The 68,755-nt window shown below is 32.3% G+C and overlaps 8 protein-coding genes, 1 long non-coding RNA gene and 1 other non-coding gene across 14 annotated transcripts; 8 read left to right on the forward strand and 2 right to left on the reverse strand.

Annotated features, from left to right (window-relative positions):
• The first annotated feature begins 320 nt into the window (after nucleotides 1-320).
• Nucleotides 321-3,953, forward strand: LOC107932089 (palmitoyl-acyl carrier protein thioesterase, chloroplastic-like). The gene is made up of 7 exons (XM_016864037.2): nucleotides 321-504; nucleotides 1,285-1,868; nucleotides 1,996-2,129; nucleotides 2,363-2,476; nucleotides 2,804-2,975; nucleotides 3,070-3,138; nucleotides 3,503-3,953. The coding sequence occupies exons 2-7, from the start codon at nucleotides 1,371-1,373 to the stop codon at nucleotides 3,752-3,754; spliced, it is 1,239 nt and encodes a 412-aa protein (XP_016719526.1). The 5' UTR covers nucleotides 321-504; nucleotides 1,285-1,370; the 3' UTR covers nucleotides 3,755-3,953.
• A 5,323-nt stretch (nucleotides 3,954-9,276) lies between these two features.
• On the forward strand, nucleotides 9,277-12,938 carry LOC107932057 (serine/threonine protein phosphatase 2A 57 kDa regulatory subunit B' kappa isoform). 4 transcript variants are annotated; one of them, XM_016863994.2, is made up of 3 exons: nucleotides 9,277-9,528; nucleotides 10,295-11,536; nucleotides 12,202-12,938. In XM_016863994.2, the coding sequence occupies exons 2-3, from the start codon at nucleotides 10,373-10,375 to the stop codon at nucleotides 12,556-12,558; spliced, it is 1,521 nt and encodes a 506-aa protein (XP_016719483.2). In that variant the 5' UTR covers nucleotides 9,277-9,528; nucleotides 10,295-10,372; the 3' UTR covers nucleotides 12,559-12,938. The 4 variants fall into 4 exon arrangements, with proteins under 4 accessions (XP_016719483.2, XP_016719484.2, XP_016719482.2 ...); XM_016863995.2 differs by having other exon boundaries at nucleotides 9,285-9,528; nucleotides 10,276-11,536; XM_016863996.2 differs by lacking the exon at nucleotides 9,277-9,528 and adding an exon at nucleotides 9,551-9,926.
• Nucleotides 12,939-13,048: 110 nt separating this feature from the next.
• LOC107932058 (sodium/pyruvate cotransporter BASS2, chloroplastic) lies at nucleotides 13,049-18,210 on the reverse strand. Its single transcript, XM_016863997.2, has 13 exons — nucleotides 17,858-18,210; nucleotides 17,645-17,753; nucleotides 16,957-17,074; nucleotides 16,830-16,871; nucleotides 16,631-16,744; nucleotides 16,462-16,524; nucleotides 15,768-15,895; nucleotides 14,991-15,072; nucleotides 14,414-14,465; nucleotides 14,221-14,318; nucleotides 13,975-14,133; nucleotides 13,462-13,551; nucleotides 13,049-13,369 (listed from the first exon to the last, which is right to left on the reverse strand). The coding sequence occupies exons 1-13, from the start codon at nucleotides 17,973-17,975 to the stop codon at nucleotides 13,292-13,294; spliced, it is 1,251 nt and encodes a 416-aa protein (XP_016719486.2). The 5' UTR covers nucleotides 17,976-18,210; the 3' UTR covers nucleotides 13,049-13,291.
• A 9,294-nt stretch (nucleotides 18,211-27,504) lies between these two features.
• LOC107932022 (putative disease resistance protein RGA3) lies at nucleotides 27,505-29,946 on the forward strand. The gene has a single exon (XM_016863966.2). It carries the CDS (start codon nucleotides 27,565-27,567, stop codon nucleotides 29,944-29,946), a length of 2,382 nt encoding a protein of 793 aa, XP_016719455.1. The 5' UTR covers nucleotides 27,505-27,564.
• An 877-nt stretch (nucleotides 29,947-30,823) lies between these two features.
• Nucleotides 30,824-32,302, reverse strand: LOC107931999 (uncharacterized). Of its 2 annotated transcripts, XR_001693322.2 has the most exons (4): nucleotides 31,962-32,302; nucleotides 31,750-31,864; nucleotides 31,096-31,213; nucleotides 30,824-31,009 (listed from the first exon to the last, which is right to left on the reverse strand). It is a non-coding gene; the product is annotated as an uncharacterized lncRNA (long non-coding RNA). The 2 variants fall into 2 exon arrangements; XR_001693321.2 differs by having other exon boundaries at nucleotides 30,824-31,213.
• A 3,291-nt stretch (nucleotides 32,303-35,593) lies between these two features.
• Nucleotides 35,594-38,084, forward strand: LOC107932024 (probable inactive receptor kinase At2g26730). The gene is made up of 2 exons (XM_016863967.2): nucleotides 35,594-37,078; nucleotides 37,326-38,084. Exons 1-2 carry the CDS (start codon nucleotides 35,785-35,787, stop codon nucleotides 37,916-37,918), a joined length of 1,887 nt encoding a protein of 628 aa, XP_016719456.2. The 5' UTR covers nucleotides 35,594-35,784; the 3' UTR covers nucleotides 37,919-38,084.
• A 3,727-nt stretch (nucleotides 38,085-41,811) lies between these two features.
• Nucleotides 41,812-41,883, forward strand: TRNAG-UCC (transfer RNA glycine (anticodon UCC)). Its single transcript has one exon. It is a non-coding gene; the product is annotated as a tRNA-Gly (tRNA).
• Nucleotides 41,884-44,313: 2,430 nt separating this feature from the next.
• Nucleotides 44,314-47,400, forward strand: LOC107932002 (putative disease resistance protein RGA3). Its single transcript, XM_016863945.2, has 2 exons — nucleotides 44,314-47,114; nucleotides 47,237-47,400. The coding sequence occupies exon 1, from the start codon at nucleotides 44,522-44,524 to the stop codon at nucleotides 45,944-45,946; it is 1,425 nt and encodes a 474-aa protein (XP_016719434.2). The 5' UTR covers nucleotides 44,314-44,521; the 3' UTR covers nucleotides 45,947-47,114; nucleotides 47,237-47,400.
• On the forward strand, nucleotides 45,976-47,106 carry LOC107932025 (disease resistance protein RGA2). Its single transcript, XM_016863968.2, has one exon. The coding sequence runs from the start codon at nucleotides 45,976-45,978 to the stop codon at nucleotides 47,104-47,106; it is 1,131 nt and encodes a 376-aa protein (XP_016719457.2).
• Nucleotides 47,401-51,761: 4,361 nt separating the features above from the next.
• On the forward strand, nucleotides 51,762-53,787 carry LOC107932026 (putative disease resistance protein RGA1). Its single transcript, XM_016863969.2, has 3 exons — nucleotides 51,762-52,514; nucleotides 52,701-53,042; nucleotides 53,119-53,787. Exons 1-3 carry the CDS (start codon nucleotides 51,762-51,764, stop codon nucleotides 53,785-53,787), a joined length of 1,764 nt encoding a protein of 587 aa, XP_016719458.2.
• Nucleotides 53,788-68,755: the final 14,968 nt, after the last annotated feature.

The raw sequence follows: 68,755 nt of genomic DNA on the forward strand, positions 1-68,755 counted from the left end.
ATATGATAAAAACGTTTTTATCACATGTATAAAAATCGATTTATTTACTTAAATTTCAAATCAAACGAATTATTCCCATAATTATTAATTAAAAGTGGCATATATGGCTAAACCTCTTAACTAGATCGAGGACAAAAATGTTTAATAGGAATTTAAAATTTAAAAATGTTAACCAACATGAATTAAGGGGTAAGGGCAACATGGTAAATAAGCGAAAGTGGTGTTACAAATTTGGAAAATTGAAAACAAAAAACGAAACCGATAGGCGGGAGGGACAGGGTGTACGCTATAAATAGAGGCGTTGGAGGCCGTTTCCCTACCACGTACTAGACAGCTGGCCTTGAATCTTCTCTCTTTATAAATTAAAAAGAAATTTAGACGAAATATAAAAAACAACACGAAAACCAGAAGAAAATAAGGATTTGAGGATTCTAAGTGAACTTTCTCGTCTTTGCAATTTTCTCGAGAAAATTGCCCCTCGATTGATTCTGTTTTTTGTTTGAGGTATGGACGCAAATGCTTTAGTTATATTTTAATTATCATCTTGTTTTTTTTTCCCGTTTTTTTTTGGTTTGATTCGCGTTTTGCTAGTTGAAGTGTTGTTGCTCTGTCTGGTTGGCGAGAAACGGAAGGAAAATTCTAGATGTGCTTTTGAAAAAAAAAGGTTCTGAGTGATGGTTAGGTGTCATAGGAGAGTTGTTTTTCTTTTCATGGCAACCAAATACAGCTCAAAATGGTTAAGTTTTTCCTTCTTTCTTTAGAATGTCTGTTTCTCCGTCGTCTTTTCTTGTGATTTAGTGAAACAGGGAAACGTAAAAGATTTTTGAAAGAATGCTATGTTCTGTATTATAACGGATAAGGAAGCTGATATGCGTTCATGAATTGTTTGCTTTTTTTTTTTATCTCTATTCTTTTATTTTTAAACTTTTTTTGGCTTTTTGTTATTTAAAATATTTTTACAGCTTAGATCTGTTTCTTTTTTCTTTTTTTTTTTGGCTGTTCTGCTTCGTTTGTGGCATATTTACTGTGGTGCTCTGTTAAATTACTTTGTTTTTTAAGAAGATTTAAAACGATGGTTTCTTTGTAGAAATGGATAACTTGATTTTTCAAATATATGTTCTTTGGTTAGACTATAGAGAAAACTAAATTGGTAATTTGTGATGTTGCATTGAATTGTTGAATATGTGAACATTAGAGTCATAATTTGAGGATTTTGTCATTATCTGCATTTGTTAACGCGACTTTTAGAAATATTCTGATTCTCTATTATAATATGTTATACAGTGCAGATGCAGCAGATGCTTTTCTAAAAAGCTTGCACGTCGTAAAAGAGGGAATTTGATAATAGTTAGTTTTAATTTATAAAAAACATGGTTGCTACTGCTGCTACATCCTCATTCTTTCCGGTCACTCCATCTCCTGACTCCTCTGACTCGAAAAAGAAAAGGCTTGGAAATGGATCAATTAACCTCGGAGGTATCAAGTCGAAAACTTCTTCTGGAAACTTGCAAGTCAAGGCAAATGCTCAAGCCCCTCCAAAAATAAACGGAACCAAAGTCGTTACACCTCTGGCGGAAGTTTTCAAGAACGAAGATGGTGTCAGTTTCCATCCTCCGAGGACGTTTATCAATCAATTGCCTGATTGGAGCATGCTTCTTGCTGCTATCACAACCGTTTTCTTGGCTGCTGAGAAGCAGTGGATGATGCTTGATTGGAAGCCGAAGCGACCTGACATGCTTATTGATCCATTTGGTATAGGAAAGATTGTTCAGGATGGTCTTGTTTTCCGTCAGAACTTCTCGATTAGGTCTTATGAGATAGGTGCTGATCAGACAGCTTCCATAGAGACAGTAATGAATCATTTACAGGTTCGGTTTTTGTTACTTGGCTAGGATGTTTGAACAGTTTAAGGAATTATAATTTATATTTATTGATTCTTCGTGTGGAGGTTTGGCTAAGAATGAATTCTAATTAATATATCTTTCCTTTTGGCAGGAAACAGCACTTAATCATGTTGGAAGTGCTGGACTGCTTGTAGATGGTTTTGGTTCAACCCCAGAGATGTGCAAGAAGAATCTAATATGGGTAGTCACTCGGATGCAAGTCGTGGTTGATCGCTATCCTACTTGGTAAGATGTACTTTCTTGCTCATAGGTTTCTCTTATAGCAACAATTCATGATAAACCACTTCTTGCTTACCATGTGGTTGAATGTGATGTTACTAAAACTTGTGTTTTGCTGCTAGTTGGTGTAGCTCTTGAAAATTGAATTTCACCAATAGTAGTTTTCTTGCTTGGATGATACATAAACTGCTATGGCAAGCTTAACTCTTACATTGGACTTATTTGTGTCTTTCTTGCAGGGGTAATGTTGTTCAAGTAGATACTTGGGTCAGTGCATCCGGAAAGAATTGCATGCGAAGGGATTGGCTTGTAAGAGATAGTAAAACTGGTGAAGTTCTAACAAGAGCTTCAAGGTAAGCCATTGTATGGCTGGTTTTTGTTCTTACCTTTAAACAAACGATGCATTGATCTTCTGACTCTGGCATGAAAAGATCTCGCATTCATTGTATATTATCATGATATATAGTCTGATGCTCGTTTTCTTCTCAAAAGATGGAAACGGGAGTAGCCTAAATCAAATATCTTTGCTAAATCTTTGCATATTCGTTTTGCAATCATTTGCAAAACCATTGCTCGATACGCGGTTGAGATTTTGGTTTCCCAGGCAACATAGAGTGATTGTTCTTTTTATCTATGTTTATCGATTCCTCTGTTTTGATTTTGGTTTTGGTGATCTGCAGTATCTGGGTGATGATGAATAAAGTGACTAGAAGGTTATCTAAAATGCCAGAAGAGGTCCGAGGGGAAATAGAACCTTATTTCATGAATTCCGAACCTGTTGTTGCCGAGGATGGCCGTAAATTAGTGAAACTCGATGACAGCAGTGCAGAATTTGTACAAAAAGGTTTAACTGTAAGTCCAGCTGCTCTTATCACTCTTCTTCAGCTTGGTTTCGGTTGTCACCACTTATAAGCATTCTTATTGAAAGTTTATGTCTAATTTGCAGCCTAGATGGAGTGATTTGGATGTCAACCAGCATGTCAATAATGTGAAGTACATCGGCTGGATCCTCGAGGTACATAACAATTTAACCGTCTTAAATTTTTAATGTTTGTTTCATATACCTGTGATTCCAAGGAAGAACTTGCTTTGGCTCTAGAAAAATTCGAACTGATAAACCGCATTTATGTTCCAACCTAAAAGCAAAAGTTATTTTCTGTACATTCCTTTAAAGTGTTTAAGTTGCATTCATTGATGAACACAAATCATTTGCCGATTTCTTTGCATTCCCTTAGATGTTTCCTTGGAACCAGTAGCTTCCCACTAAGAAACCGCGGTTTAGGAACTCGATGCTCGGAATCTGATTTATGCAGTATTATTTCTCCTGATTTTCACCAATTTGACATGCATTTTAATCGGAAAACTAATACTGGTTGCAGAGTGCTCCATTGCCAATCTTGGAGACTCATGAACTATCCTCTATGACACTGGAGTATAGGAAGGAGTGTGGTAGGGACAGCGTGCTGCAGTCACTAACTGCTGTCTCCGACAATGGTACCGATGAGATCGAGTGCCAGCACTTGCTTCGTCTCGAAGGCGGGTCCGAGGTCATGAGAGGGAGGACCCAATGGAGGCCTAAGAATGCCAAAATTTCTGGGAATGTGGGTCAGATTCCAGCTGATACTGCCTAGAAATCCAAGTGTTCTTCCGAGTTATATATGTTTCTATATTTTTTCATGTATGTATTTATCAATGTAGTATATGTATGTAGCTTCACTGTATATCTCTTATTTATTCTTTCTTTCTCTCTCTCAACCTTTTATTCATTGAATCAAGAAAACTGTCCAAGGAAATTAGGAGCAGACCATGCCAGAGAAGCATATTTAGTTATTCTTTATTGTTTTATTATATAGTTATCATGTGATGTGTATTTTAATTTCTTTTATTAGATTGCGATTTTTTTTAAGTTAATAACAGAAGTAAAATCCTAAATAAGTATTTCTTATAAATATCATATGGTATAATGTCATTCTACAAACCTAGAGTGTAATGATTTCCTTACTATTTATAATCAAGTGTTACGGTTCAACATTTGATGACTTTGATAATTTTGTGTTATGATTAAAACACGAATCTATACAAATTTATTAATGATAAATATATGATATAAAATATATCACATAAATACGTAAATTTATGGATGTATGTATGTAATAATTTTACATAACTCATAGATCTTTTTGTCTTATAACAATCAATTTAACATACTACAATTTGTTTATGGATTATCATTAAATAAAACTAATATTGAAATTAAAGAAGTCTACAATTAGGTCGATTGAGTCTTAATTTGATTAATATCGACATTGTTGCCGATGCAAGAAGACGTGGGTTTGAGTGCATTGAAGCGCATTATTCTGTTATTTAAGGGTTAGAGAGGGGTTATGAGTAGTTCTAAACATTGTATCAAAAAGAGTAGATATGATAAGAATCTATAAACTATAATTGAGTATTATTTATTTATTAATTTTTGTTTTATGATGTTATTTAAAGAAACTTAATAGTATTTTTTAAATCATTGGTAGAATTTTTTAGCTTCACTCACAATATAAATTTTATATTTGACATTTTTTTGTAACACCTCTTACCCGAGACCGTTGCCAGAATCGAGCACGAAGCGTTACGTAACTTAACTTACTAATTCGGAGCATAAAAATTTACTTTTAAAATTAATTCGCTCACGTCCAATCAATATGTCCCTAAAAAGGATCCTCGAGACCCTAAAACAAGTAATGAAAACGGTTCGGGTCCAAACCGGGAACATTAAAAATTTTCCAAATACTTAAACAAATTAAAATAATTTATTTCACTGTTCACAATAAAACTGTCTAACTGCACAGCAGTCGCTAAATTAATTATAACTCGAGTTAAGAAACTCAAAATTTAAATCCGTAAATTTTTCCTAAAACTAGACTCATATATCTTATTATCATAAAATTTTCAGAATTTTTAAATTGGCCAATTAGTACAGTTTATTAGTTAAATTTTCTCTATTTCACTGTTTGACAGTTTTGACCTCTAGTCACTAAAAATTAATTTTCTCTTTGTACAGATTTCATATGGTGCTTCCGCTAGTTTCTACTGAAAATAGACTCACCAAGGAATTAAGAAATTTAAATTATAATTCATAATTCTTTCTGTACAATTTTTAATGATTTTCTAAATTCAAAACAGGGGACTTCATAAACCATTCTGGCCCTATCACACTAAAATTCAGATATCTCATAATATAAAAGTTCTTTGCCTGCACTGTTTCTTTCATATGAATTAGACTCAATAAGCTTTAATTCTATATCTGATTCACTCTCTAATTCTATTTATACTAATTTTGGTGATTTTTCAAAATCATGTCATTGCTGCTGTCCAAAAACTTTACCATTGCAAATTTTTACTCTTTTATTATTTCTTTTAACTATCACTTAGGCATACATAACATCAAACATAATCCTAATTAGCCATTTCAATAGCTAATTGTTATCGAATATTTTCGTGTCATCCTTTAGCCATAACATAAAGACATACACACAAAATGACTAAGTCCCTATACATGCCATAACTTAAAACATTTGTCAATGAAAATACTCAATTGGTAACTTACTAGTTGATAGTGTGAAGTGATCTTCCACGACCTCCAACCCGAGCTTGTTTGATAAGACTCTGGAACAAAGGAAAGGAAAGAGGTAAGCTTATAAAGCTTAGTAAGTTCACATGTAAAATAACAATCATTAGTAATGAATTTAGCTTATTACTAAGCTTTCATAATTTGCATAAATAATGCTAAGTTCATACTTTCTGTCTTACTCATCGGTAACCTTACCAAAAGCTCAGAAAAAAAAAATAAAGCACCTTACTTAATAGCTTGCTTACGTACCTGCAACATCTCATTTAACACATTAATACTCTTTCATAATATAGGCATATTGCCAATCATGTCACAATGCGTCATAAGTATAACTGAAAACTTATCACTTACTTAATACTTGAATATACTCATTAAAATACTTTTAATATCATCAACTTATAACCTCAATATTATTAAGCCTTATGTACATACCTGTACTCTTTCCTCATGATCTTACCTTGTCATCTCTCTGAATTATTCTTTGGATTACTCAAATTCCTTTCCTTTTGAAACTTACCATTGCAATGTCTTGACATGGTCTTACGTGGTATCATTGCCTTATAAACTCACCAATGCCATGCCTTGAAATGGTCTTATATGGGATGTTTTCTGTACTGCCAATGCCATATCCCAGATATGGTCTTAGATGGGATGTTTCCTTGCTACATTCGGCCATGGAGAAAAGAAATGAAGAAGACGATAGCTTATTTCATGTTATTTTGTCTTTATTCATTAATTAAGACATTTTACCAAAATGCCCTTAAATACCTTACTTACTAACCATGTCTATTTTTGTCCATCAAACTTTAATGATCTAATTACTATTTACGGACCTCTACTTTAAACCCCCATTTCAATTAAATACTTTATGAATTAGAACACATATTTTGCAACTTTTGCAAATAAGCCCTAATAGACAAATTAAACATGCAATCTATAAAATTTCTTATCGGTAGTCTAACACATGCATCTAATCAATCGGTAAATCATGATAATTCATCGTAATAAACTTTTCTATTTTAGATTTGTGGTTTCGCAACCACTGTTTCGTTTAGGCCTATTTCGAGATGTTACATTTTTATAGTTGATTTTTTTACAAACCAAAACAATGGATAATTTACAACCAACTATAAAAACCAGTCTAAAAATTGAAGTATAATTAAGGATCAATTTATTAATATTAAAAAAAAGACCCAACTTTCGTGAAGATCTTGGCGTTTATTTACTACCACTTTATTTATTTTTGACTAAAACTGTCGCTATGCGAGATTAATTATTAATTTAGCTGAGACTATTTTTATTATAAAATTTAAAGATCACGTTGATTTAAACGTATTTAAGTATATATTAAATTAAGATTATGAGTTGATTATTTAGGAATTGTAGGAAAATGTGTGTATATATATATTTAGAAAGAGTTCGCGTTGGGCCTCGGCCCAAAACCTTACATGGTGAAGCCACCGCCAGAAACCGGGCTTGTTATTTGATTTGCGAGGTTAAAATGAAGGAAAAAAAAGATTCTCATACGACGAATACGAAAGCGACACGTCCCCGACATTCCAGCATTTGGCACCTGCGTGTCGGAGATTCATTTCTTGCGTTGACTTTAAAAGTTTGGACACCTTGCTCCTACTTTATCTTTCATTTGACCTTCTTACCCCTTTTTTTTGACTTTCTTACCTATATGGACTAAAGTAAATTTGTGTATCTAATTATCTTTTAACCTAATATTATAAAAATAATTTTATTTCTAAGAAATATTGAGAGCAGTTTACCATATTTTATTTTATCAATAAATGAATGCATTTTTTTAGTTTTTCAAATAAATCATTTCTTATCGAACACATACTAAATAAATTATTAATAGTACATAATGAGACACTCACAATGATGCGAGTGAAAAATAAATTTTACGTAAAAAATTTTAAAAAATAATAATAAGACTTTGATTAAAATAATAAAATTAAATTTTAGAAAATTCGAATGTGTCTTAACTTCAAATATTGAATACACATTTATTTTGAATTTAAATTTGTATTTATATATAAAAATATAAATGATAAAAAATCATAATAATATTTATTGATTATTTTAAAATTTAAAATTTAAAATTTTAATTCTTTAGTCAAATTAATATCGACTTGACTAATAATATTAACTCAATAAAATTAATAAATAATAGTATAAAAATGTAAAGTTTTCATAATTAGTTACAAATAAGAAATAAAAGTTTGATATTATAAAAAAAATTAAATACTAATTTAAATACAAAATTTCATAGATTTTTTAATATTTTGAAAACATTAAAACCCTAAAAATAATATTCCGTGTGTAAAAAGATCATTAGTGCTAAAAATTGATTTTTTTTATATTCTATTGTTCTTTTGGATGAACTCATATAATTTATTATTAAATTATGCTATATTCATTAAAAATTATATAATAAATATATTTATTAAAAACTATAAATATATTTGAATTAAAATACTAAGATTAAAGGTTTAAAACTTATGGTAACTTTAATTCAAATATTATTATGTGCAATTTTATTATAAGTTTTATTGATTTATAAAAATATAAAAATAAATAATATTTTGAAGTTTAAAAGATTAGATTTGGGGTAAATTGAATTTCTGAACTGAGTTAAATTAAACCCTAAACCCACAATTTTAGTAAAATGACAGTCGACATTAAATTCAGAAATTAAATTTAGATAATTTAATCTTTTTCATTATAAAAAATATAATATAACATGAAATTAAATATTTTTCACATTTATTTCTGCTTGTTTTGACTTACAAAGACAAGTCGTTCAAAGAGAATTGACTAATTAATGTATAATATAACAAAGCCAAAATTCATTTATAAGAAAAAAGTTTCTTAGTATAACCTAAAGATTCTCTTTAATTAACCACGATTTCATTCACAAATACTCAAAGAGATGAACTATAATTGTGCTAAGACAACATGTCCCGAACTTAATCATTAGTTACTAATTATTATTATCACCATTATTATATTTATAATTATTAAACCCCCAAAAATAATGTATAATGACTTTTTTAGTCCTTTAACTTTACAAAAAAGTCATTTTAGTCCACAATTTAGTTTTTCGTCTCTTTTAATCATCGAACTTGTGTTTTTTGTCAAATCACCCAAAATAATGGAACATTTAACGTTTGTTAACTATGCTGATGTGCCATACACGTGGATAACATGTTAGCATTTAATTTATTTTTAAAAATTATAAAAATTATTTTTAAAAATTTAAAAAGTGTAAAAAAATATAAAAATAAATATTTAAAAAAATAATTAAATGTTGATGTGTTATCCACGTATATGCCACATCAACAAAGTTAAAAAAATGTTAACTTTTCCATCCATTTTGGGTGATTTGACAAAAAAACATAAGCTTAAGGGCTAAAAAAGATACAAAATTAAATGGAGAGCTAAAATGACTTTTTTGTAAAGTTGGAGAGTCAAATAAGTTATTATACCAAAAAATAAAAACACATATTGTCCTTCTGGGAAAATGCCATATTCATCATTCAAAGAACCTAAACGACTGATCTTACATGGAGAGATCCAATACCTGCAAACTAATCTCTTTTTCATCACTTTCAAACTCAGAACACTAATCCCATTTCTTCCCTAACCTTAAAACTACTGAAAAAAGAATCAAAATGCTGTTCTTTGTCTAAAGTTTAAACCTTTTTTTTTTTTCATTTCTTTTTCACTTCCTTCTTTGTTTTAAAAACCCTTTTGACAGCTCAATAAATACAGGTATATTTATTCTTGGCTTAGCTGCATGATTGGTTTATTTGTTGGTCCTTTTGGGTCCAAATGTTTACCTAAATTTAGAAGCTTGATGATGACATTTTGTGTTGTTAGTTAAAAGTTGCAATTTTTTTTTTATAAATGAGATCTGGGTTTTTCCCCCCTTTTGGAGTAAAGCTTGTGGTTTGGTGTTAGATCTTTGGTGATTTTACTCTTTTGTTTTCACTTCATGTTTACCAGATCTGAAATTTATATGAAAATTTCCTATCATGAAACAAGATTCTATCTTTTTTTTTTCTTTTATAGTTTTATCACAATAATGCTGCTATTAGGTCCTTGTTTGTTTCTGAAGTTTATGACTTTTGTTTATGGAGAACTTAGTTTTCAAGTGATATAGTAGCAAAGTGAGTGCTTTTGCTTGATTTCTGCCAATTTTGAAGACTAGCTGGTTTTGGATAATTTCTACTGAATTTTCTTTATGTTTTTCATTTTTTTTAATCAGCTTTATATGGCTAGAAGCTTATTTTTCTAGCATCTGATAGTTGGGATTTCCCCAATTTTTTAGTTGCTGCATTGAGTATTATGCTTGTTGTTTAAAGCCTGTTATTAATCTTAGCATGGTTTCTCATACCGGATATCGAAACGATATGATTGAAAATATCGGAAGTGAATCCATTTCTTGCTAGATTATCATTACTGTATGAAATCTTCATGTTTTTTAATCCATTTTTGAATCCTTTTTTTCACTTACAGTTTAGAATTTCATTAACAGATCGAGTCACTGTAAGTCTGAAACTGTTGTAATCTGATTCGGGACGTTTGTGTTGCTGGAAGTTGATATATTGTCATCATGATCAAACAAATTCTAAGAAAACTCCCACGCAAGTCGCAAAAATCTGACTCGTTAGATTCAGCTGGAAATGATTCAGACAACCATGCTTCTAACTCGGATGATGGAGTTCAATGTACAAATTTTGGGAATAAAATATCAAGTCGATTACGTGTGGTTAAACGGGTGTCCTCAGCTGTTTTTCCTGCTAGCATTATGGCTGGAGTGGAGGCGGTTGAGCCAAATCTGTCTTTCAATAATGTTTCAAATCCACAGAAACCGAACCTGTTTATCAGTAAATTGAACCTCTGCTGCGAGGCTTGTAATTCTAGTGATCCTGATAAAGGTACTGCCGAGCAAGATCTTAAACGGCGAACATTGATAGAGCTTGTTGATTTTGTTTCTTCGGGGTCTGCAAAGTTCAATGAAGCAGCAATTGCTGCAATGTGTAAAATGTGTGCTATTAACCTGTTCCGAGTTTTTCCACCTAAATATCGGTCCAATACCGCTAGTGGTGAAGCTGACGATGAAGAACCAATGTTTGATCCCGCCTGGTCCAGTTTACAACTCGTATATGATCTATTTCTTCAGTTTATCAGTTACAGTTCTCTTGATGCAAAGGTCGCAAAAAAGTACATAGATCAGCCTTTTATTTTGAGATTACTTGACCTATTTGAGTCCGAGGATCCCCGGGAAAGAGTCTGTTTGAAAACAATCCTGCATAGGATTTATGGGAAATTCACGGTGCACAGGCCCTTTGTACGAAAAGCTGTTAGCAATATCATCTATACTTTCGTTTTTGAAACCGAAAGGCATAACGGTATTGCTGAGCTCTTGGAGATTTTCGGAAGTATTATTAGCGGATTTGCTGTACCATTGAAGGAGGAGCACAAGATGTTTCTATGTCGAGTCCTTATTCCTCTACACAAACCGAAATCAGTAGGTGTTTATCATCAACAACTTACATACTGTGTTGTGCAGTTTATCGATAAGGACCCGAAGTTAGCTAATAGTGTGATTACGGGACTGTTAAAGTACTGGCCGGTTACGAATAGCCAAAAGGAGTTGATGTTTATAAGCGAGTCAGAAGAGATTTTGGAGATGATTAGCATGACTGAGTTCCAAAAGATCATGGTTCCACTGTTCCGGCGTATTGCATGCTGCTTAAACAGCTTCCATTACCAGGTAATTTTCCTTCAAACCACTACAATAAATGTCAAAGAGTATTTTTGCTGGTTTTGCTTTTGGTTGATTGAGAATCTATTTTTAAAAGCCAGTATAGCATTCAATCTATTTTTCATGGTGATCTATGTCTCTTTTATCAGCTGCATGCTATTGGGAAGAGTGGTTTTACATTCTTATAGAATCATTGTAGTACATGGCTCGATTCTTTTAGCCTTTTTCTTATGCAAACTGCGATGGTACCCCAATTCCCTTCGGGATCTGCTCTTTTAGGAGAAAGAGGCAAATTAGTTTTGGGACAAAATTTCCATGCAGTGAACTGTATGTTAGTACAATTTTAATCACAGAAATCGGATTCATTTTGTTGGTATTAGCATTTCTGTTTGCCTATCGATTATTCTCCTACATACTCGGTGAAAAATGTATATTGGCTAGACAAATTAATTTAATGGTGATGGACTATGTTATTTGGACTTGAGTGTGCGAGTGTTGGATAGAAGTATTTAGAGGGTTCTTGGATGGTCATATTCTGATTCTCGTGTATGGATATGCATTGGACATTCGTATTTTTAAGAAAAAAGAAGGGTCAGAACAAAGTAGATGATCGACGTCATGCATTGAAATGGCAATATGAATTTGTTTTCACCTTAATTTTTCCTCATTTTCAGGTGGCTGAACGAGCCCACATGCTATGGAACAATGAGCATGTCCTTAATCTTATCAAGCATAACCGGCAGGTAATTTTCCCTCTCATCTTTCCAGCCCTCGAGCGGAATTCACGGAATCATTGGCACCAAACTGTGCTTAATCTGACAAAAAACACGAGAAAAATGTTGTCTGAGATTGACGATGAGCTCACACTTGCCTGTGAGCGTAAGTTGGAGGAAGAAAATTCCCAGTCAAACGAGGCATCCGAGAAGAGGAAACTAACATGGGAACGCCTGGAACTAGCTGCTGGTTTCGAACCCGCAGCTGCTAATTTCGTTCCTCCTCTAAAACCGGCTACCTGCTCTGTTGCCTGTTAATCATCGGAGTAACTTTGTCGTGAAAGGTGAAAGGAAAAGGTAATACGCATATACATTTCTAGCTGCTATGATTGCAGCCATGGATGTTGCTTCTTGGATTTGGTCAGGTTTGTGAAAAAGGGATTTGTAGACAGAGTTGAAGATTTGCAAGCTATGTTACTCGGTTTGAGTTTGAGTATCGATACGAGTATGTTTAATTTTTTTTCTTTTGCATCTTTAGATGGGCATCGAAGGGTTATATCTCCGTACTTATGTTTGTTGTATTGAATATGGGTACTCGAAAGCAACAAAAGTTGCAAGAAGTATGTATTGGCATCGTATGTATTGATTATGGGCTGTTTTTATCTGTCCATATTTTAGTCTATTTACATTTGAAGTTATTGCTTATGGTTCCATTAAAAAAATGACTTGCAACAATGAAACTTTGTTCTTCTTTTTTAAAAAAATGTCTTTGGGGGTCTTCGAAAAATCATATCCATATCCGCAAAAATCAGAGCAACATTGTTTGCATTCAAGAAAAATGAAACTCAGAAATGTATTTGATGAAAGTTCAATGATGTAATTTGATGAAATTATTCATGATTGATTTACAAGCAGTCGCTTCGTATCTGTGATTCGACTCCTAAGCTTATAGCCCCTCGACTGCTTTGTATCCGTGATTCGAATCCTAAAGCTTATAGCCCTCTTCAAGCTACGACCTCTTTTGTGCCAAAAGAAAATAGAAGCAATCTTGTCATTCCTTGAAATCATCCTTGTCATCCAAAGGAATTGGTCGGTTCCTCCAAAAAACAGCCAGGCCACTCCCTCCAAGCTGCATCAAATTAAGACAACCTCAATGGAAATGCAAGAAAATGGTGCAATGCTGGGATTATTGTAAGAGAAAAAAAATGGTCTTGTACTTACCGCCATGAAAACAACACTAACAGCAGAAGGAACCATTACAAGGGGATTAGTGAAATGTTTCTTGGCAAGCAAGAAACCAAGTGCAGAGCTCTGTGCATGTATAAAACAGAATACAGTCATCAATAAGCTCCACATGAAACTTTTGGTTACCCCGATTCTTTATTTTCTGTAAAGTACCCGTGTCCGATATTTATGTTTGACACGAATTTGAACATGGATATGGAGAATGGCCCTCTAAATATGATTGGAAAAAAAGTAAGAAATCATCATAAAAAAAAAGTAAGAAGAAATCATCATACACATGTTGGATGCATACTCCAACACTAGTCCCGAGTCCCAGTAAAACGAAATATGATGCATTAGAGATTTAAAAAGAGAACAATTTATCATTCCCTAAGGTTTTCTTTATTTACAAGGAAAGTTCCAAACATCAGTCGTGTTTTTCCTGATTACTTAAAAAGTTTCAAGAAATCAGATGATGTCTTGATATTTGTAATGAAGAAATCTTGTTACCTGCATTCCACATTCAATGGATATGGTACGAGAGGTGGATTCACCGAATGATATTTTAGAAACCCAATAACCAATTGCAAAAGCAGCAGCATGTAGGAGAGCAACAGGGAATATTAGCTGAGCTCCTTGGGTTTTCAACACTTCAGACACTAGGCCAATCTAAAGGCATGAATTTAGTTCTTTGTGTGGAAATAAGTTTCAGTATATTGTAAATATAGTTCATGAAAGAACGTCCTAAGAACTTACAGGGCTTGCACAAAGAAGAGTAGTCAGAACAACTCCGATTAATGGAGTCACTGAGATGATTTTTGAAGTGAATTTGGGAAAGTATTCATTGGCCAAAACTGCCACAAAGAAAGGCATTTGAATCATATGATTGTGTGCTAAGATTCATTAGATTTCATGATAATTGTAAGTGCAAAGAGTAACCTTCGATTACCTCCTATAACTGTTGGAACTAACACAACCTGAAAAGTGCTCAATGCAAGATCCTGCAAAAGATTTTTGGAAAAAAAAATCATTGCATTAGTGGAATCACCATAAATGAGAAGGTTAAAAATGACACTTTGAGATCTTTATCATCACTATAACGTACACTTCTAATGTCTTAGTGGATAAACAAGTCTAAAAAATTTGGTAGAGAAAACAAAGAGGCAAGTCCCATTATTGTGTATGTCAGTCATTGCACTATGCTCATGGTCTTTCTGGGATATTTGGCGAAAAGATCGGAGTACATTGATAGTGTAGTTAGTGGAAGTTTTTCAAAAAAGTTATATTAACTCTACAATACCAAGGTGTCCATGAGCATGGTGTAGTGTTTTCTCATGTTTCAGTCCATGTTAGTTCTAGTAGCTTATGAATTTAAAAACATGACTAAAGCCATGAACAAATGAGATATGTCTCCGATGTCAGAATAACTCAAAGAGATATTTAACCACTTTGACTTCTACACTGCGTGCTACATGTATTCCCGAATTTTCTATGAAAAGACAATTATCTGATAAGAATAAACATACTACAGCTTTCACAGGAACAAGCTGACCAGCAAGTAGCTTTGTGAGGAGTGGTGTCATAACTATTGCTCCAATAGTTGAACACCTGCAAATATTCCAAAGGAAAATGGGGGAACTTTGAAGCTTGTTGTTTAATTTCAAGTTTCAGAAATATTGAAAATGCCTTAACAAATCTTTATGTCATTAAGTTAGTATACAAACGTAGTTCATGTTTGTAGTAAATTGTCCCATTAGTTATCATTTCAGTCATGCAGGTCAAAATATAACATAACGAAAACTAATTCATCATCATAACCCTATATTGTTTGAAATAGAAGGCACTTTTCAGGCCAAGTTTAACTTCAAGGACATCATATGAAAATTGACAAAAGGTCCATCAGGTGTTGAACCAGTCAAATCTCAAGTTCCTAGTCCAACTGGTTGAATATGATGAATTCGTAACTTTTATGTCCAAAAGTCAATTTAATGTTAAAAAAATATCAAGTATAGCTGATAATTAACAAAAAAAGAATTCGAATTAATAGTTCAAATCTCATCAACTATAAATAGAACTTTAGAAAAATATATATATATCTGTTCTTTTTAGTGGACAGACAGATTTTCGACAAGTTTGACCATTACCCAATTTTTATATAGTCACTGGACTAGACAGGTTATACATTCCTGTTTCAACTGTTCTGGTTTCTTATTCCATGCCTTAGGTAAGTAAAACATCACAAGTCTACACTATCAAAAACAAGCCCTTATATAGTTAGATGCATGGATGCAGTTTGATCTTACGTTGTCATGAGAACAGAAAGTGCCACATTCCCTTTAGATATATAGGTTGCAACATTTGATGCTTGACCACCTGGGCAGCATGAGACCAAAATAAGACCAGTTGCAAGAGGAGCAGAAAGTTTCAGTGTCTGAAAATCAAATTAGATGTTGTTCAGGATTCACTTATTCAGACAAGCTTACTAGGAAGCATTATAATGATGATGAACGAAATTTTATATATATACCAGAATCGACATTACAATGAATTTTACAAATGACGAGTTTAGACAACATTATGTCATATTTTATGCAGTTTTCAACCAACCTCTTTAATGGGAGATTTCTGAATCTATTAATAGCACAAAAGTTTTAACCAGTACTCTATAACTCAAATCAAATAACACAAAGGTCATCGTTGTTTGAAGTAATGTGTAATCTCTTCTTGCTATGAAGATGAAGTTTATCTCCACAATAAGTATAACCTATGTTGGACTTTTAATGTGAGAGCCAGATACATGTATCTGTCTGGTACCCGTATCTTCAAAATTTCCAAGTTTTTTTCATGTTTTGGAGGGTCCTTGGAGAGATATATCTCCATAACCGTATTTGAAACTGTGTTATACATGAGGAATTCAAGAAAAATAAAGAATCATAGCAACATAGAGTTTAACTCAACCAGCCTTAAGTATTGAGGCAAAAGCAAAATACGAATTACCGTTGCAATAGCAAATCCTAGCATAGGCTTGATTAGGTATTGAGCAAGAAAACCTACACCTACCTGCAAAATTGAAAATCAATACCATTAACAATGTAAACACTAAAACAAGTTCATTTATTTGTTTTACCAGCAATCTACCAACTCATGTGTGAATATTTTGGCTTACAGTCCATGGATTCCGTAGACAGCGTCTGAAATCTTCAAAGGTTAATGTCAGTCCCATTGAAAGCATGAGGAAACCTAGGCCAAGGGTGAAAAGATCTGTCTCTAACCATGTTACCTTTAGCATGGAATAAATGGTTAGGTAGCTAAGCAGCATTTGAATCATTGTTCACTAAAAGCAATACAAAAGAACTGAACTTTACCGCAGCTGGCTTGTAGATGCCAACAATAGCTCCCAAGGTAACCTGTTCATTAAATTATAGTTATAATGTAAAATTCAATACAAAATGCAGAGAGTTTTATCAAAACACTAAGAAAATCAACACACACCCACACTGGGAAAAGAGTTGTCAAAGTTTCAATTATTCTCTCGTACTGGTTCATCCCTTTCGGTGTCGGACTATCTCCGGAAACATTAGCAGCAGCCTTGCATTTAACTTTGGAGTTCCTGGATATAGAGATCATATTAGCAAGCAAATCCATGAATATTGGAGCTAAAATGACATGAACTACCAACTTCATATGTTGCTTAGAATCTTCATTTCCCCTAAATCACCCCTATCCAACACTCAAATTGGACATGTATTGGATATAAGTATGGGAGTATGATACCACAAATATATGGGAAAAATTAGAAAAAAAGTGAGCATATTTGGGCATATACTCATACGTGAAACTCACCTTCCAGTCCACGTAACCCTACTAAAGCAGGTATTAGTCATTGGTGAAGGGGCAATAGTAAGAAAAAAAGGAAAAAAGGTAAATGGGAAGTTTTAAACAAACATGGGAGACAGGTTAATAAAAATCAAGCCAGCGACTTCACAAGGTTCCTGAAGGCAAACTACTTCACTAACCAACAATTTGTTCTTTTTAACAGTCAACTCTATGATTGTTGAATCAGCCAGATTTACTTCCTTGGGATGATCAAAGCAATGAATTTAACAGTGAAAAATGCAGTCTCGAGATTTTATAAGAAAGAAATCGCATTTAATCAAACACCTTGTGCTCAAAAAACTACCTTGAATCTAGAATAATGGAGGAAGGGGCTAAAAGAGCAGCAAGGGGACTATTTGGCTTGCTTTGCATTGACCAACCATTTCCATACAAAGAAATCCCAGCTCTAACATCTGAAAATTTCACATTCAAAGAAAATAAGAAAAAAATCACAAACAAATCCATTGGATAAACAATAAAAAATGAAGTCAAATCAACAAAGACAAAGAAAAGTTACCTAGCTGAGCTGACAGTACCCTTCTTCCAGGAATCAAGGACCATGGTCTTCTACGTATTACAGCTTCATATGCATGCAGATTGGTATCTGTGACGACAAATCTAGACAAAGCTGCCATCGTTAAAAGACAAAATAAGGAGCTATAATCTAAACAAGAGACGATTTTCAAGGGGTTATATTTGATTTCAAGGGGTTGAATTATGAAGGGTTTTTTTTTAATTAAACCGAGGTATACAAGAAAATGGGATCAATCCCAATGTTATCGGTTAAGTCATCATCTTGTTGCTGCTGTCTTCTGGTTTTTCCTGTTGACAATTTCAGTGATATTTTTGTCGTTAGGTGAACTTGTGAGACCGACGATTCAACCGGAAATATGTTCTGCTGTTTATGATATGGTGAAATACTGTTATTAGTCCTTGTAATAAGCATAACTTGTGGATTTAGTCCAATACTTTAATTTGGTCAGTTTTAGTCCCACACTTTTCCAATTGATCAATTTTACTTTAGTCTATTTAGTTAAATTATGCTATTAGTCTTGCACTATGCGTAAGGTCGTAGATTTAGTCTACTTCTCTAATTTGATCATTCTTAGTACCTAAAATTTTTGAATTTTAAAGTTTCAATTTTGACGCAAATAACAACTATTAAAGTCCTTAATAAACTTTTTTGTGAATAATATGTGGAAATGCGATAATATGTTTAACACATAAGGTTTTAGAAATAGCAAAACTTAATGAATTTAACATCTATTGTTTGATCAGGACTAAAATATTAAAATTCAAAAAGTACAATGACTAAAAATGATCAAATTAAAGTATAAGGATAAAATTCATGACTTATATATAGTATAGGGACTAATAACAAAAATAGCCTTTTAATGTATTGGAAATGAATATGGAATACAATTAAAATTTTACTTAAATAAATTATTGCGAATTTAATAAAATTTAAAATTTACTTTAAGTCAATTTAATATTTTAATAATAAAATAAGGTTAAACTCATGTAGAAATATGTTTCTGATACAAATATGGGACACCAATATTATAAAAAATATATTGAAGAGTCGCATTTTATTTAATTTTGTCCCTTTAAACCAGCTAAAAGTTCAAACATGGCTGAATAGGGTTAAAGTATCTGGAAGGTCCTTCTAATATAGAGATTAGATCAAATTAGTCCCTTTATTATTAAATGGATCGATTTAGTCCTTATACTATTAAAAAATTCAAATAAATCTAAATTATAATAGAGTTAATATTTTCTAAACAATAAAGTGTCTTGAATTTTTTTTTTCAATTGCGGTTCAATTCTAAACAAAACATCTCATTTATAGAACTATCAAAATTTTAAAAATATTAACTCTGTTAAACAATAAATGTTAACTCTATTCCAATTTGACCTTATTTGATTCTTTTTAATAGTACAATGACTAAATTGATCCATTTAGTAGTAAAAAAACTAATTTGATCATGTATCTATGATAGAGGGGCCTCTTAAGTACATTCACCGGCTAAATAGTATAATGTAATAATAGTCTTGTGTAATTTTTAATAGATTTGTCTAAGGGTTGGATTACTCATCTAAATTTAAAGTCTTGTTCGATATTTAGGAGTAGGGGTGTTCAAATTTCAGTTAAAATCAAATTAACCGGTTGAACCAATCTAATTCAATTAATCTATCAATGAGTCGATCTAATTTGGTCGGAGGTCAATTAATGATTTTTTGGAAGCTTGGTTATCGGTTAATTCAGTACGAAATTAGGTAATTAACCGAACTTAATTATTAATAATACAAGTTATATGTAGTTTTAATTCGGTTTTAAACTGATAAATTACCCTATAGATAGCGGTGACATCTGAACCCGCATTTCAAAACTTTCGTTTCAGTGTTTATTGTTTTTTCGGTTTAGGAGATAGACTTCATCGTCTCACAAAATTATATTGGCATCAAGTTAAAAAGAGTTTGTTGATTCAGTATTGATAGCCATACAGTTGGAAATACCGAGTTGATCGTTTATCGTATTCAATCTACTGAAGAACACATTGACATGTCCAATTAAGTAGTTAGTTAGATTCTGTTAGGAGGAAATAGCAATCAGTTTTGAAACGGTTGGGCCATTCTAGTTCGCAAGGTTATCGGAGTTAAATCGTAGACTCGTGTTTCGTAGTTATTCATTCAATAAAGGTTAGTTGTTGGACATTCTTGCAAAAAATTTACACATAGAAAGGTTAATAGTCCAAGGCATCCTCGATTATTATAATTGACTTATCGATCAAAGGAGAAAACTTGCTATTAAAATACTTATCGTAAATTTAGTCATATATGAACCCTAAATAAAATACTTCTTATACCCGTTCAAACCAGGGCAATTTACCAAAAAAAACCTTTTTTTAAAAAAAATTACTGAAATGGGCCCGATATTTTATTATTTACCGGAATGGGCCATTTTCCGGCAAATCGCGTCCAGGTCAGCGCGATGTCAGGGTACGTACCAGGAAATCGCGGCCACGTGGATGCGATTTGTTGCCACGTCAGCAAAGCGCGCTGACGTGGCCGCGATTGCCCTGCCCCCCAACAGTCCAAAAAAAAACTATAAATACACCCCACCTTTTTTTTTTCACAAACTAATCCCCTCTAAAATTTCCTCTAAATTTCCTCTCAATTTGCTCTCAAATTCCTTCTAAATTTCTCTTAAATTCATATTTAATCTCAATTTGCTCTCAAGTTCCTCTTAAATTTCTCTTAAATCCCTTTTTTATATACTTTTTTTTTTATTTTTTTAATTTTTTTTAAACCGTAAAAATTTGTACGATTTCAGCAATGGCCGGAGAATTGACTCGTCTTGATAAGCATCACATATCGGTGGAACAAATGAAAATGGTAAGCGTTAAATTTAATTTTTAAATATTATTTAAGAATTTTTTATTTATGCATTTTTAGATAATTATTAATTTATTATTTGTTATAAAGGTCTGTAGATCGGATATTGGAATGCAATATCCGGAATATGCAAGGTCCTCCATCACCGTTGGTAGAGAACTACCTGCGGGAAGCGGGTTTTTGGCACGTGGCGACGGTGGGCCGGGGATGCAAGGTGGACCCAAAACTAATCAGTGCGTTGATCGAGAGGTGGAGACCCGAGACGCACACATTCCATCTTCCATGTGGAGAGTGCACTATCACTCTGGAAGATGTTAGTCTGCAATTGGGATTGCCGGTGGACGGGTACCCAGTCACCGAGTCTGCCCAATCTAGCGATTGGGGAGCGGTGTGCTACGAACTTTTGGGAAAAATCCAAAAAACCTAACATGGGAAAAACGGGCAAATTGCGTCCCCCGTAATGCGCTACGTCAGGAAATCGCAGCCACGTCAGCTAAGCGCGCTGACGTGGCCGCGATTTCCTGGCACGTACCCTGACATTGCGCTAATGTGGACGCGATTTGCCGGAAAATGGGCCATTCTGGTAAATAATAAAATACCGGGCCCATTTCGGTAAATTGATAAAAAATTAAGCTTTTATTGGTAAATTAGCCTTAAAACCAAACCATTTATTTATCTAACTTATATTTATTTTGTAAAAGAAGACTTATCTTTTAAGATTCAAAAGGAGGTTTAAATTTTATTTTTCAACCATTTAATTTAAAAAATATTTTCTCAATCCAAAACAAATATTTAAATTATATTACCATATATAATTTATGAATTTAATTTAAATAATATTTTTAATCCATATACCTTTTAATGGGTAAACTATCAAAATAGTTACTTTTGTTTACCTCAAGTTACATTTTAGTTACTATTGTTTGAAATATTATATTTTAGTCACTTACATTAATATTTTTTTACGAAATCATCACTCTGCCGTTAAGATTTGTTATTTCTCAAATGATAGTCCAATATGACAATTAAAATGAGTTTTAAATGTCAACGGTAAAGTGACCGTTCTCTTTGTAAAATGATAACAAAAGTAACTAAAAATAACATTTTAAATGTAAATAATTAAAATGTAGCCTAAATCAAATAAAAATGTTTATTTTGATTGTAATAGCCAATTGTGGATGGCCCGACACGGATAATTTAAAAACCAGAAACAAAATTAAAAGTCCAATAAACATGTCCAGTTTTTTTTTTACAAACCCAAAATCAATATGCCCAGCAAACTAAACCCTATTAACCTAGATCAAACCTAAACCCATTAAGCCTAGCCCAGCAAACCAACTTAGCCCAAATGTAACACCCCTTACCCAAGACCGTTGTCGGAATTGAGCACGAGGCATTACTTAGCTTATCTTACCAATTTGAAGCATAAAAACTTGGTTTGAAAATTTATTTCACTATTTACAGCAAATCTGTCCAATCGCGCAGCAGTTACTAAATTAATTATAACTCGAGCTACGGAATTCAAAATTTAATTCCGTAAATTTTACCTGAAACTAGACTCATATATATACTTACTATAAAATTTTTAGAATTTTTGGTTCAGCCAATTAGTACAGTTTATTAGTTAAAGTATCCCCTGTTTCACCACCTGACTGTCCTGACCTCTTGCCACTAAAAATAAGTTTTCTCACTGTAGGATTTTTATATGAAGTTCTTACTTGTTTATACAAAAAAGAGACTCGATAAGGAATCTAGAAATATAAACTATAACCCTTAAAAATTTTTGTACAATTTTTAATGATTTTCTAAATTCAGAACAGGGGACTCCAAAAATAGATCTAACCCTATCTCACTAAAATTCACATATCTTAAAAGATAAAATTCCTTTTGTTAAACTGTTATTTTTCCATGAATATAGACTCAACAATCTTTAATTGCATATATCATTCACCCTCTAATTCATTTTATACTATCCTAGGTGATTTTTCAAAATCACGTCACTGTTGCTGCCTGAGTTCTGTTTCTTTGCAAAATTTTACCCTTTTATGATTTCCTTGCATAGTTTATCACCTAGACTTTTATAACAACAAACACTTTCATACTTAACCATTTTAGCAACCATTCATCATCAAATACTTACACATCATTCTTTAGCAAGATCATAAATACAAACATTTAAAATAACTAAATCCCTATACATGCCATACTCAACATGGTTCAACATAAAAATACCGAGTTACTGTGGTTGATAGTGTGGACGATCTCCGACTTCTTTAGGATCCTTGAAGTAGCTTTACAATACTATAAAAGAAAGAAAAATGAGAGAAGTAAGCATAAAGCTTAGTAAGTTTACTAGCAAATAAATAACAACATTTAGCACAACTAATAATAATACTCAAGTGACATATTCTTAAATTTCCTCTTTACTACTCTCTTACTTATTTACTTAGATATTTCATAATTATAACTTACTTTTCTCTTGCTGAAATGTTGATTCTCAAATAAAAATATAATATATCTTTAACTCTTATAACTCACCTGAGCTTGCTGTTACACTTTTAACTAAACTTTCATGCACATGTTTCGTTTACTAGCCAGTTGAGTCACATTGGAATAATAAGGATACTCGGGTATCTTTTGATCATAGCATGCCAAAGCCATGTCCCAGACATGGTCTTACATGGGATGTTCTCATATCGATGCCCATGCCATGTCCCAGACATGGTCATACGGGGGACCTCTCATCTTGGTGCCAACGCCATGTCCCAGACATGGTCTTACATGGGACCTGTCATCTCGGTGCCAACGCCATGTCCCAGACATGGTCTTACATGGGACTTCTCATCTCGGTGCCAATGCCATGTCCCAGACATGGTCTTACATGGGACCTCTCATCTCGGTGCCAATGCCATGTCCCAGACATGGTCTTACATGGGACCTCTTTACCCAAATGTCATGACATTCGTATCCAGTACCATCCTTATGTATCAACAGGACTTTTAAATTTTATTTCTCTATCATTTCGTGTTTGAATCATCATCAAATAAATTCATGAAATAAATTCATAGTTGCTGGAAAATTACAGCGTTAATAATAAATATTGAAATATTACATTTATTTACCGTAAACTTACCTCGATACCAAATACAACCCAATGCACCAACTTAGTCTTCAACTTTATTATTTCCTTTGTCTAACCTCAAGTTTCGTTCTTCTTGATCTAAAATAGAAAATGTAGATCATTTAATACTCACATTTATTAAAACAGCCCTCGACTCTAACTTTTTCAAAATTACAATTTTGCCCCTAAACTTTTGCATAATTACATTTTTGCCCCAAGGCTCAGAAATTAAACTTCATCTCATATTCTTATGTTTTATGACATGCTGAACATTTTTATCTTCTATGACAACATCAAATTCTCACTCTAACGCTTACTTATGTACATTAGGGATTTTTACCGATTATGTCAACTTACTCGTTTTCGCTTAAAATCGGCTAGCAAAAGTTGTTTAACATAATTTATAGCTTCGTATTCTATATTAAAACATCAAAATAAACACTTTTAACCTATGGGTATTTTTCCAAATATAAACCCTAGGTTAAATTATTGCTAGAATAAGCTAAATTAAGCTACCGGGATCTAAAAAACGTAAAGAATATTAAAAACGGGGCTTGGGATCACTTACTATGGAGCTTGGAAGCTTGAAAACCCTAACTATGGCTTCTCCCCTTGCTAAATTCGGCCTAATGAAGAAGAAGAAGATTTTTGCCATCTTTTTCCCTTTTTAATTCTTTTATTACTAGATTACCAAATTGCCCCATAACTTAAAAATTTTCTATTTCACTTATCTCATGTCCATTTTTGTCTACCGAGTTACCAATGGTCTAATTACCATATAAGGACCTCCAATTAAAAATTTCATAACAATTGGAACTTCTAACATGTAGAACTCAACTTTTGCACTTTTTACAATTTAGTCCTTTTGACTAAATTGAGTGCCCAAACGTCAAAATTTTCGAACAAAATTTTCACGAAATTATTTTGTGAAATCGTAGACCATACAAATATAAGAAAAATAAAATTTTCCTCATCAGATTTGTGGTCCCGAAACTACTGTTTCGATAACCTTAAATTTAGGCCATTACAACAAATCCCAACCCGATTGCAGAAAACCTAACAGCAAACAACTTCCAGCGCCGCAGCCACCAAGGCCTTCGTCCCCACGTGCTGAGCCTTTGTCCTCGCACGTGCCTTCTCACGTGCGCCACCGCTACGTGCCACGCCTCCATACGTTGCGCCGAGCCGCGCCACGTCACTGTACGACCTCTGTATACCTGCAAGAAGAACAAACAAATGGAAAAGGCAGAGAAAGCAAGCAAAAAGAATAGAAATCGCTAGCAAATCAGAAAAAATAGGAAAAAAATAAGAAAAATGTAAAAAAGGGATTCGAGGGGATTTCATTTTTTTGATCTCAGCCTATAAAACAAGGGCAGAACTTTTTTGTAAGGGGTTACAGAGACAAAAAAACACAAAAAAAAGAGCATACACAGATATTGTATACAAAGCATTCAGAGAAATCGAAAAGAAAAGTGTTTTGAAAGGTGATTCCTTTTTGATTTTTGAGTGTTATTTTCCTTTTTTTTGGGTATTCGTCTTCTTTTTTGATTATTGTAAGAGGAGAGTAAAAAGGAGGGAAGGAGAAACTCACCTTCGAGGTGGGAGCGCCGGATCCTGGTTCACTCCACCGTAATCGGAGTTCGGACTGGGCGAAGAGGGGGCTGAGGCGGCGCGACTCTTGAATGGAAGGGGATTAAGTTTTAGGGACTTTTTTTATTTCTGTTTAGGTTAACAGATAGGGTTTTAAGGTGGGCTTAGGGGGAATCACGAAACGACACCATTGAGGCCAGATTCAATGGCTCTGAAACGGTGCCGTTTTAAGCCGCGACCCGATGACCCGACCCAGACGCGACTAGATCCGCGTGTTCTGGCGTAGGGAGGGATATTTGCGCGACCAGTCCTTCCCTTTTCTGGTGTTTTTGAATCGGTGGTCTTCTTTCTTTTTGATTTAGCCCCCATATTTCGTTTTTGTTTCATTCCGACCCAGCTTGCAACGCCACGTTTTGGGGAGCGGGATATTTCCCAATCGGGCCCCTCATGTAATACGCGTGTTGCGGCAAGGTCCCCCGCTTTAGCTTAATTTTATTTATGCCCTGTTAATTCGATTCTGTTTGTGATTTAATCCTTCTTTTTTTTTTAGGAAATTATTGTTATTTTTATTTTTATACTTATTTTTATTGTTATACTTTCTCTATATATTTGTTTTTAGATATATAAGTAACTATACATCTTTATAGAAAGTTAATTTTTAATAAAAATACTTTATGTTTTTATATACATGCATATAACATGATTTCTTTTTTTTAGTATACGTGTATATATATATAATAATATATTATTATTTTCAAATGATATTTTCTTATGAATGAAAACTTTATTCCTTTTAAATTTGTTATTTTATTATTTATTTAACTTTTATACATTATTACTAGGTACACACTATTATTTCTACTAAGTTTTATTTACATAAATTAGAATGTAGACATTAATTTCAAGTTATTCATTTTTTTATTTTATTTCCTTATTATTTCTTTCCTTTATCAAATGGTATCAAATATTTGTATTATTCATTGTTATTATTGTCCTTTTTGTTTTTAGTTGATTATGAATTTATGGGTTGCTTAAAATTTTTTATGGATGTTTGTATAATATGATTTAAATCAATGTTTGTATTGGCATATTATTCGTTTAATTGCTTCTAGTTTAAGTTCGAATTGTTAGATGTATCGTTATTCAATCATGTTCCGTTTGTAAGAGTTGAATTTCATTAAAGTTTCATAATCGTTTTATTTTATAAACTTTCCAAAAAAGCTTGGTATTCATAGTTCTCGAGAGAATTGTACCCTAATTTACTGGGCTTCAATTTTTCTCGACGAATTTAGGTATCCAAGTGTTTATTTTATTTAAACCATACAATTTTAAAATAAAGCATTTAAGATTTCAAAATGTTGGATCCTAACTTACTGATATGACATTTTGTTATCTCGATTTTAAAATAAAGGCAATATTCGGTGTTTAGGAATTTTAAGAAATTGAACCCTAACTTACTGGGTTTTGATTTCTCGATTGACCCAAATAACCAAATATCCTTCTCAAAACGTATGAAATTTTAAAACTTAAAAAGACGAATCTAACTTCGAAGATTGAATCGTTGCACTCTAACTCACTGAGTGTGACGATTTATTTCTTTAAAGTGGGTAGGTCTTATTTTCCAATTCGATTATTAAAATTCTCTTTTCAAAGGATCGTATTTTAAAATCCTTTTCAAATTCTCGACACTAAGACATTAAACAATTGATTCGGTACCAATTTTGGGCGTCACGAGGGTGTTAACCCTTCCTTGTGCGTAACCGACTCCCGAACCCGTTTTCTCAAATTTCGCAAACCTAAAATTATTTTCAAGGTGATCCGATCACACCTCAATAAAATATCGGTGGCGACTCCTAGAACTTTCATTTTTAAAAGTCGATCCCGTTTGTTTTTTCAAAACTTAAAAATGGTTTCGACATTGATAGTTTACCTTCTTTCTTTTTTTTTTTAATTTATCAACACAACGTAGTTAAGTTCCAGCAAGTAAACTATGAAGCCCAATCAACAATCAAAAGCAGATATTTGGCTGAAAAAAATAAAATCATTATTGAGTGCCTCGATCATTCATTTGCCTTCCTTCCCCTCAGTCATTTAAGCTTTGCTCTAGAAATTCAATTATGGCGGAAACGTTTCTGTTCAATATTGCAAAAAGGGTTCTCGCCAAAATTGGCAATCTCTCTGTAGACGAAGTTCGCTTGGCGTTTAATGTCAAAACCGATCTGAAAAAGCTGGAGGACACCATGATCAGCATTAAAGCTGTGCTCTTGGATGCCGAGCGGCAACAGCACCAAAATGAAAAGCTGCGCCTCTGTATGTGGAAGCTCAGAGACATCTTTTACGATGCTGAGAACGTTATTGACGATTTCAAGTGTGAAGCTCTCCGGAAACAGGACGCCATCAATCATCGCGACAACAACAACTTAAAGGTGCGAGTTTTAGGTTCCTGTTGTTTGCCTCTTTCATTCTCTTTAAAAATGAGTCATAAAATCAAAGACATCAATGGGAGACTAGGCGAACTTGCCACTGAGTGGAAAAGCTTTGATCTAAGACAGTGTAGCGACAATCGACATGTTTTTCGCAGAGAGACCATCTCTTTTGTGGATTCTTCTGATGTTATTGGTAGAGATGAGGATAAAGAGAACATTATTAGTATGTTGATGAAGCCAAGTGAGGCTCGAAATGTCCCTGCCATTCCCATTGTTGGAATTGGGGGTTTAGGAAAAACCACGCTCGCTCAATTAGTTTACAATGATGATCGAGTTACTAGCCTTTTTCCTTTGAAGATATGGATCTGTGTTTCTGAGGAATTTGATCTTTCTAGATTGCTCAGGCTGATTATTCAGTCTGTAAATAAAGGAGAAAGATGTGATGATTCAACACTTGACGCCTTGCAAGCTCGTTTGAGAAGCCTTTTGACTGAGAAGTTCTTGCTCGTCCTGGATGATGTGTGGAATGAAAATAAAGCAAAATGGGTTGAGTTAAGAAATTTGTTGAGATCGACGGATGGATTTTCTCCAAGCAAAATTATTGTCACCACTCGGAGTTTGAACGTGGCCTCGATAATGAGTTCAATTCCCCCTTACATTTTGAAAGGTCTCCCTCTTGAAGACTGTTTGACCTTATTTACAAAATGGGCTTTTAATGATGGTGATGAGAGACATTATTCAAATCTCATTAGAATCGGGGAGGAGATTGTGAAAAAATGCAAAGGGGTTCCTTTGGCAGTAAGAACATTGGGAAGCCTACTGTTTCAGAAAACGGATGAATCTGATTGGATCTATATAAGAGAGAGTGAAATATGGAGACTTGAGCAACATGAAAACGATATTTTACCAGTGTTGAAGTTGAGTTACAATCATTTGCCATCTCATTTGCAACGATGTCTTGCTTTTTTGTCCTTGTACAAAAAGGATGAGATCTATTATAGTGATAGAGTTATCTATCTTTGGATGGCAAATGGACTCCTTGAGCATCCAAGGCAAAATCAAGAGCGGGAGGATGTTGGCAAACGATATTTGAATGAATTACTGTCAAGTTGCCTCATCCAAATGGAGCAGGATTATTGGTTGTATTTTACATTCAAAATGCATGATCTGGTACATGATCTTGCATTAGATGTGTCTCAAAAAGAATGTAAAACAATGAATTCCGAAACAGAAACGGTTGATGAAAATGTTCGACATTTATTATTATGTGATGAGAAGTTGGTTGAAGTTCCACGTGTTTTGGGGGAAATGAAAAATGTTAAAACAGTAATTATCCAAGATGCTTCAGAGGCATCAAAGACTATTCATGAATCACTTATAAATCTATGTGTCTCCAATTTCAAGTATCTACGAGCATTAGAATTAAGGGATTCACCATTAAGCGCTTTACCGAATTCCATTGGTACCTTGAAGCACTTACGAGACCTTGACTTGGCCAAATGTGAGGGTATACGTGAACTTCCGAGGTCTTTCTATAAGCTTCGCAGCCTGCAATTTTTAAATTTGGAAGGTACTGGTTTGAAGCAGTTGCCTGACAGCGTGCAAAGGTTGATTGAGCTTAGACATCTAGTAATAACCATTAAAGCTACTCATTTGAAAGAAATACGAGCAGGATGTTGGACTTCTCTTCAATACTTGAAATTGCATTATTGTACAAAATTAGAATGTTTGCCTGAAGGAATGCAGTATCTGAAGTCACTTCGGACACTTGTCCTGAATGATTGTGTTAAACTTGTCTCATTGCCAAGGAGCCTGAAATTCCTAAGCAAGTTAGAACACCTTGAAATAGTTGGTTGCCTTCTAATCAATTTGAAAATGGAACTAGAAGAGGAAGAAAAAGACCTTCAGTTGAGCCTTAAAACTCTCTCTCTCACTCTTCGTATTACCTGCCTTAAGAGATTTGCCACGATTGCTTCTTCAAGGATCTTCTTCCACTTTGCAGCAATTACGAATTCAGTTTTGTCAAAACTTGTCCGTTCTACCAGCATGGCTACCGAATCTCACTTCTCTTAAAAAACTTGAGATTTTTAATTGCTTTAATTTGTGGGATCTACCGGAGGGAATAGACCGCCTCACCAACCTTAGAGAATTGAGAATTTACGGATGTCCGGAGTTGAGCAAAAGATACAGAGAAAATGGGGGTGAAGATTGGCACAAAATTGCTCACATCCAAAAGGTTGTTATTTGCTAATGAAGAATGAGGTATGTGGTAAAATTTTAATTTCTCTATCAGATTCGATTCCATATTATCTTTCCGTTGTAATTCTAAGAAGTGAGCTTTTGCTTTGGATATGTATCAACTTTTAGCTTTATGCATATTTATCTTTTCTCTTTATGGTTTAGCATCAACTAATTGTGTTTGTATTTTTTAGTTTAATTTTATTAATTGTTTATTTTGTGATGGAGAAATGATGCGGTTGTTATAAAATTGCGTAGTAGAGTTGAGAAATGACAAGAAAGAAAATAAAACATTTGAAAAAAATGTACACATCTCTCTCTTATTCTCTCTCCATTCACCATTCCAATTTGAAAGAAATAATTTTTCAAAAAAAGTACCGAGGATCTACACACTATGAAAGTATCCACATTCGCATTGGTTTTTTCTGAAGATTGAACACAATTTAGTTAGTTCAGTTGGAACAAATTGCCGTTATTTTTGAGTTTGTCTTAATATATATAAAAGTAAGAATTTAATTTTTTTTTGAATCACGATAACATCCTTTAATGTTCATTTAATTACTAAATAAACATTAAATAAATAATTCATTTTTCTAAAAAAATAATATAATTTTTCTTCATTTGAACTATATGGTTAAAAATATTAGATAAAATCATATCAATAATTCTTTTTTATAATAGAGTTCTTATTGATTTGAGTTACACAGTTGAGTGTATTAATTATTAATAATATATATTATTTTAAATCAATTATCATTTAATTAGTGTTACCTTTAGCATGGAATAAATGGTTAGTTAGCTAATCAGCATTTGAATCATTGTTCACTAAAAGCAGTACGAAAGAACTGAACTTTACCGCAGCTGGCTTGTAGATGCCAACAATAGCTCCCAAGGTAACCTGTTCATTAAATTATAGTTATAATGTAAAATTCAATACAAAATGCAGAGAGTTTTATCGAATACACTAAGAAAATCAACACACACCCACACTGGGAAAAGAGTTGTCGAAGTTTCAATTATTCTCTCGTACTGGTTCATCCCTTTCGGTGTCGGACTATCTCCGGAAACATTAGCAGCAGCCTTGCACTTAACTTTGGAGTTCCTGGATATAAAGATCATATTAGCAAGCAAATCCATGAATTGGAGCTAAAATGACATGAACTACCAACTTCATATGTTGCTCAGAATCTTCATTTCCCCTAAATCACCCCTACACTCAAATCGGACATGTATTGGATATAAGTATGGGAGTATGATACCACAAATATATGGGAAAAATTAGAAAAAAAGTGAGCATATTTGGGCATATACTCATACGTGAAACTCACCTTCCAGTCCACGTAGGTGAAGGGGCAATAGTAAGAAAAAAAGGAAAAAAGGTAAATGGGAAGTTTTAAACAAACATGGAAGACAGGTTAACAAAAATCAAGCTAGCGACCTCACAAGGTTCCTGAAGGCAAACTACTTCACTAACCAACAATTTGTTCTTTTTAACAGTCAACTCTATGATTGTTGAATCAGCCAGATTTACTTCCTTGGGATGATCAAAGCAATGAATTTAACAGTGAAAAATGCAGTCTCGAGATTTTATAAGAAAGAAATCGCATTTAATCAAACACCTTGTGCTCAAAAAACTACCTGAATCTAGAATAATGGAGGATGGGGCTAAAAGAGCAGCAAGGGGACTATTTGGCTTGCTTTGCATTGACCAACCATTTCCATACAAAGAAATCCCAGCTCTAACATCTGAAAACTTCACATTCAAAGAAAATAAGACAAAAATCACAAACAAATCCATTGGATAAACAATAAAAAATGAAGTCAAATCAACAAAGACAAAGAAAAGTTACCTAGCTAAGCTGACAGTACCCTTCTTCCAGGAATCAAGACCATGGTCTTCTACGTATTACAGCTTCATATACATGCAGATTGGTATCTGTGACGACAAATCTAGACAAAGCTGCCATCGTTAAAAGACAAAATAAGGAGGTATAATCTAAACAAGACACGATTTTCAAGGGGTTATATTTGATTTCAAGCGTTGAATTATGAAGGTTTTTTTAAAATTAAACCGAGGTATACAAGAAAATGGGATCAATCCCAACGTTATCGGTTAAGTCATCATCTTGTTGCTGCTGTCTTCTGGTTTTCCCTGTTGACAATTTCAGTGATATTTTTGTCGTTAGGTGAACTTGTGAGACCGACGATTAAACCGGAAATATGTTCTGCTGTTTCTGATATGGTGAAATACTGTTATTAGTCCTTTTAATAAGCATAACTTGTGGATTTAGTCCAAATACTTTAATTTGGTCAGTTTTAGTCCCACAGTTTTCCAATTGATCAATTTTACTTTAGTCTATTTAGTTAAATTATGCTATTAGTCTTGCACTATGCGTAAGGTCGTAGATTTAGTCTACTTCTCTAATTTGATCATTCTTAGTACCTGAAATTTTTGAATTTTAAAGTTTCAATTTTGACGCAAATAACAACTATTAAAGTCCTTAATAAACTTTTTTGTGAATAATATGTGGAAATGCGATAATATGTTTAACACATAAGGTTTTAGAAATAGCAAAACTTAATGAATTTAACATCTATTGTTTGTTCAGGACTAAAATATTAAAATTCAAAAAGTACAATGACTAAAAATGACCAAATTAAAGTATAAGGATAAAATTCATGACTTATATATAGTATAGGGACTAATAACAAAAATAACCTTTTAATGTATTGGAAATGAATATGGAATACAATTAAAATTTTAATTAAATAAATTATTGCGAATTTAATAAAATTTAAAATTTACTTTAAGTCAATTTAATATTTTAATAATAAAATAAGGTTAAACTCATGCAGAAATATGTTTCTGATACAAATATGGGACACCAATATTATACAAAATATATTGAAGAGCTGCATTTTATTTAATTTTGTCCCTTTAAACCAGCTAAAAGTTCAAACATTAGGGTTAAAGTATTTGGAAGGTCCTTCTAGTGTAGAGATTAGATTAAATTAGTCCCTTTATTATTTAAATGGATTGATTTAGTCCTTACACTATTAAAGAATTCAAATAAATCTAAATTATAATAGAGTTAATATTTTCTGTATAATAAAGTGTCTTGAATTTTTTTTTTCAATTGCAGTTCAGTTCTAAACAGAACATTTCATTTATAGAACTATAAAAATTTTAAAAATATTAACTCTGTTAAACAATAAATGTTAACTCTATTCCAATTTGACCTTATTTGATTCTTTTTAATAGTACAATGACTAAATTGATCCATTTAGTAGTAAAAAAACTAATTTGATCATGTATCAATGATAGAGGGGCCTCTTAAGTACATTCACCGGCTAAATAGTACCATGTAATAATAGTCTTGTGTAATTTTTAATAGATTTGTCTAAGGGTTGGATTACTCATCTAAATTTAAAGTCTTGTTCGATATTTAGGAGTAGGGATGTTCAAATTTTGGTTAAAATCAAATTAACCTGCCGAACCGATGTAATTTCATTAATCTGTCAATTAGTCGATCTAATTTGATCGGAGGTCAATTAATGATTTTTTGAAAGTTTGGTTATCGGTTAATTCAGTACGAAATTAGGTAATTAACCGAACTTAATAATTAATAATACAAATTATATGTAGTTTTAATTCAGTTAAATAAACATTATCAATTTGTTTTTTTTATATTTTTTTATACTTGTTTTAACCAAAAAGTAAAAAAAAACATATAAATTTTGGTTAATTTGATTAATCGACCGAATTAATTGAAATATTTCAGTTCGGTTAACAATTAAAGGATTAAAAAGTTCGATTAATTCGATTAATACTAATTCAGTTCGGTTAACCGTTTGAACACTCCTATTTAGGAGAGTTTGAATAAAAATTTTAAGTTAAAAAAAATGAGCTTGACAAAATAATAATAAAATTAAAATATGAGTTGAGTTTGGACTCTAACATTTAAGGCTCTAGTTTGACTTAGTCCAATCTATTTTTAGATATTGTCGTATATTTTGTAATTTATAATTTGTAATTTATAATATATAATTTTAAGTTGTTTCTATTTAAAATTTTAATAAAACAAAAAAATCTTAAATATTGAACAAAAAAATAAACTTTATAAAAATTAAAAATAATTTGGGTGGGTATAGGGGCGAAGCCACAAAATATTGTTGGAAGGTCAAAATTAATTTGTATATTTTTATGATAATAAAATATAATTTTACCATTTAATAGTCCATGTCTTTATAATATTTAAACAATTAAATTAAATATTTATATTTTTAAATCACTAATGTAAAAATTTACTATTGATGCGGCCTTAGGACCTGATGAGCAGAGCTGGTGTGGCGAATCCCAAGGTCCGCCGAGCTTCGACTAGTGAGGAATCAACGTAGCAACAACGCCAACCAACACCCTTGTGAGCAAGGGAGAGGAGAAGCACTTCAAGCCAAAAAGAAACAACAAAAGAGACCCAAGAGGCGGTTGAATAACCAAAGCTTGGGATGGGCAAAAAAATGTTGGTGAATTAATTAGACACTAAATTAAGAAATTATTAGAAGTTTTTTTTTAATTACAAAGGGCATTTTTATCTCTTTACTTTTTTTATATAAAATCTATAAAAATTAACTTAAAATAAATTTATAAAAAAATACTTAAAATTAAGACACCATGGCATTTAAAGTTATACCATTTCAACAAAAATTAAAATGAGGTTTTCTCATCAACCAACAATTCAATAGAGTTAAACCGAAATACATATTAAAAAATAAACCTTCCTAATTTCTCTTTAATTAATCGAAGTGTAAGGGAAATGAATTAACTCATAAGAATTGATAGTTAAGCTTAAGCAATACAGCTTCACAAAGACCTATAAATATAAGTTTGGAGTAAATTAACACCATTCTCCATTATTTTCTTTTGATATCTTCACCAACCTAAAACATTGAAAAATATTTTAAAGAATGAGTGTGATATTTGGTAATAATTTTATAGGGTTGCAACCCACCAACATTGTAACCTACTACAAGTAAATCCCAATAACTTTTTATAAATATACATTCACCTTAATTTTTCTCACAGTTTAAGAGTAAATAAATGAAAAATAAACCAAGTGGCGACGAATGAAACAGACCATGGCAGTAACGAAGAGCGGCTGTCAAATGCTAGTTATTACTGATTGACGAGGTCTTGAATCGCCTGTTAATCACAATTATTATAAATCAAGTGATAAATCGGGTCTTATAATTAAAAATATAATAAGAACGAAAATGATAATTATAAAATATAAAATCAAAACGTGTACATTGTTGTACTTTATAATTATAAAATGATAACAAGGAATACTTATATTTGAATGTATGACATATGCCATCTATTTTTTTCATCTATAAAATGGATGGGATTTATTAACTTAACCCAATTTTATATTTTTAAAAATTAATACTTATCATATAAGTAGTAATATTTTTGGAGGCCACTGAATACAATGCAGCTATAAGGTCCTGGCTGTCTTTAAAGTTAAAACAGTTCCCTTCCACATTACGTTCCTCTTTCTTTTATGGGTTCTCACCGGAAAATCGTTTCCGGTTCCGACTAGCCACCGAAGGAAACAACGGCAACTTAAAAGAAAACCATTTCTTTCCTCATTGTTTTACTACTAAAATCCCATCATGCCGGTCGTGAATTTTGTCTGTGTTTTTTTAGTTTCAGTTGTGATGTTTAATTCGAGAGTAAGCTCAGAACCGGTTGAAGACAAGCAAGCTCTACTTGCTTTCATTTCGGGAATTAGACATGCCGACCGGGTTAAATGGAATTCATCGACCTCAGCCTGTGATTGGTTCGGTGTTCAATGCGATGCCAACCGGTCTTTCGTCTACACTTTACGGCTCCCCGGTGCGGCCCTCATCGGTTCGATTCTGCCCAATACAATCGGTCGGTTGAACCGACTTCGAGTTTTAAGTCTACGAGCAAACCGTTTGTCCGGTGAGATCCCTGCCGATTTCTCCAATTTGACTCAGCTCCGTAGCCTTTATTTGCAAGGTAACGAGTTCACCGGTCCGTTCCCACCTAGTGTGACTCGTTTAACTCGTTTGACTCGCCTTGATCTTTCTTCTAATAATTTCACCGGTCCAATTCCTTTGGGTGTCAACAGTTTGACTCAGTTGACCGGACTCTTCTTGCAAAATAACAAGTTTTCCGGTTCTCTCCCGAGCATCGACTCGGACGGTTTAAACGATTTCAATGTGTCTAACAACAACCTTAATGGTTCAATTCCCGATTCGTTATCTAAATTCCCCGAATCTTCATTCGCCGGAAACATTGGGCTTTGCGGCGGTCCACTCCCGCCATGTAACCCATTTCCTCCATCTCCATCTCCGACCGAGCCCATTCCGCCCACAACTTCCGGTCAAAGCTCGAAAAGCCTTCCCACCGGCGCCATCATTGCCATTGCCTTGGGGTCAGCAATTGTTGCGTTACTGTTATTACTATTCCTCATTATCTGCCTCCGTAAATGGAAACGGAAGTCACCAAGGCGGCAGAAGGCGATACCATCGACGACACATGCAAGTCCGGAGGAGGAGGCGGGGACTTCCTCGTCGAAAGATGATATAACCGGAGGCTCAACGGAAATCGAAAGGATGATGAATAATAAGCTCGTGTTCTTCAAAGGTGGCGTTTACAGTTTCGATTTGGAGGATTTGATGAGGGCGTCGGCTGAAATGTTGGGAAAAGGCAGCACCGGAACGTCGTACAAGGTGGTTTTAGCGGTGGGGACGACGGTGGCAGTTAAACGGTTGAAAGACGTGGCGGTTAGTAAACGAGAGTTCGTAATGAAGATGGGAATGTTGGGTAAAATCATGCATGAAAACGTGGTTCCTTTGAGAGCGTTTTATTATTCCGACGAGGAGAAATTGCTGGTTTATGATTACATGCATGGTGGTAGCTTGTTTGCGCTGCTTCAAGGTAAATTATTTCATTATTTTGCTCCTTGCGGCTCATATTTGAAAAGAAAAAAAATAGGTATTTTTTGAGCTTATTATTATTTTTAAAATTAAAAAATGTATTTTTTAATAATTTAATAATAAAATAATTACTTTATATTAATTAAATATTCTAGTATCTGTGTCATATATATATTATCATACTTCATATTCTCTTAATTATAAGTTCAAGTGAGTAAATTTTTAATTATAATGTAATAACTTTATAGGTAGCAGAAACTCGGTTCGTACACCGTTAGAATGGGACCACCGGATAAAAATAGCCCTAAGCGTGGCTAGAGGCCTCGCGCACCTCCACAGTTCACAAAACATGATCCACGGCAACATTAAATCTTCCAACATCCTTCTCCGACCAGACCACGAAGCCTGCATCTCAGAGTTTGGTCTTAACTCTCTTTTCAACACCAACACTCCACCTAGTCGCATCGGGGGTTACCAAGCACCTGAAGTAATTCAAACCCATAAAGTTACGGTGAAATCAGACGTTTATAGTTTCGGGGTGTTATTATTGGAATTATTAACCGGTAGGGCACCAATCCAACCATCAATAACTGAAGAAGGGTTTGATCTTCCGCGTTGGGTCCAATCCGTGGTTCGGGAGGAATGGGCCGCCGAGGTGTTTGACGCAGAGTTAATGGCATACCACAACATCGAGGAAGAAATGGTGCAAGCGTTACAGATTGCAATGGTTTGTGTCTCAACAGTGCCCGATCAAAGACCCGTCATGTCGGAAGTGGCACGTATGATCGGAGATATGATCGATAGAGGGGGAACAAATGGCGGTACGGCAGCCGCCATATGATCCGCTAAACAATGAAACAAAATTCAAAGTGTGTTGACCTTGAGAAGCCAACAATGGAGTTGAAAGTTTCAATTAAAAAAAAAAATCAATTCCATTTGCAGGCCATCTATAAAACGTTAAATGCTTGTATTTGATTTATTTTAATTAATTAATTAATTTTTTTTAATTGAGAGTTGGAAAGGTCGGCTAATGTACAAAGTGGAACCCCGGTCGTGCACTGGTTGATGGGTGATTACTGATTAGTTCATGATTTTATTATTTTAACACTTAATTAATCTAATTAGAATCTGTTTCAAGGATGGAATCAACACCGTTCAAGACCAGATCAGAGGCCTGGAGATGTTACGCGTGGCGAAATGGTGAGCTGGCTAGGCCGGCTTTTTGTCTTTTTCTTTTATTTAATTTCTAGAAAAAAAGAAATGTGAAACAAAATAGGGTGGAGGGGAAATTTGAAAAAATAAAATAAAAATCTATTTTTTGTGGTGTTCAGGTTACTTTTTATTTAATTTAGATGGATTTCAGTTTTTTTTATTTAAAAGATGAATACTATAATTAATTGAATAAAGTCGAATACATTCGAGTATCAATTTATATAAATTATAAGTGATTTTTTTTTTCAAATTTTATTTTAATTTGAGTTTCATCATATTAGATTTATTCTTATTTAAGTATATTCTAATTTAAGTTTAGTTGTATTTTGTAATGGTTTATCGTGATTATAGCTATCCAGGTGTGTATTGTTTATAATTATAATTTTATTTGTATTTATAATTTTTTTAAAAATGTGTTTAATTGCAATTGCAATTACAATTTCAAATATATATAAATTAATATGTATATCTAAAATAGTGAAAAAAATCTTAAATTTTTTCTTTCTTTTTACGCGATTTGCTTCTTCTTTTTTGTTTTGTTTAGCAACAGTATCAACATTTTAGCTAGCTATCGCTCGCCTTTTTCTTCCTCCCACCAACCCTCTCCGTCATTTTTCTTCTCATTCACTTTATGTCGTGGCAGAGCCAAAAGGGGTTGGTAGGGACCCCGACCGCCTTAAAATAGAAAATTTTCTATTTAGGCCCTTTATAATTTATAAAATTTTAAATTAGTAATAGTAAAATTATAATTTAGCCCCCCAAAAATAATAAAAATTTGATTTAATTCGTTAAAAATTATAAAAATAAATTATTAAAATGATGAAATTATATTTTTATTATCGTAAAAATATACAATTTAATTCTCACCCCCCAAAAAATTCATTTTGGCTCCGCCACTAACTCCATGTATCTTCTCTCTTTTTAGTTTGCAAATATATTTTGTGGGTACCTTTATTGTTTTCACAAGTTGTGATGGACAAATGATGATGCTTGTCGTTATTGAAACTCCACCAGCCATCAGCTGTTTCTCTTGAAAAGTAGGTAGCTCTTCCTTGGTTTCCTAATCTTTTTCTATTTTGAGAGGATTTTAGAATAATAAATGATTTCATGAGTTAATTTGGACTCTTGTTGTCTTAAGTTTTATATATTTTTTATTTTTATTATTTTCCCTTGTTTAATAAGTCTTCGCTTTTAAAAATTGTTATCATCGTTAACAAAGTTTTGGCTTCAAGCAAAATGTTAGAGCTAATACGGATATAAACCACAAAAACACATTATGAACTCAATAAAAATTCATATAATATGAATATAAAAATATTTTAAACACAATTATAAGACAAGAAAATATACTTAATTGCTAAATCTACGAAATAGAAACATAAATATATTTTGAGCTTTTACAAGGATTTAACTTTTGTGTGATTCATGAAAAAAAAAACTTATAACAGAAACCTCAATCCAATTAATTTATGCATTTATCTATAATGAATATATTTTAATCTCATTTCGAATTCTAATATTATTTTTATAATATTTTTATCCAAATTAAAACTTTTTTTTAAATAAATAGTTGTCTAAAATAGCCAAATAGGCATATTGGGCATTGGATTCTGCATATACAACTGGGTAATTTATTCCCATTACAACTCACCTAATCTTTGTGTTTTTCACCCCACAAACACACTTCACCTAAACTCTTTTAAGGTGCCATATAACTTAGGCTTTGGCATATATATATACACACTATTTTATAAATATGTTTAGTTTGAAGTAAATAATAATTTTTTTATGTAAAAAAATTCATTCGTTAAATATATATTAATATAAACATTATTTTAGATCAATATGATAGAGACATCGGATTAATTCAAAATTTTATATGTATGACGAGTATAATTATAACATGAAATTCAATAGTTAGATTCTTAAATGATCAATCATAAAAAAAAGTTATTTAAGGGTGTAACCATGTTAATTTTATATTAATGTAATTGCATTCATGTGTACACTCAATAATAATTTTCCATGCTGTTGGTTATTGTGTTAATTTTGTTAGTACGATGTTTAAAATACTTATAATTTTATCTCAAACCTTTAAAAATGAAAAATATCACGTGTTTAAACACATTTGAGCTCAAGAGTGTGACTAGAGGGAGCAAGTAGATCAGTTTCAATCCCTTATCGATAATGAGTTGCTGATTTTGTCCCTGTCTGAACCCTCCTCCTTCAAATTGTTACAATATCAATAATAACCCGAATCAACATTAAAAAAAATCATACATTTAAAATATATTAGAATAATTATGTTACCATAAATATACATTGAATGTGACCATATGAGTCATTGAAAATCTCACCAATCTCATATTTGATGTAATTTATGATAATTCATTTAAATCAAATAAAATGAGTGGAGGGGTTTGATTGAAACAATAATAAGGTGAAACACTGAATAAGGGAAGGTGGTTGAACATCATCTAATTCCTAAGAACAAATTAATAAAATATAAATGTCAATGAATTACTATACAGAAAAACCACAAAATTACAGCCTAAACCATTAATCTCATTTTGTCTTTTCATTGGATTTGGATTTTATTTTATTCAGCTGTTTGAATTTGGATGCTAACTACATTTCTTAATATAATATATGACATAAATATGAAAATAATAATAATGAAGAGCGGTGTAATATGAATTATTAATATATTTAAAATTTATAAATACATGTAGATTGAGTCTTAATTTGATTGATATCGGTATTGTTGTCAGTATAAGAGAATGTGCGTTAAAGCACATTATCTTTTTATTTAAGAGTTGGAGAAAGGCTCCATGAGTTCGAGTTGTTTTATAATATATTTTTTTTCAATAAATAAAGCTGAAATTAGTTAAAGCATTAATTTATTATTAATCCAAATATAATCAAAGGTATTAAGCTGTTCTGTGGCAGCTGCATTTGTTAAGGTTTGGGAGAAATTTTTAGAGTTGACAAACATATTATTTAGTTTATATAGTTATTTTAAAATTAATAAAAATATATACATTTGGAATGAATCTGAATAAATTATTATTCAGATTTATTTAAATTTAGATAACTGATTGTCCAGATTCATTCTATATGAGTGTAAAAGTTAAAACCATAAAAAAAATTTAAAATTATAAAGAGATTCAAATATGTAAAAGATTAAAAAAATTATAAAAAATTAATTAAAGCGCACATTTAGAATGAACCAGAGCCGTCCTCGGGTGTCTTCTTGTAGTGCTACGTGCTGCGTCGGGTGAGGGTATAACAACACTAATCAATTAAAATTATGTATAATCGACAAAAAATATTTATTGTGATTAATTTCTTTTATTTTCTCATTTTTAAAATTGATAGGGACTAAATTGCTCAAAATTATTGAGAAGGACCAATTTTCTCACCATCAAAATTGAGAGGGACCGGAGATATGTTTTTACCAATCTACATAAAAAGCCCTTCAATATATTGAAATTTAATTTCACTTGCAAATTGTGTCATCAGGCGTTTGTAGTCCAACGGTTAGGATAATTGCCTTCCAAGCAATAGACCCGGGTTCGACTCCCGGCAAACGCATTTGAAATTTTTCACCTTTTTTCCTTGTTCTCTGAAGGTGGTAACTGGTGAGTTAGTGTTTGGTGGATGAAAACATGAGGGCCATTTGCCTACCAAAACGAAATCACACACAAAGAGAAGCATTTGTGATATTCGAAAGAGTTTGCTAAATTCTGTAGTATAACCCCCCACCTCTACACATCTAACCTTCTAACAATTTCTCCTTTTTTCTATTCATCAAAGCTTCACCATTTAATTTCTCTAAGGAGAGAGATGAAAAAAGAGTAGGGAGTGTGAAAATGGTTGAATGATTTACGTAATAATTTTCAAATGTAAACATCATATGAATAAAATAATAGTTGCTCTTACTCTTTATATTTCTTTAGGTGCTCGACGTTAGTATCCCAATAAATATTCAAATCCATAATAAGTCTTTAATAAGTTATGTGTTATGGTTTTAGAGACGAGCCATGAATTAGTTGTGTATTGGAGTTGATTTTGAGATAGAAGTGTTTAAACCACTTTCAACTTATAAGTTACTGTTTATCGACAAAATTATAAAGTAAAAAGTTTGAAGTTAAAAATACATCTTCCATCATAACACTGTAGAATAAAGTTATCTTTAGTATAAATTTTCTCTATTTTCAATACTTTTTTGGTAAGTTGGTATTAAGAATGAAAATGACATTAAATCAGACAAATACCATATATGAAATGAAGCAACAAAGAATATCACAAATTTTGCTTAATAGTGAAAAGGGCTACCCATGTTTCTGGATTAAGATACTGTCAAAGTTGAAGGGGTATTAGAGATTTCATAAACCCGGACACTCTTGTCTAGTGTGGCTCAAACAAGAATATGCTTATCAGGTATTTTCTCTATCTTAATTGCCTTCATAATTATTGTTACCATTCGATTTGTCTAATATTATTGAACCGCAAGATGACAGTTCGATGACTGATAATTGATAAAAAAAACTCCCTTGTGATAGCATGAAAAGAAGGCAAATAAACCGTTTCGATAATGATTGTTGCCAAATATGCAAATGCCCATGAATCTGCAGTCAAAGCAAAAGCTGAAATTTTCATTTTTCTTCGAGTACGTCTATCCTATATATAACTATACAACTATGCTCTTTTAAGTAACTACTAATCTCTGGCGAATTTAGGGGGTTGGCAAGGTCCTGCTCCCTAAAATGTAAAATTGTTATCTAGGCCTTTAAGTTTTTTTTAAAAAAAAATTTAAATTAATAAAAATAAAATTACATTTTGACCCTCTAAAATTATAAAAATTTAATTTAATCCTTTAAAAATTATAAATATATAGATTATAAAAAATTAAAATTTCATTCAGCCCCAAAAAACTGTTCCGGTTTCGCTCATGTCTGTACCATCCATTAGCTAATCTTTCTTCTTCTTTTTTTTTTGTTTGAAATTACAGTTCTAATTGAAATAATTAAATTTATTAAATTTAATTTTATTATTTCTAAAATTTTATGCGACAAATATATGGTAAGATGTATAATATCATGCCAATTTATTATTCTCACATAATACTCACAAAAGACGTTATTTTTTTAATTTTATGAATTTAACAAATATCGTTTGAGCTATGATTAAAATTTTAAAATTCGAAAAGTATAGAGACTAAACATAATCGAATTGAAAAAAAGAAACTAAATCTATAACTTATACATAGTACAAGACTAATAGCAATATTGAAGTTGAATTACGATCATTTGTTACGATGTCTTACCATTTTGTTCTTGTAAAAAAAGGATGAAATATGATCCCAAATCTTGAATAATGTAATTAATTAGAACATGAATTAATTTCTTTATCATGTCACTACCAATCAAGTCATAACATAAGGTTTTTTATTATATTTTTTCTCTCCCTTTAAAATTAATATTAGATAAATCCTTGATATTGAATAAGATAAGGTTTTTTATTGTGTTAATTAATGTAATCAATAGAATAATCATATCATTTGTCTTATTAAAGTTTCTCGCCATTGCAGCGTCAATCTCTGTAACCACCTAGATTTATAGCATCTTCAATCACAACTTTGTCGCCTTCATCGTACGGTTCACGTTCAAGAACATAAAAATAAAGCACTTCACCAATCAATAGTAGCCGTTGAGATGTAAACCGGTAGTTCACCCCCCAATTTATATCCCCAAATTAGAATATTAAAGTTGGCTAAATTTTTTATGCATTTTTTTATGAAATCGAATGGATGATTAAATTAGTTACATCATTAATTTTCAGTCTATCGTGTTGAAATTAAATTCATAAAAATTAAAAAAAATATATAAAATCTAATTTAATTGATTTTTTAACCAATTTGTAGTTGAATTGATTGTTTAGATTATTTTAAATTGATATAATCGATGGATTCTCTATCCATGTGATTTGTCCAGCTTTCAAAACACTAAACTCGAGTAATAGGTACGAAGAAACCCACCCCGGATCCACTGGCACAAATATTTTATAGCTTATAGAAACCCGCTCCTTGGAATTTTACAGATTTTAAGTCCCAGCCAAGGAAAGTCAAGTATCAAATACGATCTACCGCCACCAAGATATCTTGCTCAAAGAAAGAAAAAGAAAATCATTTGTGAGTGCTTTATTGATTGCCTTGCTTTCCCCTACATTTATGGCGGAAACGTTTCTGTTCAATATTGCAGAAAGGGTTGTCGAGAAAATTGTCGGTCTCACTGTAGACGAAGTTCGCTTGGCGTTTAATGTCAAAACCGATCTGAAAAAGCTGGAGGACACCATGATTAGCATTAAAGCTGTGCTCTTGGATGCCGAGCACAAACAGCATCAAAGTGAAAAGCTGCGCCTCTGTATGCGGAAGCTCAGAGGCATCTTCTACGATGCTGAGAACGTTATTGACGATTTCAAGTGTGAAGCTCTCCGCAAACAGGACGCCGTCAATCATCCCAACATCAACAACTTAAAGGTGCGACTTTTAGGATCCTGTTGTTTGCCTCTTTCATTCTCTTCATTTTCTCTTTCATTCTCTTCAAAAATGAGTCCTAAAATCAAAGACATCAATGGGAGACTAGGAGAACTTGCCACTGAGTGGAACAGCTTTGATCTAAGACAGTGTAGCGACAATCGACATGTTTTTCGCAGAGAGACTATCTCTTTTGTGCATTCTTCTGATGTTATTGGTAGAGATGAGGATAAAGAGAACATAATTAGTATGTTGATGAAACCAAGTGAGGATCAAAATGTCCCTGTCATTCCCATTGTTGGACTTGGGGGTTTGGGAAAAACCACGCTCGCTCAATTAGCATTCAATGATGATCGAGTTACTAGCCTTTTTCCTTTGAGGATATGGATCTGTGTTTCTGAGGAATTTGATCTTTCTAGATTGCTCAAGCTGATTATTCAGTCTGTAAATGCAGAAGTAAGATGTGATGATTTAAAACTTGAAGCCTTGCAAGCTCGTTTGAGAAGCCTTTTGAATTATAAGAAGTTCTTGCTCGTCCTGGATGACGTGTGGAATGAAAATAAAGCAAAATGGGTTGAGTTAAGAAATTTGTTGAGATCGACGGATGGATTTTCTCCAAGCAAAATTATTGTCACCACTCGGAGTTTGAACGTGGCGTCGCTAATGAGTTCAATTCCCCCTTGTATGTTGAAAGGTCTCCCTCTTGAAGACTGTTTGACCTTATTTACAAAATGGGCTTTTAATGATGGTGATGAGAGACATTATCCAAATCTCATTAGAATCGGAGAGGAGATTGTGAAAAAATGCAAAGGGGTTCCTTTGGCTGTTAGAACATTGGGAAGCCTACTGTTTCAGAAAACGGATGAATCTGATTGGATCTATATACGAGAGAGTGAAATATGGAGACTTGAGCAACATGAAAACGATATTTTACCAGTGTTGAAGTTGAGTTACAATCATTTGCCATCTCATTTGCAACGATGTCTGCTTTTTTGTCCTTTTACAAAAAGGATGAGATCTATTATAGCGATAGAGTTATACGTCTTTGGATGGCAAATGGACTCCTTGAGCATCCAAAGCAAAATCAAGAGTGGGAGGATGTTGGCAAACGATATTTGAATGAATTACTGTCAAGGTGCCTCATCCAAATGGAGGAGGATTATTGGTTGTATTTTACCTTCAAAATGCATGATCTGGTACATGATCTTGCATTAGATGTGTCTCAAAAAGAATGTAAAACAGTGAATTCCGAAACAGAAACGGTTGATGAAAATGTTCGACATTTATTATTATGTGATGGGAAGTTGGTTGGAGTTCCACGTGTTTTGGAGAAAATGAAAAATGTTCGAACAGTAATCATCCAAGATGCTTCAAAAGAATCAAAGACTACTCATGAATCACTTATAAATCTGTGTCTGTCCAATTTCAAGTATCTACGAGCATTAGTATTAAGGAAGTCACCCTTGACGGCTTTACCGAATTCCATTGGTACCTTGAAGCACTTACGAGACCTTGACTTGGGCGTATGTATGAGTCTACGTGAACTCCCGAGGTCTTTCGATAAGCTTCGCAGCTTGCAATCGTTAAATTTGGGAGATACTGGTTTGAAGCAGTTGCCTGACAGCGTGCAAAGGTTGATTGAGCTTAGACATCTAGTAATAACCATTCAAGCTACGCATTTGAAAGAAATACGAGCAGGATGTTGGACTTCTCTTCAATACTTGGAATTGAGGTACTGTATGGAATTAGAATGTTTACCTGAAGGAATGCAGTATCTGAAGTCACTTCGGACACTTATCCTGAGTTATTGTCTTAGCCTTGTCTCATTGCCACGGAGCCTGAAACTCCTAACCAAGTTAGAACACCTTGAAATAGTTGGTTGCTTTCAAATCAATTTGAAAATTGAACTAGAAGAGGAAGAAGACAAAGACCTTCAGTTGAGCCTTAAAACTCTCTCACTCCTCGGATTACATGCCTTAAGAGATTTGCCACGATTGCTTCTTCAAGGATCTTCTTCCACTTTGCAGCAATTACGAATTGCGTTTTGTCCAGACTTGTCCGTTCTACCAGCATGGCTACCGAATCTCACTTCTCTTCAAAAACTTGAGATTGAGCATTGCGTTAATTTGTGGGATCTACCGGAGGGAATAGACCGCCTCACCAACCTTAGAGAATTGAGAATTTACGGATGTCCGGAGTTGAGCAAAAGATACAGAGAAAATGGGGGTGAAGATTGGCACAAAATTTCTCACATCCAAAAGGTTGATATTTACGAATGAAGAATGAGGTATGTGGTAAAATTTTAATTTCTCTATCAGATTTGATTTCATAGTATCTCTCCCTTTTATATGTTTAATGTTCGTTAAGTACTCATTGTGTTTGGAAACATTGCATGTATGGAATGTGAAGATGGAGATGGATGAATGAAGCAAAGGGTGAGGCTTTTACTTTATTTGCATTCAGATTTCACAGTTGAGCTTTTTATTTGGATATTTCAAATGCCTTCATGCTATAGATTGTAATGTATAAAATTTTATGCATATTTATGTATTCTCATGGTTGGTTTGTCTTTATAATTTAGTACATAAATAAATTGGTTATCCAATTATAAAAAAGTTACAAAATGTATGAGGTGCTAAATTGGTACATTTTGATTTGGTAATTATAATTATAGCATTGGTAGGTTTTTGAGCCACTTCCAAATCTTGATTTTGTAATGAGATCAAAAGATTTATTTTTGAGCTACACAGATTAGCACATAGCTGTGTGTTACGCATGGGTTGATGATATGACCATGTGACCTTTAAAAATTAAGATTCTTTTGAACTACACAGTTTTCGCTTGTCACACGGGTTGACGACATGCCCGTGTGGGTATTGTAGTTTAAGTTATATAATTTGTATTAATTATACGGTTTAATCACACGGCCGTGTGATTTTTGGGGAATTCTTATATTTTGGTCCATACGGTTACAATGAGTTCACACAATCAGGATATATGGCTGTGTGACTCCTGTTTGTTGAAGTTTCAATGTTTTTTGCTAAATTTTCAATTAAGTCTTTATTTGTTCCCATGTATATTCCAAATATACAGTTTTTTTTAGAGTAATGGATTAATGTAAATTTGATAAACTAAAAATATTTTAAATTAAATATTATTAAATAATTTTATAAAATTATTATATTATATTAAATATAAATATAATTAGTGAATAATATATAAAAACTAGTTTTTTACCGTGTGATTCAAAGACCTACTGTATAAATTAATTAATTTTAAGAGTTATAAAATTATATAAAAAATTAAATATAATAATAAATTATTTAATTAGTAAATTTAAACAATTTAAATGTGCATATGCTAATAGTGATTATGGGTATAAAATAATCATTGCACCTTTAATTAATAATAGTGTAAATTAATACTTATATATAGACGTATGAGTTTATTATATTCAAATTAAAATATATTATTTAATTAATTTGTATTTTTATTTATAAAATATTTTCATATATATATAAATTAGTACATATATAAAGATTTAATTAATTCATATATTTTATATAAAAATATTTATACACTATAATTTTAGTGTATATACTAAGATTTAATTAAATTTAATTTTAATTTTAAATTTCTTATTAAAATAAAAATAAATATAAAATTAAAATTAAAATTAAATTAAAATTATTTTTTAATAAAAATAGTGAAGAAATTTATCTCTATTTATATGGTAAAATAGTAAAGAAATGAACATTCATTCATATAAGGTAAGTAGGGGAGTATTCTTTAACAAATGTAAGGGTAAGTGTGAGTACGAGAGAGTTCTCTAGCTAGTGTGAGAATAAAAAGTGATATATAAGAATATATTTTAGTTAATACGATATTAAAATTAACTTTTTAAATAAAAATAGTACTAAAATTAACTTTTTTTTAATGATAAAAGTAAAGAAATGACCTATGAGAATATTCTTTAATTAATGTGGGTTAAAATTAAATTTTAAAGAAAATAGTAAAGAAATAAACGCTTATTTATAGAGTAAGTGTGAGCTCTGATTTTCAAAATTGATAGGGATTAAATTACTAAATTTTTTTGAGAATGACTAATTTTCTCAATATTAAAATTGAAAAGGAGTGGGGAGATGTTTTTACCAATCTACATAAAAATTGAAATTTATCCTATTGAGCTATTAATGATAATAAAAACAATCAATTAAAATCTTTCGTTAATGGAAATTGTTAGTTGATCGGTTTGACTATTAATAGTAAAAAATTAAAACATCATTTTAAAATTAAAAAAAATATATACATCTAGAATGAACTTGGATAATAATTTGTCTAAATTCATTCTATATGAGTGTAAAACTATAAAAAAATTAAAAATTAAAAATATTATAAAAAGTTTTAAATATGTAAAATATTAAAAAATAAAAAATAATAAAATTTTATAAAAAATAATAAAAACAACACATTTAGAATGACCTAGAGCCGTCCTCGACTATCTTCTTGTAATGCCATGTGTTATGTCAGGTGAGGGTATAACAACACTAATCGATTAAAATTATATATAATTGACAAAAAATATTTATTATGATTAATTACTTTTATTTGTTGATTTTCAAAACTGATAGAAATTAAATTACTCAAATTTATTGTTCAGGTTCATTTAAATCTAGATAATCAATTATCTAAATTCATTCTATATGAGTCTAAAATTATAAAAAAATTAAAAATTAAAAATAATTTTTTTTCACTTTGGTCATTACAACTTTTTCTATCCCAAATTAGGGCATAATTAGAAACATGTGTATACAAATGAATGAGATTACATTTATACATAAACTTATTCAATTAGATCAATTATTAATTGATAATTAGATAATTCAATCAATTATGTTTGTAGTTAGACACATGTATATACAAGTTTATTTGTCAACATTTTTACATAGAATAATTTAACTAAATCAATAATTAATTGATTAGTTCTATAATTTAATCCATTCAAGTATCTGACTCAATTTGTAATTAGAGGAATTTACAAGATTACAATCATCAATAGAGAAATATACAACTAATAAATACTCCTAAAATTACTTATACACCATGACATATACATTCATATATCTGATTGATTCAATAATGGTTTTACAATTAATCATATATTTTTAAATTACTTGTACATCATTAATTCTATATAAATTACTTGATTTACAGTTTATTTTAATTTAATATAATATTCTGAAAAGTTTATAAAATAATAAATGATAAATAATATTAAACTTGGTATGAAAAGTGATAATGCATCCAATTTACATGTTTATCACGCTTAATTTTGATAAATCCTTGAATGAGATGCTACTAATTTTGGACCTATTATTTGATTTTTGATTAGGTGCAAAAGCAAACCCGAAAAGTTAAAAAGTCGAAAATGCAAGCTGTTGTAAAAGTTTTGAGCCAAAGAACGAGTTAATGGATAATGATCTATTTTAAGAACTTTTATTTTGGATTTATTTGTAAAATAAATACTTTTAATTTTACTTTATTTTTAAATAACTCTTCAATAGTAGATTGATGAGTATAAGTAGAATTAGGGTTTTAGGCGAGGTACAAGGAAGGGAGAATGGAATGGGGAATTGAACCTTCCTTGTTCTCAATTCTTTTATAACTCTTTTCTTTACTTGTGTATTATTGCATCATTTACCTTTTTGTTTTAAACTGATAAATAACCCTATAGATAGCGGTGAGATTTGAATCCGCATTTCAAAACTTTCGTTTCAGTGTTTATTGTTTTTTTTATTTAGGAGATAGACTTCATCGTCTCACAAAATTATGTTGGCATCAAGTTAAAAAGAATTTGTTGATTCAGTATTGATAGGCATACAGTTAGAAATACCGAGTTGATCGTTTATCGTATTCAATCTACTAAAGAACACATTGACATGTCCAATTAAGTAGTTAGTTAGATCCTGCTAGGAGGAAATAGCAATTAGTTTTGAAACGGTTGAGGCCATTGGTTCAAGTTGGGCCATTCTAGTTCGCAATGTTATCGGAGTTGATTAAATCGTGGACTTATGTTTTGTAGTTATTCATTCAAGAAAGGTTAGTTGTTGGACGTTCTTGCAATAAATTTACACATAGAGAGGTTAATAGTTCAAGGCATCCTCGATTATTATAATTGACTTATCGATCAAAGGAAAAAACTTGCTATTAAAATACTTATCGTAACCTAAATAAAATACTCCTTATACCCATTAAAGCCAAACCATTTATTTATCTAACTTATATTTATTTTGGTAAAAGAAGACTTATATTTATTTACTTTATTCCTAAAACTTCAAAGAAACCCCATCTTTATCTTTTAAGTTTCAAAAAGAGGTTTAAATTTTATTTTTCAAACATTCCCCCTTTAACCTAAAAAAATCCTTCTCAATCCAGAACAAACGCTTAACTATGCAAATATTCAAATTATATTACCATACATAATTTAAGAATTACAAAATTTTGATGCATGGCTACTTCGATATGAATAGAAAAAAATAAAAGCATTATTGAGTGCCTCAATCATTCATTTGCCTTCCTTCCCCTCAATCATTCAAGCTTTGATCTAGAAATTCAATTATGGCGGAAACGTTTCTGTTCAATATTGCAGAAAGGGTTGTCGAGAAAATTGTCGGTCTCACTGTAGACGAAGTTCGCTTGGCGTTTAATGTCAAAACCGATCTGAAAAAGCTGGAGGACACCATGATCAGCATTAAAGCTGTGCTCTTGGATGCCGAGCGGCAACAGCACCAAAATGAAAACCGATCTGAACGTTATTGACGATTTCAAGTGTGAAGCTCTCCGCAAACAGGACGCCGTCAATCATCCCAACATCAACAACTTAAAGGTGCGACTTTTAGGATCCTGTTGTTTGCCTCTTTCATTCTCTTTAAAAATGAGTCCTAAAATCAAAGATATCAACCGGAGACTAGGCGAACTTGCCACTGAGTGGAAAAGCTTTGATCTAAGACAGTATAGCGACAACCGACATGTTTTTCGCAGAGAGACTATCTCTTTTGTGCATTCTTCTGATGTTATTGGTCGAGATGAGGATAAAGAGAACATAATTAGTATGTTGATGAAACCAAGTGGGGATCAAAATGTCCCTGTCATTCCCATTGTTGGACTTGGGGGTTTAGGAAAAACCACGCTCGCTCAATTAGCATTCAATGATGATCGAGTTACTAGCCTTTTTCCTTTGAAGATATGGATCTGTGTTTCTGATGAATTTGATCTTTCTAGATTGCTCAAGCTGATTATTCAGTCTGTAAATAAAGGAGAAAGATGTGATGATTCAACACTTGACGCCTTGCAAGCTCGTTTGAGAAGCCTTTTGAATGATAAGAAGTTCTTGCTCGTCCTGGATGATGTGTGGAATGAAAATAAAGCAAAATGGGTTGAGTTAAGAAATTTGTTGAGACCAACGGATGGATTTTCTCCAAGCAAAATTATTGTCACCACTCGGAGTTTGAACGTGGCCCCGATAATGAGTTCAATTCCCCCTTATATTTTGAAAGGTCTCCCTCTTGAAGACTGTTTGACCTTATTTACAAAATGGGCTTTTAATGATGGTGATGAGAGACATTATCCAAATCTCATTAGAATCGGGGAGGAGATTGTGAAAAAATGCAAAGGGGTTCCTTTGGCAGTAAGAACATTGGGAAGCCTACTGTTTTAGAAAACGGATGAATCTGATTGGATCTATATACGAGAGAGTGAAATATGGAGAGTTGAGCAACATGAAAACGATATTTTACCAGTGTTGAAGTTGAGTTACAATCATTTGCCATCTCATTTGCAACGATGTCTTGCATTTTTGTCCTTGTACAAAAAGGATGAGCTCTATGTTAGTGATAGAGTTATCTGTCTTTGGATGGCAAATGGACTCCTTGAGCATCCAAAGCAAAATCAAGAGTGGGAGGATGTTGGCAAACGATATTTGAATGAATTACTGTCAAGGTGCCTCATCCAAATGGAGCAGGATTTTTGGTCGTATTTTACCTTCAAAATGCATGATCTGGTACATGATCTTGCATTAGATGTGTCTCAAAAAGAATGTAAAACAGTGAATTCCGAAGCAGAAACGGTTGATGAAAATGTTCGACATTTATTATTATGTGATGGGAAGTTGGTTGGAGTTCCACGTGTTTTGGAGGAAATGAAAAATGTTCGAACAGTAATCATCCAGGATGCTTCAGTGGAATCAAAGACTACTTATGAATCACTTACAAATCTGTCTCTCCAATTTCAAGTATCTACGAGCATTAGGATTAAGGAAGTCACCATTGATGGCTTTACCAAATTCCATTGGTACCTTGAAGCACTTACGAGACCTTGACTTGGGCGGATGTAGGAGTAAACGTGAACTCCCGAGGTCTTTCGATAAGCTTCGCAGATTGCAATCGTTAAATTTGGGAGGTACTGGTTTGAAGCAGTTGCCTGACAGCGTGCAAAGGTTGATTGAGCTTAGACATCTAGTAATAACCATTAAAACTACGCATTTGAAAGAAATACGAGCAGGATGTTGGACTTCTCTTCAATACTTGGAATTGAGGTGCTGTATGGAATTAGAATGTTTACCTGAAGGAATGCAGTATCTGAAGTCACTTCGGACACTTGTCCTGAAGCACTGTGATAGTCTTGTCTCATTGCCACGGAGCCTGAAATTCCTAAGCAAGTTAGAACACCTTGAAATAGTTGGTTGCCTTCGAATCAATTTGAAAATGGAACTAGAAGAGGAAGAAAAAGACCTTCAGTTGAGCCTTAAAACTCTCTCTCTCACTCTTCGTATTACCTGCCTTAAGAGATTTGCCACGATTGCTTCTTCAAGGATCTTCTTCCACTTTGCAGCAATTACGAATTCAGTTTTGTCAAAACTTGTCCGTTCTACCAGCATGGCTACCGAATCTCACTTCTCTTAAAAAACTTGAGATTTTTAATTGCTTTAATTTGTGGGATCTACCGGAGGGAATAGACCGCCTCACCAACCTTAGAGAATTGAGAATTTACGGATGTCCGGAGTTGAGCAAAAGATACAGAGAAAATGGGGGTGAAGATTGGCACAAAATTGCTCACATCCAAAAGGTTGTTATTTGCTAATGAAGAATGAGGTATGTGGTAAAATTTTAATTTCTCTATCAGATTCGATTCCATATTATCTTTCCGTTGTAATTCTAAGAAGTGAGCTTTTGCTTTGGATATGTATCAACTTTTAGCTTTATGCATATTTATCTTTTCTCTTTATGGTTTAGCATCAACTAATTGTGTTTGTATTTTTTAGTTTAATTTTATTAATTGTTTATTTTGTGATGGAGAAATGATGCGGTTGTTATAAAATTAATATTATAACATATTTAATTTTTAAAAATTACATATTTTATCAGTTTGATCATGATTATAAAAAAAATAATTCTAAAAAATTAAAATATATTTATAAAATTTAAAAATACAAATTACAAAATAAAAAAATAAAAAAAATGATATTCTTACATATTAATAATTTCTTTTAAAATTTTAAAACATAGTTTGTAACTTGAAATTTCTAACCCCTAAATATTGACATCAACATTGTTTCTTTTTCTTTTTTTTGCTCAATGCTTTGCTTGGTAGACAGGAAAAAAATTGAAATGGTAGAAAAATTGAAAAATATAATTTTTCTGGTAGAAAAGAAAATTTGATAGAAAAAGTAATTATCTTTCTCACCATTGCTTAGTAGAGTTGAGAAATGACAAGAAAAAAAAACATTTGAAAAAAAATGTATAATTTTGAACTAACATACACATATCTCTCTTATTTTCTCTCCATTCACCATTCCAATTTGAAAGTATTAATTTTTCAAAAAAAAGTACCGAGGATCTAAACACTATGAAAGTATCCACATTTGCATTGGTTTTTTTATGAAGATTGAACACAATTTAGTTAGTTTATTTGGAACAAATTACCGTTATTTTTGAGCTTGTCTTAATCTATAATATATATAAAAGTAAGAATTTAAAATTTGTTTGAATCGATGATAACATCCTTTAGTTGGTTTGAAGAATGATAATGGCATTAAACCGAATAATCAATAGCTATACCAATATAGAAACCAAGAAAATGCATATTCTTCAATTGTCAATGATTGATAAATGATTAGTACATGAAGCAACAAAGAATGCCAATTTTTGGAATTTTATAACGAGTATTTGCTATTTTTTTATCTATTAAATTTATTTTTGTGATACAAAAGTTTCCACCAAAAAGAAAAAGAGATGCTTCATTGGCCTTCTTTAAAGTTCAAATATGGCGGAAAGGTTTGTGTTTGGTATTGCAGAATTGTTTTTGTTTGATGCAGTGACTGAGGCTCCACCAACACCCTTTAAACCCAACTTCTTACTATTATATTCTCCAATCTTTGGCTTTTCACCAACCCATTAAAATGGGGCATATGGCATGCAATTCGCTATGCCATGCACGCCCTTACATTATAATCTCTTCTCATACTTTGTTTTGTAGAATACATCTCAGATTTCTCAATTCTAATAATATCATTAGGAGATTATTAAAACCCTAAACATTGACACATTGTCTCAATTTAATTCTAATTTTAGTAAAATTATAAAAATAATTTTTTAAAAATTTAAAAAGTTAAAAAAATTAAAATATATTTCCAAATTTTAAAAATAAAAAATAGATAAATTTATTATAATTACAAATTAATAATTACTTTTAGAACTTCAAAAACATTGTTTGTAACTTAAAGTTCTAATCCCCCAAATATTGAGATGAACTTCTTTTTTTTTATTCAGATAATCTCTTGTTTGGTAAGGTAGAAAGAAAATTGGAAAAATAAAAGAATTAAAGTGGTCAGAAAAATAGAAAGATTGGAAAATATAATTTTTCTTTCTATAAATGTACTTGCTAGGAAAAATAGAAAAATTGAGAGAAAATGTAATATTTTTTCTCGTTCATTGCTTATTAGATTTGAAAACTGAAATGAAAGAAAATAGAACATTTGAAAAAAAAGTATAATTTAGAATTAACACGTACACATCTCTCTCATTTTTTCTCCTATCATCATTCCAATTTAAAAGGATAAATTTTTACTCGTTAAAATAGAAAATGGTCATCATTCCAAGGTTGAGGCAGGCCACCCAAGACTTTTACTTAAATTGCATTTAGATTTCACAGTTTAGAATTGTAATTCTAATAACTCTAGCTTTTGCTTTGGAGATTTCAAATGGCTTGATTGTAATGTTTGTTTGATATCTCAAATGCCTTCATGCTATGCCTTCTAACTCTTAACTTGTAACGTCTTTTGTATATGTATCAACTTTTAGCTTTATGCATATATTTATGTTTTCTCATCCATCCTTTCTCTTTATGATTACGAATTTAGCTTAATGCATCATTTAATCTCTACAATATACTAATTTTTTTTCACTTTGGTCCTTACAGCTTTTTCTATCCCAAATTAGGGCATAATTAGAAACATGTGTATACAAATGAATGAGATTACATTTATACATAAACCTATTCAATTAAATCAAGTATTAATTGATAATTAGATAATTCAATCAATTATGTTTGTAGTTAGACACATGTCTATACAAGTTTATTTGTCTACATTTTTACATGGAATAATTTAATTAAATCAATAATTAATTGATTAGTTCTATAATTTATGGTTTTGCTTAGAAATTTGGTATGTTTAAAGTCTGTTAAGTACTCATTGTGTTTGGAAACATTGCATGTATGAAATGTGAAGATGGAGATGGATGAATCAAGCAGAGGTTGAGGCAGGACAAGGAAGACTTTTGCTTTATTTGCATTTGGGTTTCAGTTGTAATTCTAATAAGTGAGCTTTTGCTTTGGATATTTCAGACTCTTGCTTAATGGCTTCATGCCATGGATTGTAATGTTTGTTTGACATGTATCAACTTTTAGCTTTATGCATATTTATGTTTCTCATGGTTTATTTGTGTTTATGATTTCGTATACTTTCTTCTTCTTTTTGTTCATTAGTATCAATCGTGGAACTAGTATATTAATCTTGGGGGAAATTAAAACATATGAAAATTTAGAAAAAATATATATATACATATTTATATCGGACACATACTTAAAATTGATATTTAAATTCGAGTTTAAATAACATAAAAAAAAATACATTCCTTCTAACTTGTATAAGATCTTCAATTGCAAAGTCATATGTAAGTAGAGAAAAATTGTCTCCGAACATATAATTTAATACTCAATGCACACTCAATTAAATTTGAAATTTTTAGTCCTGCAAGATTTTCCTTTTTGGTGAATTAGCAAGTTGAAACACATGTTAATAATTTTGTATCATTAATAATCAAGATAGTAAAGTATAAGCAAATATTAATTCATTAATGTTTTAATATTTTAATTAATATTAAATTACATTCTGTGGTTGGATCATAATATGAGAAAGACAATTTTTATCAATAGATAATCTAAATAGTCCGCATTCTAATCAAAATTGAAGTGGATAACTCCCTGAAGATATTGACATGGATGTCATTGTCTGGATTGACAATAGTCGAACATGACCCAAGTTGAATTTATAATTAATTCTTTTACGGATTTATTCATTTGTGATATTCATAGTGTGTTATACCTTAATCCTGAGTGGATGATGGATTATATATGCGCGACTTGTATGCTTTGATATAAATGAAAGCCCGAGTTTAAATAGATCAAAAAACCGAAAGGTAGTATACTACTTCTGCATGATATAGCACCATTCCACAATAATGAAATTCATAGTCCTCTAAAGACAAATGATATTCTCTCATTGACATTACATGATCGATGAAAAAAAAACCGTGACTACGAGTCATTTGTCATAAGACAAATGATTTAATTACTATACGTTAATAATTACTTTTTTTATATCAAAAGATGTAATGGAAAGTATGAGATAAGATAGAATCATACAAGAAGAACATATTTTATCTCAAAAAGATTAAAGATATCCTATAAGAGTAATACACTTATGGCAAGGTCATTAGACGGACACTAAATAAAGCAGCTTCCGTAATGATGTACAATAAGAGAGAGTTCAGTCATTATATTATAGTGGAATGACCCATGATTAAATAAGTTGTAATTAATAGGTCAAGAGTTGGAACTTAATTACAACTTATTTGAGCTCTAATTACATATGTCCAATAAGTCCCTTCGCTAGCTCGAGATAACCCAAAACGAATTGCATATAGAATTGATAGATTGTAGAATGAACGAAAATGATAAGTAAAGAAATAGATCGTATGTATCATTATCTGTAGTAAATGTCTTTTCTCACTAAGTACAAAAGATAACTTAGAAATTAATTTTTAATTAATTGTAATTAAATAATTAAAGTTCAAAGAAGGAATTAAATTACTTGGTTTGAATAAGACAATTAAATTAATTTTCTTATAAATTCTAAGACAATAAAATTGTCAAGACTTTAATGAAATTAGAATTGAATTAAGAAAATAATTAATTGAAAAATTAATTTATTTAAATTAATTAATTAAATTAAATTAAAAATATTTTAGATGATAAAAAATAGTTATTTGATTGGATAAATTATAAATGCTGGATAAAAGTTCACTACCACATATAATTGTATCCAATATACAAAAAGCTCAAATAGACCTAGATACTACAAAGGGGTGGTAAACCCTAGTGTATGCTAGGGCATGTCGCCACCCCCTAGTTCTACTTCAAGTAGAACTCGTATTTTTATTAAAATTGTGATAGCCCGAAATAGGGCCTAATCGGAATAGTGGTTTCGTAACCACAAATCCGAAGTGAAATAGTTTAATTTTATAAATTTTTATTAGTTACTGATTGATTGAAATATTGTGTGAAAATATGGATAGGAAATTTTAATACTTTAGTGCTTAATTGAATTTTTAGGACTAAATTGAGAAAAATGCAAAGTGTGTCTAATTAGTGATTAAATGACTTAATTGAATTATTGCATGAAATTGGAAGTGTTTATGTGGCAATTAGACCATAAATTAGTGTTATGGACACAAAAGGGTATTTCTAGAAAAATATCTAAGTAATGGGTCAAGGGCATTTTTGTCCAAATTGGGTAAAAGACAAAATAAAGAGAAAATAAGTGTCCATCTTCTTCAAAAAAATCAGAAGCTTGCTGCCGAAAGTTTCAGGTTACCATAGTTAGGGGTTTTGATTTTCCTAAGCTCAATTGTAAGTGATTTCTTGCCCCGTTTTTAATTATTTTCGTATTTTTATGCTTATTGAAGCTTGAATTTCATGTTTCTACCATTTAATTTAAATGAAATTAAAGTTTAAAAATTGACCCATTCATGATATAATTGTAAATTGATTAGTGATGTTAGATAATGAATGTTTGAAGTGTTAATTACAAGTTTTACTAGATGAATTTCAATGAAAAATGTTGAAAAAGGGCTAAATTGTGAAAGATGGTAAAGTGTGCATAAAGTTGTGATTTTGTGAAATTGAGGCCCGTTATGAGCATGAAATATGATTTAGTGAAGTTTGAAATTTAAGAATTTAGAGAATTTTATTTTTACGAGCTTAGGGACAAAAGTGGAATTTTTGAAAAGTTATGGGGAAAAATGTAAATGTGTCAAAATGTTGTGTATGAATTGTATTTGAATGGAATATTGATAAAATGTATTAAATTGTGTTAATATAGATCAAGAAAGAAGAAATAGTGCAAGTGATCGGGGAAAAGAGAAAGTTATCGACTAAATTACAAAAATAGTCGTTTTGCATCCGAGGTAAGTTATATGTAAATAATAGTTATATTTGTATAAATTGTGAATTATATTTGATATGTGAATTAATATTGAATGTGGAAGGAAAGTTGTTCATGAATTATTCAAGTGATAAAGTGTTGAAAATAAAGTGTTAAGTGTAAATTCCCGGTTGAACTTAGGAATAGAATTGGATACAAGTGACATGTCACTAGAGACCAGTGTTACAGTGTTACAGTGAGTCCCGGGTGCTGGGTGATCTAGCATGTGTTGCAGACACCTGACAGCTTGTGTGAGCAGACCCGTGGACATTTCCAGTGTTATTGATCAGTGGTAGCTTCGGCTACATTTCAGTGGTAGCTTTGGCTACATCCAGTGGTAGCTTCGGCTACATATCAGTGGTAGCTTCGGCTACATATCAGTGTGGCACTTATGTGCTAAATCTCTATGTATCCGTGTATATTTCAAGTGTTCAACGGGATTAATAATGAATTAAAGTGAATATGAAATGTTAAGTGTGAAAATGTATATGCAAGTGAATTGGTAAGATTGTGTATGTGTAAGTGATTGAAATTGCTAAGAAATATTTTGATTAGTTATATGTTAAAAGTGTTAATTATTAATTGAGTAATTATTGTTTACATGTAACTTACTAAGCTATTTATAGCTTACACATCTCTTTCTTTCCTTTGTTTTATAGTGATTTGAACTTGATCGAATAGTGGACCGTCGGAGCTCGTATCACACTATCATAACCATCTCGGTATTATGTGCTTTTCAAAATGTTTAAACTATGGCATGTATAGAGTCTTAATCATTTTGAGCATGTCCAAATGATATGGCTAATGTTAGCTATTGAAGTAGTTATTAAAGAATATGTTTTGGAGTTATGTATGTTTAAATGGTAACTAATTCAAAGAAGCAGTTTCTTTGACAGCAGCAGTGACGTGAATGTGAAAAAATCACCATAAATAGTAGAAATGGAATTAGAGGGTGAATGATATATAGAATTAAAGCTTATCAAGTCTATTTTTACATGAAAGAAACGGTGTAGGCAAAGGAATTTTATATTTTGAGATATTTAAATTTTAGTGAGACAGGGTCAGAATGGTTTTTGAAGTCCCCTGTTCTAACTTTAGAAAATCATTATAAATTGTACAGAAATAATTATAGGTCATAATTTATATGTTTAGATTCCTTAGTGAGTCTATTTTCAAAATAAATTAATGGTAACCTTATATGAATTCTGTACAATTAGATATTTGATTTTTAGTACCAAGAGGTCAGATCTGTCGAGCTGTGAAACAGGGGATACTTTAATGAATAAACTGTACTAATGTGCTAAGTCAAAAATTCTGAAACTTTTATGGTAAGTAGGAATATGAATCTAGTTTCACGGAAAATTTACGGATTTAAATTTTGAGTTTCGTAACTCAAGTTATAATTAAATTAGTGACAGTTGCGCAGGTGGACAGTGTTGTTATGAACAGTGAATTTAATTTTAAAAGCAAATTTTTATGCTCCGAATCGGTAAGTTAAATTGGATGACATCTCGTACTCGATTCCGGAGACGGCCTCGGGTAAGGGGTGTTACATTTAGTGGTATCAGAGCTACGGTTTAGTCGATTCTCAGACTAACGTAGCGAGTGTAATAGACTATCTATACATGCCATAATTGAATAATGATAGTGTGACGACTCCTGACATCTTAAAATGTTTTTTTTATAGTAATGGATTCTAACCGAGATACAGCTGATGATGCTCAAAGTAATGTGCCTGTTGAAAGTCGATTCGAGACTCAGGGTCAAGGAGATGAGGCTCGAGAAGCTTTTCTCCAAATGATGAACAATTGGTACACTGAGTTTGTTAGAACTAATCCTAATGCTCAACCTCCTCTGCCCCCTCCTATTCCTCAAGCTGTTCCCATAGCTCCTCAACAAACTGAAGTGTTAAAATTGTCAAAGCCTCCAGTGGACAAAATTCGAAAGTATGGAGCCGAAGAGTTCCGAGCTAATGTAAATGATAATCCTGAAAGAGCAGAGTTCTGGCTTGATAATACTATCAGAGTGTTGGATGAATTATCTTGTACTCCAGAAGAAAGTCTCAAATGTGCTATCTCATTGCTGAGGTATTCGGCTTATAATTGGTGGAAAACTTTAGTGTCAGTGGTGCCTAAAGAGAAAGTTACATGGGACTTCTTTCAAGAAGAATTCCGGAAGAAGTATGTGAGTCAGCGTTTCATTGATCAAAAGAGAAAAGAGTTTCTTGAATTGAAACAAGGGCGCATGACGGTAGCCGAATATGAGCGAGAATTTGTCAAATTAAGCAAGTATGCCCAAGAGTGTGTATCTAATGAAGCTACATTGTGTAAAAGGTTTGAAGATGGATTAAACGAGGATATCCGATTGCTAGTGGGAATTCTTGAAATTAAAGAGTTAGTGGTACTAGTTGAAAGAGCTATCAAGGCTGAAGAATTGAGCAAAGAGAAAAGAAATGTGGAAAGTGAAGCAAGAGATGAAAGAAAAAGACCAATGGGCAAGCCATTTCAGTCTCAAGCGAAGAAGTTTAAAAAAATGAATACTCGATCGAATGTTTCTAGTGTGAATTTTCAAAGAGATCGAGGAAGACAATATTCAGGTTCTAAAGCTCAGGCAACTTCTATGGCAAGTACAGGTAGTGTTAAACCTACTAGACCGGAATGTCAACATTGTGGAAAACGACATTTGGGGGAATGTTATTTAATCAGCCGAGCTTGTTTTAAATGTGGATCTCAAGATCATTTTGTGAAAGATTGTCCGGAAAGAGAAGAGATAGAAAAGTTTCAGAATGTGAGATCGAGCAGTGTGACTACTAGAGGAAGACCACAGAGAAATGTGGGGATTGGAACTAGTGGTAGAGGCGTAACAAAAGACACGACTGTAAGATCTGAAGTGGGAGCTCCAGCAAGAGCTTATGCCATCCGAGCTAGAGAGGAAGCATCTTCTCCTGATGTGATCACTGGTATATTTTCTCTTTATGACACTAATGTTCTTGCATTATTTGATCCTGGTTCTACTCACTCGTATGTATGCATGAATTTAGTGTCTGATAAGAATTTGTGTGTTGAATTGACTGAGTATGTGGTTAAAGTGTCGAATCCTTTAGGCAAGCATATGATAGTTGATAAAATATGCAAAAATTGTCCTTTGATTATACAAGGTCAGTGTTTCCCTGCCAACTTAATGTTGTTGCCATTTGATGAATTTGATGTTATTTTGGGAATGGATTGGTTGACATTACATAAGGCCAAGATAGATTGCAGTCAGAAAATTCTTGAGTTGAAGTGTGGTAGTGGTACAGTTCTTCGGGTTGAAACAGATAAGTCAAATGTGATGCCAATTGTGATTTCTGCCATGTCTGCTCAGAAATGTTTGAAAAATGGTTGTGAAGCATATCTTGCTTATGTGTTGAACACAAACGTGTCTGAAATAAAGATCAAATCAGTGCCAGTGGTATGTGAATATGTAGATGTGTTCCCAGAAGAGTTGCCAGGTTTGCCTCCGATTAGAGAAGTAGAGTTTGGTATTGAAGTAATGCCAGGTACTGCTCCAATATCGATTGCTCCCTATAGAATGGCACCAACTGAATTAAAAGAATTAAAAGTGCAATTACAAGAGCTGACAGATAAAGGATTTGTTAGACCAAGTTACTCTCCGTGGGGTGCTCCCGTGCTATTTGTGAAGAAAAAGGATGGGACATTGAGATTGTGTATTGATTATCGTCAACTTAACAAAGTGACAGTGAAGAATAAGTATCCATTACCCCGAATAGATGACTTGTTTGATCAGTTAAAGGATGCCACAGTGTTTTCCAAAATTGATTTGAGATCCGGATATTATCAATTGAGGGTTAAAGAGTCAGATGTGCCAAAGACTGCTTTCAGAACCCGATATGGCCACTATGAATTTCTTGTAATGCCTTTTGGTCTGACTAATGCTCCAGCTATTTTTATGGATTTGATGAATCGAATTTTCCGGCCCTATTTGGATAAATTTGTTGTGGTGTTTATAGATGATATTCTTATTTATTCCCGAAGTGAAGCCGAGCATGCTGAACATTTAAGAATTGTGCTACAAGCGCTACGAGAAAAGAAATTATTTGCTAAATTTAGCAAAAGTGAATTTTGGCTTAGTGAAGTTGGATTTTTGGGGCATATTGTCTCGGGAGATGGCATTCGAGTGGATCCGAATAAGATATCGGCAATAGTTGAGTGGAAGCCTCCAAGAAATGTATCTGAAGTTAGGAGTTTTCTGGGCTTAACCGGATATTATCGTCGATTTGTAGAAGGTTTTTCGATGATAGCTTCACCGATGACAAAATTGTTGCAAAAAGATGTTAAGTTCGAATGGACCGAGGAGTGTCAACAAAGTTTTGAGAAATTAAAGAAGTGTTTAACTGAGGCACCAGTGTTAGTGCAACCTGAGTCAGGAAAGGAATTTGTTGTTTATAGTGACGCGTCACTAAATGGGCTTGGATGTGTATTGATGCAAGAAGGAAAGGTGATAGCGTATGCTTCTCGACAATTGAAACCGCATGAACGAAATTATCCTACCCATGATTTAGAGTTGGCTGCTATTGTCTTTGCTTTGAAGATTTGGCGTCATTATTTATATGGTGAGAAATGTCGTGTTTTTACAGATCATAAAAGTTTGAAATATGTTATGACACAAAAAGATCTGAATTTGCGGTAAAGAAGATGGTTGGAATTGTTGAAAGATTATGAACTTGTGATAGATTATCATCTGGGAAAAGCTAATATAGTTGCTGATGCTTTGAGCAGAAAGTCTCTCTTTGCTTTGAGAGCTTTGAATACGAGATTAACATTGACTGAAGATGGATCATTGTTTGCAGAGTTAAAAGCTAGACCATTGTTTCTTCAAGAAATTTGTGAGGCTCAGAAAGTGGATAATGAATTGCAAAGAAGAAAGACTCAGTGTGCAGTGGACAATAATTCTGATTTTCAGATTGATTCAGATGGATGTTTAATGTTTCGTGATAGAATATGTGTTCCGAAAAATGTTGATTTAATTCAGAAAATTTTGCAAGAAGCACATGATAGTCATTTGGCAGTTCACCCCGGTAGTGTAAAAATGTACAATGATTTGAAGAAATTTTATTGGTGGTCGGGTATGAAACGGGATATCTCCGAGTATGTGACAAAGTGTTTAGTGTGCCAACAAGTAAAAGCTGAACACCAAGTACCTTCAGGATTACTTCAACCTATTATGGTGCCCGAGTGGAAATGGGATAGAATTACTATGGATTTTGTTTCTGGATTGCCATTGTCACCGAAAAAGAAAGACTCAATTTGGGTTATAGTTGATCGATTGACTAAGTCGGCTCATTTCATTCCTGTGCGAATGAGTTTTTCACTTGACAAGTTAGCTGAATTGTATATTGCTGAGATAGTCCGATTACATGGTGTACCTATGTCTATTATATCTGATAGAGATCCACGATTTACTTCAAGGTTTTGGAAGAAATTACAAGAGGCATTGGGTACTAAATTGAATTTTAGTACAGCATTCCATCCCCAAACCGATGGACAGTCTGAAAGAGTAATTCAAATACTCGAAGACATGTTGAGATGTTGTGTATTGGAATTTGAAGGTAATTGGGAAAGATATTTACCTTTGGTGGAATTTGCTTATAATAATAGTTATCAGTCAAGCATAAAAATGGCACCTTATGAAGCGTTGTATGGACGAAAGTGTCGGACTCCATTATATTGGACTGAACTTAATGAAAATCAGTTACATGGAGTCGATTTGGTAAAAGAAACCGAAGAAAAAGTGAAGATAATCCGTGATTGTTTGAAAGCTGCATCGGATCGACAGAAGTCGTATGCGGACTTGAAAAGAAAAGAGATTGAGTTTCAAGTGGGAGATAAAGTATTTTTGAAAGTGTCTCCATGGAAGAAAATTTTGGGATTTGGACGTAAAGGCAAATTAAGTCCAAGATTTATTGGTCCGTATGAAGTGATAGAAAGAATTGGTCCAGTGGCTTATCGATTGTCTTTACCACCGGAATTGGAAAGAATTCATAATGTGTTTCATGTTTCTATGTTGAGGCGATATCGATTGGACCCATCACATGTGATTTCACCGACTGAAGTGGAAATTCGATCGGATATGACATACGAAGAAGAACCGATTCGAATCTTGGCACGAGAAGTGAAACAGTTGAGAAACAAAGAAATTGCTTTAGTGAAAGTGTTATGGCAACGACATGGGGTGGAAGAGGCAACATGGGAAACCGAGGAGGCTATGAGGAAACAGTGTCCCAACTTATTCACTGGTAAGATTTTCGGGGACGAAAATCCCTAAGGGGGGAGAATTGTGATAGCCCGAAATAGGGCCTAATCGGAATAGTGGTTTCGTAACCACAAATCCGAAGTGAAATAGTTTAATTTTATAAATTTTTATTAGTTACTGATTGATTGAAATATTGTGTGAAAATATGGATAGGAAATTTTAATACTTTAGTGCTTAATTGAATTTTTAGGACTAAATTGAGAAAAATGCAAAGTGTGTCTAATTAGTGATTAAATGACTTAATTGAATTATTGCATGAAATTGGAAGTGTTTATGTGGCAATTAGACCATAAATTAGTGTTATGGACACAAAAGGGTATTTCTAGAAAAATATCTAAGTAATGGGTCAAGGGCATTTTTGTCCAAATTGGGTAAAAGACAAAATAAAGAGAAAATAAGTGTCCATCTTCTTCAAAAAAATCAGAAGCTTGCTGCCGAAAGTTTCAGGTTACCATAGTTAGGGTTTTGATTTTCCTAAGCTCAATTGTAAGTGATTTCTTGCCCCGTTTTTAATTATTTTCGTATTTTTATGCTTATTGAAGCTTGAATTTCATGTTTCTACCATTTAATTTAAATGAAATTAAAGTTTAAAAATTGACCCATTCATGATATAATTGTAAATTGATTAGTGATGTTAAATAATGAATGTTTGAAGTGTTAATTACAAGTTTTACTAGATGAATTTCAATGAAAAATGTTGAAAAAGGGCTAAATTGTGAAAGATGGTAAAGTGTGCATAAAGTTGTGATTTTGTGAAATTGAGGCCCGTTATGAGCATGAAATATGATTTAGTGAAGTTTGAAATTTAAGAATTTAGAGAATTTTATTTTTACGAGCTTAGGGACAAAAGTGGAATTTTTGAAAAGTTATGGGGAAAAATGTAAATGTGTCAAAATGTTGTGTATGAATTGTATTTGAATGGAATATTGATAAAATGTATTAAATTGTGTTAATATAGATCAAGAAAGAAGAAATAGTGCAAGTGATCGGGGAAAAGAGAAAGTTATCGACTAAATTACAAAAATAGTCGTTTTGCATCCGAGGTAAGTTATATGTAAATAATAGTTATATTTGTATAAATTGTGAATTATATTTGATATGTGAATTAATATTGAATGTGGAAGGAAAGTTGTTCATGAATTATTCAAGTGATAAAGTGTTGAAAATAAAGTGTTAAGTGTAAATTCCCGGTTGAACTTAGGAATAGAATTGGATACAAGTGACATGTCACTAGAGACCAGTGTTACAGTGTTACAGTGAGTCCCGGGTGCTGGGTGATCTAGCATGTGTTGCAGACACCTGACAGCTTGTGTGAGCAGACCCGCGGACATTTCCAGTGTTATTGATCAGTGGTAGCTTCGGCTACATTTCAGTGGTAGCTTTGGCTACATCCAGTGGTAGCTTCGGCTACATATCAGTGGTAGCTTCGGCTACATATCAGTGTGGCACTTATGTGCTAAATCTCTATGTATCCGTGTATATTTCAAGTGTTCAACGGGATTAATAATGAATTAAAGTGAATATGAAATGTTAAGTGTGAAAATGTATATGCAAGTGAATTGGTAAGATTGTGTATGTGTAAGTGATTGAAATTGCTAAGAAATATTTTGATTAGTTATATGTTAAAAGTGTTAATTATTAATTGAGTAATTATTGTTTACATGTAACTTACTAAGCTATTTATAGCTTACACATATCTTTCTTTCCTTTGTTTTATAGTGATTTGAACTTGATCGAATAGTGGACCGTCGGAGCTCGTATCACACTATCATAACCATCTCGGTATTATGTGCTTTTCAAAATGTTTAAACTATGGCATGTATAGAGTCTTAATCATTTTGAGCATGTCCAAATGATATGGCTAATGTTAGCTATTGAAGTAGTTATTAAAGAATATGTTTTGGAGTTATGTATGTTTAAATGGTAACTAATTCAAAGAAGCAGTTTCTTTGACAGCAGCAGTGACGTGAATGTGAAAAATCACCATAAATAGTAGAAATGGAATTAGAGGGTGAATGATATATAGAATTAAAGCTTATCAAGTCTATTTTTACATGAAAGAAACGGTGTAGGCAAAGGAATTTTATATTTTGAGATATTTAAATTTTAGTGAGACAGGGTCAGAATGGTTTTTGAAGTCCCCTGTTCTAACTTTAGAAAATCATTATAAATTGTACAGAAATAATTATAGGTCATAATTTATATGTTTAGATTCCTTAGTGAGTCTATTTCAAAATAAATTAATGTTAACCTTATATGAATTCTGTACAATTAGATATTTGATTTTTAGCACCAAGAGGTCAGATCTGTCGAGCTGTGAAACAGGGGATACTTTAATGAATAAACTGTACTAATGTGCTAAGTCAAAAATTCTGAAACTTTTATGGTAAGTAGGAATATGAATCTAGTTTCACGGAAAATTTACGGATTTAAATTTGAGTTTCGTAACTCAAGTTATAATTAAATTAGTGACAGTTGCGCAGGTGGACAGTGTTGTTATGAACAGTGAATTTAATTTTAAAAGCAAATTTTTATGCTCCGAATCGGTAAGTTAAATTGGATGACATCTCGTACTCGATTCCGGAGACGGTCTCGGGTAAGGGGTGTTACAAAATATTATTATTGAATTAGACATTGTTCAAAAAACTCTTGTATCATTTTCTATAAATAAGAACTACGAGTAAACCTATGAACATACTTTGCATACACTTTTGAGTATCGATATCTATCTAAAATAGTGATAATTTTTAAGAATAATCTATTTAATAAGTACTCTAGTTTAATTAGAGAATTAA

Source organism: Gossypium hirsutum, chromosome D13, assembly GCF_007990345.1.
Source record: "Gossypium hirsutum isolate 1008001.06 chromosome D13, Gossypium_hirsutum_v2.1, whole genome shotgun sequence".
Lineage (NCBI taxonomy): Eukaryota > Viridiplantae > Streptophyta > Magnoliopsida > Malvales > Malvaceae > Gossypium > Gossypium hirsutum.

What these genes read in the sequence shown, in the direction of transcription:
- LOC107932026 (XM_016863969.2), top strand. Translation starts at nt 51,762, where the DNA reads ATGAGTCCTAAAATCAAAGATATCAACCGGAGACTAGGCGAACTTGCC. An exon ending in GCAAAGGGGTTCCTTTGGCA is followed by an intron (nt 52,515 to 52,700) that starts GTAAGAACATTG and finishes TTGTACAAAAAG; the next exon opens with GATGAGCTCTATGTTAGTGA. An exon ending in AAATGAAAAATGTTCGAACA is followed by an intron (nt 53,043 to 53,118) that starts GTAATCATCCAG and finishes TCCAATTTCAAG; the next exon opens with TATCTACGAGCATTAGGATT.
- LOC107932025 (XM_016863968.2), top strand. Translation starts at nt 45,976, where the DNA reads ATGGAGGAGGATTATTGGTTGTATTTTACCTTCAAAATGCATGATCTG.
- LOC107932089 (XM_016864037.2), top strand. Translation starts at nt 1,371, where the DNA reads ATGGTTGCTACTGCTGCTACATCCTCATTCTTTCCGGTCACTCCATCT. An exon ending in CAGTAATGAATCATTTACAG is followed by an intron (nt 1,869 to 1,995) that starts GTTCGGTTTTTG and finishes TCCTTTTGGCAG; the next exon opens with GAAACAGCACTTAATCATGT. An exon ending in TTGTACAAAAAGGTTTAACT is followed by an intron (nt 2,976 to 3,069) that starts GTAAGTCCAGCT and finishes TCTAATTTGCAG; the next exon opens with CCTAGATGGAGTGATTTGGA.
- LOC107932024 (XM_016863967.2), top strand. Translation starts at nt 35,785, where the DNA reads ATGCCGGTCGTGAATTTTGTCTGTGTTTTTTTAGTTTCAGTTGTGATG. An exon ending in CTTGTTTGCGCTGCTTCAAG is followed by an intron (nt 37,079 to 37,325) that starts GTAAATTATTTC and finishes ATAACTTTATAG; the next exon opens with GTAGCAGAAACTCGGTTCGT.
- LOC107932002 (XM_016863945.2), top strand. Translation starts at nt 44,522, where the DNA reads ATGGCGGAAACGTTTCTGTTCAATATTGCAGAAAGGGTTGTCGAGAAA.
- LOC107932057 (XM_016863994.2), top strand. Translation starts at nt 10,373, where the DNA reads ATGATCAAACAAATTCTAAGAAAACTCCCACGCAAGTCGCAAAAATCT. An exon ending in TAAACAGCTTCCATTACCAG is followed by an intron (nt 11,537 to 12,201) that starts GTAATTTTCCTT and finishes CCTCATTTTCAG; the next exon opens with GTGGCTGAACGAGCCCACAT.
- LOC107932058 (XM_016863997.2), bottom strand. Translation starts at nt 17,975, where the DNA reads ATGGCAGCTTTGTCTAGATTTGTCGTCACAGATACCAATCTGCATGCA. An exon ending in GGTACTGTCAGCTCAGCTAG is followed by an intron (nt 17,754 to 17,857) that starts GTAACTTTTCTT and finishes TGAAATTTTCAG; the next exon opens with ATGTTAGAGCTGGGATTTCT. An exon ending in TCCATTATTCTAGATTCAAG is followed by an intron (nt 17,075 to 17,644) that starts GTAGTTTTTTGA and finishes CTCTATATCCAG; the next exon opens with GAACTCCAAAGTTAAATGCA.
- LOC107932022 (XM_016863966.2), top strand. Translation starts at nt 27,565, where the DNA reads ATGGCGGAAACGTTTCTGTTCAATATTGCAAAAAGGGTTCTCGCCAAA.